Raw genomic sequence first — 71,686 nt, forward strand, 5'->3', positions numbered from 1 at the left:
CCAGCAGCCCAGATAGAGTTTCTTGCAAAAATTTAAGGTAATTTGCCCCAGTAGGTCAATCAGGTAGACGGACCGGCCCAGATGTTCACCGACAACACGTGCCCAAATGTTGAGCGAAAATCGTTCCCCGTATCCGTGGACGTGCGTGACGTGAGGATTTCCCCTTGCCCAGTAATGGACGTTTCTAGTGTTGTAAAGACCATCCAGATAGAATGTACCCTCGTCGGTAAACAACACAATGGCGGGGAAGTCGGGATCTCGTGAAGCACGTCGCAGAAATCACCGGCAAAACCCTAGCCTATGTTCATAGTCCACCACAGGATTTACGTGTTGGACAGGACGGACACTAAATGGATACTGGCCATCATCCCTCCCAGACTAACCGAAGCGTTAACCTCATGTTATGTCTAACAGTTCGAGTACTTGTCGTAGGTGCTTCCTGGATGCGCTGGAAACAGTCTCTTCAACTGCAGAATTCCGTCATGTTCGAGGTCTTCCAGCATCACCACAATATATCGCTAACGAGCCTGTTTCGCCAAGTCGCCGGTGAATTGCTTTAAACGTTTACGGGTGTGTGTGGCGTCTTGCTGAGTACCGTTCCTCATACAACCGTCGAGCTTCACGCGCCTTACCGTCGGCTAGTCCATAAACAAAAACTAAGTCTCATTGTTCTCGAAACGAATACCGTGCCGCCATGGTTAATGTATGACTAAATTGCAGGTGACGTGTGTGTGCTCCGAAGCGAAGGTTACGTGTGAATATTTCTGACATTACAAATTAATAATATCAATTTAATATTTAATAATATCACTGAGACACATTCTTATTTATAATTTTATTACTGACGAAATTCGTAGCTCAGAAAAGAATTGGAGATGCATCAAGAAAGTATTTACAAAAGTAGCGAAATGCAAATAGTATTTGCATAACCGTCATGTTTACTTGAAAAATGTCTTACGAGGTATTTTCTATAGAGCGAATATCTGCCTCCTGAAAGAATCATTCTGTGCGGTAAGAGCACAACTAATATAAGAATTCCGAAGAAGAACCCGAAAGGCTTATCCAGGGAAAATAAAAGATCATAGTTTTTTTTCGATGAATGCCACAATATCCAATAATGCATAACTTTGAAAAAAAAGGAGTGTTATAAAGGAAATATTGTTTAAGCAGACTAAGATTATTATATGCAATACGGATTACAGAAGATGCTGAATGTAGGAGTGTACAGAAGATAAGATCAACACAGAACAGAAAGAAACTGAGGATGACTTCATATCAGTCGAAACGGCTTGTGATATTAGCGCTAGAGAGAGAAACGTTTCAAATGATAGGCACAAAAGATAAAAATAGAGAAACGCTGGGTTGGGGAGAAAGTATTTTGGATGTAAAATATTTTTCTTGGCCACTAAAGAAATGTAAGTATACGACGATTTAAGATTTAGAAGTATTTATCTTTAGTGTTGGCAGAAATCATGCACACAGAGCTACGCGTATTTTTTAAATTAAAATGGTTGGCTTCCCCACTCTGATACAGTTACTGAAGATCATCAGTTTGATTTATGCTTTATGACGACCTTAGTAATTAATAATGTGTGCAGGCGGTTACTAAGATTAACTCTAGTATCCTCATTGGTAAGAGCGAGAGAGCACAATTAACTCATGTGGTAGCTTCTCTCAATCACATCATTCATAGACCCGACTACCAAATTTAGCCATTGCGTACCAGGAGGTGCGCAGATAAGCGTTAGTAATATTTCGTCTGTGGGTGCTCATATGTTTCCTTTTGTTTACAGTTAACTGAAAACTTCTGTAAGTGAAAGCATTAAGATTTCCATGAAGTTCTGAACTACTTTAATCGCTCTGAGTACTATGCGACTCAACTTCTGATGTCATGAGTCGCCTAGAACTTAGAACTAATTGAACCTAACAAACGTAAGGACATCACACACATCCATTCCCGAGGGACGATTCGAACCTGCAACCGTAGCGGTCGCCAGGTTCCAGACTGCAGCGTCTAGAACCGCACGGCCACTCCGTTCGGCTCTGAACTATTCTATACGTTTTTTTCTACACACAAATTAAACTTTTGTGAGGTAGAAATTTCAGATGGAAATGGAATGTACGTAGATGAGACAAATCACACGACGGGCTACGGATTTTCGTGACGCGAAACATTGTGCTGAGCCTGCCGTCTGATGCGGTACCAACATCAACGTGGCCACTGCGGCACTGACCGTCATTTTCACTAACTATAAGCCACGTACTTCTCTTGAGCCAAATTTCATTTCTGTAGTTGTTTTAATTATTTTTTATTCACTTTTTTACGTTTCGTATGTGTTAAAGAGTATAAGGTAATGTCAACAACAGCAGAAAATGCTATAACTTGGGTAGGATTCGTTATGAGTAGGAAGGTAGGGCAGAGAGTGACTTACTGTGAACAGATCAGCTATAGGGCTATTCTCATCAGAATCGACAGCAAAGCACCACGGACAACGTTTATTCAGGTGTATATGCCGAGCTCGCAAGCAGAAGATCGAGAGATAGAGAAAGTACATGAAGATATTGAAGAGGTAATTCAGAACGTAAAGGAATATGAAAATATAATAGTGGTCGGGGGTTGGAATGCCGTTGTAGTGGAAGGAGTATAAGAAAGAGTTACGGAAGAGTGTGGGCTTGGTTGTAGGAATGAGAGGAAGAAAGACTAATTGAGTGCAGCAATAAATTTCAACTAGTAACAGGGAATACTCTGTTGAAGACTCACAAAAGGAGAAGGTATACTTGGAAAAAGCCAGGAGATACGGGACGATTTCGGTTACAATCGCATCATTGTGAGGTGATTCCGAAATCAGATATTGGACTGTAAGGCGTTCCCAGGAGCAGACATAGATTCAGATAAAAATTTAATAATAGTGAAGAGCAGGCAGAAGTTTAAGAGACTAGCCAGGAAGAATTATCGCGCAAAGAAGTGGGATACGGAAGTACTAAGGAATGAGGAGATATATTTAAAGTTCTCTGAGGCTATAGGTACTATGATGACGAATACTTCAGATAAAAATTTAATAATAGTGAAGAGCAGGCAGAAGTTTAAGAGACTAGCCAGGAAGAATTATCGCGCAAAGAAGTGGGATACGGAGGTACTAAGGAATGAGGAGATATATTTCAAGTTCTCTGAGGCTATAGGTACTATGATGACGAATACTTCAGTATGCAGTAAAGTTGAAGAGATATGGATATCTCTAAATGAAGCAATCAACGAAGTTGGAAAGAATAACATAACTGCGAAAAAACCATGGTAACAGAAGAAACACTTTAGTTGATCGATGAAAGAAGAAAGCATAAAAATATTCAGAGAAATTCAGGAGTACAGAAATATAAGTCACTTTGAAACGCAATAAACAGAAAGTGCAGAGAAGCTAAGGTGAAATAGCTACATGAAAAATGTGAAACGAAAGAGAAATGACTGTCGTAAGAACTGAATCAGAGTAAAGAAAAGTCAAAACATGCTTCGGAGAAATTAAAAGCAAAGATGGTAACATTGACCGTGTAATGAAAATTCCACTGTTAAGTACAGAGTAGAGAGAGAGAGAGAAAGAGAGGGACAGAGAGATGGATGGAAGGAGAGGAGTGCACTGAAGGCCTCTACGAGAGAGAAGACTTGTTTGATGACTTCGTAAAAGAAGAAACTGGAATCGATACAAAGGAGGTAATGAATCCAGTACTTGGATCAGAATTTAAAAAACCTTTGAAAGACTCGAGACTGAATAATAACATTCCATCAGAATTTCTAAAATAATTGGGGCGAGTCGGAACTAAACGACTATTCATGTTAGTGCACAGACTGTATGAGTCTGGTGACACTCCATCTGACTTTCAGAAAAATACCATCACCCAAACAACTGTAAAGACCGCAGGAAGCCAGAAGTGCGAGAACTACCAAGCAATCAAATTAACAGCTCATGCACTGAAGTTACTGAATAGAATAATATGCAAACTAATGGAAAAGGAAATTGAGTTTGGCTTTAGGAACGGCAATTACGGTTGACAATGGAAGCAAGACTAAACAAAAATCAAGACATCCACAGAATTTGTCGACTTGGAAAAAGCGTTCTACACGTCAAGTGACTGAAGATGTTTGAAATTCTGAGAAAAGTAGGGGTAAGCATCAGGAAAAGACGGCTAATGCACTACATCAGCAGGAGCCAACAGGAAACAATAAGAATGGAAGATTAAGAACCAAGTGCTCGGAATAAAAAGGTTGTCAATGGAGGGTGTAGTTTTTCGGCGCAGCTGCTCAGTTTATTCGTAGAAGCAATGACGGAAATAAAAGAAAGGTTTAATAGCGGAATTAAAATTTTGGAAGGACATAAATGATAACAATCGATGATGACATTGCAATTTTAATGAAAGTGAAAAACAATTATAGAGTTCGCTGAATGTAATGAACTGTGTAATGAGAAAATAATATGGATTGAGAGTAAATCGAAGAAAGATGAAAGTAATGGGAAGTGTAAGAAATGAGAATTGCGAGGAACTTCACATCAGGACTGATGATCACGAAGTTAAGGAAGCTAAGGAATCCTGCTACCTAGGCAGCGAAATAACGCAAGGACGACATAAAAAACAGTGACAAAAGGTGCATTTCTGGCCAAGAGAAGTCTACTAATATTAAACATAGGCCTTAATTTGCGGAAGAAGCTTCTGAGAATGTACGTTTGGAGCATACATCTACATCTACATCTACATCCATACTCCGCAAGCCACCTGACGGCGTGTTGCGGAGGGTACCCTGAGTACCACTATCGGTTATCCCTTCTATTCCAGTCTCGTGTTGTTCGTGGAAAAAACGATTGTCGGAATGCTTCTGTGTGGGCTCTAATCTCTCTGATTTTATCCTCATGATCTCTTCGCGAGATATACGTAGGAGGGAGCAATATACTGCTTGACTCTTCGGTGAAGGTATGTTCTCGAAACTTTAACAAAAGCCCGTACCGAGCTACTGAGCGTCTCTCCTGCAGAGTCGTCCACTGAAGTTTATCTATCATGTCCGTAACGAATTCGCGATTACTAAATGATCCTGTAACGAAGCGCGCTGCTCTCCGTTGGATATTCTCTATCTCTTCTGTCAACCCTATCTGGTACGGATCCCACACTGCTGAGCAGTATTCAAGCAGTGGGCGATCAAGCGTACTGTAACCTACTTCCTTTGTTTTCGGATTGCATTTGCTTAGGATTCTTCCAATGAATCTCAGTCTGGCATCTGCTTTAGCGACGATCAACTTTATATGATCATTCAATTTTAAATCACTCCTAATGCGTGCTCCCAAATAATTTATGGAAATAACTGCTTCCAGTTGCTGACCTGCTATTTTGTAGCTAAATGATAAGATATCTATCTTCTATGTATTCGCAGCACATTACACTTGTCTACAATGAGATTGAATTGCCATTCCCTGCACCATGCGTCAATTCGCTGCAGATCCTCCTGCATTTCAGTACAATTTTCCATTGTTACAACCTCTCGATACACCACAGCATCATCTGCAAAATGCCTCAGTGAACTTCCGATGTCATCCACCAGTTCATTAGCATAGCATTGTATGGTAGTGAAACATGGACAAGGGAAAACCGTAAAATAAGAGACTTGAAGCTTATGAGACATGTTTCTAGGAAAGAAATTTCAATACTAGGTGAAGAATGAGATGGTTCTCCAGACAGTCGGCGAGGAACGGAATTTGTGGAAAACACTGACAAGGATAAGACACAGGATAATAGGACTATGTTAAGACACCAGGCAATAATTTCCATGGTACTAGAGGGAGCTGTAGAGGTAAATTGAGATTGGATCATATTCAGAAAAATATTGATGACGTAGGTTGCAAATGCTACCGTCAGATGAAGAAAATGGCACTGGAGAGTTTCGTGGATGGCGACATCAACCAGTGAGAAGACTTACGACTAAAAAAATGTATTAAAATGATACAGGGATTCAGTATACTGAGACACACTGTTTTATAACGAAGATCTTAGTTCTAAACCAAAACAATAGACGGATTCAGCGTCAAAGCCTATAAGCATGATTGACGCGTGGTCTTGCGTAAGACTAAAATGGCGATTCGACAGGCTTTTCTTACCAGCCAAGATGGCAGACCTCTAATCATTGGTAGGACACAGATAAAACAAAGCTTATATCTCCTTCTACACATACGCTTCGCAAGTTACCGTATGGTGAATGGTGTAGGGTAGCAGGTACCCCTACTGCCATTACATTTCCTGTTGCATCCAAGTTGAGCAAGGGAAGAACGACTGTTTGTTAGTCTCCACGTGAGCCTATATTTATTATTCTTTATCTTCGTGGTGCTTACACGAAATCTAATGTGGTGGCACTAGAAGCGTTCTGCAGTCGGCTTGAAATGCTGGTTCTCCAAATTTCTCTAGTAATGCCTATCGAAAGGAACGTCATCTTCCGTCCAGAGATCCCTGATTGAGTTAACGAATGATCACCGTAAAATTAGTGTACTGATTACATTTACCGTTAACAAATCTAACAGCAACACTCTCAACTGCTCCGATGTATTCCTTCAATCCTACCTAGATGAAGATCCCAAATATTTGAGCAGTTTTCAAGACTGGATCAAACTAGATTTCTATAAGTGGTATAGTTTATATATAAGTTACTTGTTCCCAAAATTTCCCCAATGAAACGAATTCGACTATTGGCCTACTCTAAAGCAACCTTACGTGCTCAGTCCATTTCCTATCGCTTTGCGTTGTCGCTCCTAGATATTCATTCGAGGTCACTGATTCAGCTTGCACCCTGCCAATGCGGTATTCTAACATACATGATTGTTTTTGCTACCCATGTTCACTAACTTACATTTTTCTACATTTAGAGTAAGCTGCCATTCATCACACCAACTAGAAATACTGTGGAAGGCATCTTGCATCGTCGTGCAGTATTTCAACGACGGCAACTCCGGTACACCATAGCATCTTCAGCAAACAGACATAAACTGCTGCTCACCGTCTTCGTCTGATCATTTGTGCCTATAGAAAATAAGAGCGGTTCTACCACAGTTCCCTGGGGTACTCCTGGCGACATCCTTATCTCTGACGAACACTCGGTGTCGAGGATGACGTACTGGGTCTTCGATCCACTCACCAACCTGGGGACGTAATTCGAAAGCTCGGACTTTCGTTAAGTCATGGGCTACCATGGAAACCGCTTTTCGAAAATCTAGGAATGCCTCCATTCGCAGTTTGCAAGGAAATTATGTGAAAAAGGGAGTTTTGCACGAGCGATGTTTCGTAAATCTGTGATAATTAGTGGACAGACGGCTTTCTGACACAAAGAAATTTACTATATTCTAACTCAGAGTATGTTGAAGAGTTCTGCAGCAAATCGCCGATAGTGATTTTGTTCTGTAATTATGTTGTTCATTTTTTTACGTTTATTATTTACAGGAATCACCAACGCAATTTTCTAGTCGCTTCGGGCTTTGCTCTGGGTGAGAGATTCGTGACAAATGCAGGCTAAATAAGGGGGCAATGCTGAACTGGGATTCCATCAGGACCTGACGAGTCTTTTGTTTTATAGCGCTATATATGCTACGCACGGAATACAGATAAGCATTGTCCCTATGTAATTTCGTAACCGAACAAAGTGTGACATGAAAATTCAGCAGTAGAAACATATCAATACTGTGATGTGTGGTGAATTTCTGTTTTTGTTCTTCTTGTAATTAAAACCATAATAAAACATTTGGTCACAGACATTTACTAAAGAGTCCAAATGAAAACCGCCTTTGGATATCTTTTGTTACACAACAAAGGAAACTTTAATTCATTTATTCTCACCATTCTGTGGCTGTTGTAGAGTAAGGGTACACATGATTCTATGAACCGTAACTTTGGATAAAATATAAATATCTTTTGGAATGTGTATTTAATTGCAGTATAAGTCCTGATCATATTCCATAAATATAACCATAACTTTGTATGAATATTTGCATCTTTCTGCTCAGTGACTGTAAAGTAAGAAATGGTGACGAATTGTTGTTCGAGGGTAGAACGACCCAACAAATCCCTTACGTATATTTTGTACAAAAGAATGGTGTTAAGTTGATCAGTCGATTACCTTCGATTAATGACGTCAGCAGTCGCTTTAACAGCTTGATATCTCGAGTCTCATTATATGAAGAGGCGGCAACCTGATGTATTCACGTAATTTACACCTGTTGACTGTAATCATTAAATTCATTAATGAGTATTTCTTTGCTGAGGTTTGCCGTCTTTGAACGTTTCTCTCGCCTGTCACGGAATTGTATAATAAATACTATTTTTATTTCCCATGGCGTATTGGCAAAAGTTTTCAAACAGTAATATCTTAGGCCGTTCTGTTGTGCCAATAACTCTAGAGGGAGACGCTTTAGTTTCCAACTCTTGCACTTGCTTCTCTATGCCAGAGCTTCTCCGTACGGGAGTCTGTGCGACAGAAAAAAGCTTTATGTTAGTACAATCCTCCTGCGTGAGTGACTTCTTATACATGAAATCTAAATCTTCAGTTTTCCTTTTTCTGTCGTATGTTACCGCCCCGGACTGATTGACGAGTGACTGGGCAGAAGCCTTCGATGCACTTTGTGGCTTTACGTATGGACAAAAAGTTCTCGGGTTCTCAACAAGAACATTCGCTAACGTATGACGGTGGAAGGTGTTTGCATTGCCCATTGAGCTTTCCGTAGGCACGTGAATTTCTGCTAATATTTGCTGGTCGAGATTTAAGAGTTCTTTCTTGGGCCGAGAGTGCAACAATCTCTGCTTCCTCACCATTCGTGCAGTCAGTCTACAAAGAACATTGCTTATAAGATTCTTGTTCGACCCATCCTGCAGCACTGATCAACTTTGTGGGACCTATGCCAAAAAGGACCAACATTTGAAAAGATATAAACAGAGGTATATCACAAAGGGTTACAGGTTTGTCTGACTCGTGCAAAAGAGTAATAGAAACGCCGAAAAACCTGAATTTGCACATACTTGAAAATTAGCGTCTACGGTACCGTGAAAGCCTTCTTGCAAAGTTTAGCTAGCCTGTATTGAGCGAGAAATCTAGGAATACAGAGCAGTTTGCAACTCATAGGACGTTTGTTGGACTTGAATACAAAATTAGACTAAATGTAAAGGGCCCAGTGGCATTCACGCATTTCTTCTACACGCGTTCTATTCTATATGTTAACGGAAGAAGAAGAACGTTAATATTATGTAAAATAGGAAGTACACTCTGTCATTTACTTCTTAGTACTCTGCAGAGCTTGGACCTCGATTTAGTTTAGATGTAGAATGATCTACATTCATAATGGGAGTTGTTTTCCTCATATGCCGACGGCAAATAAATATACGGTTTCATCTGGCACAGTGTAAAAATTTTAAGTGTTCAATAATTTACTTATTGACAATGTGAAACAACGAAATGGAAGTAATCCCGCATTCTCGTGAATGAAGAAGAAACAAAAAGAACATCAGTGTTGAACTCCATTGTAGGACACGATTCGTCAGCTTGTTAAGCGGGTCCGCTCAGTACTGGTTTCGCCTTGCAAGCGAGTGTTAGACGCAATGTGATAGCTATCCGAGAATTCTTTAATGAAATATTGTGGTATTGGAAAAAGAATGAGCGCTTGACAAAGTCCCAAAGGAGAAATGGTTTTCTTGGAGAACTGAGTATTAACCGCCCCACACAGCACTTAGAGGGGCAGTATTAAACGAGTCGGGAACAAGATACCTGTAGCAGAAAGGTATTAGCAACTAACATGTAACGTAAATAAAGTATTTTGGAATAAGTAATTCATGTATCATTAAATTGTTATTGGAGAACGGTCCAGGACGCAGATATAAAACTGATATAGTATGTTAAATAAGTTTAAATAGGTTTATATCAAAATGATAAAAGTGTTCCGTTGTGCAGTGCGTCTGAACGAACACTAAATACTTTGCACGCTTAGTGTAATAGAATACACAGAACAAAACATTTAGCGAATTAGGGGAATGGCGCCTGATAAATCTAATATGGAACAGACAACAATCCGTAAGTGTTATGGAATTTGTGGACTTTTATAAGTCGAAATTACTGAAACATTGGTTCCCCTTACTTTCGTTTTCGCCAGCTGCACGTTACGTGTCGATTGCGAACGTACGCGTGTGTTGGCAGTTTCTGTAACCATATCGACTACCATCCGAAGGTAGGAAGCATCTTTAAATAAGCGTATGTATAGGTGCTCAAGGGCCATCAAGCAGACAAGAGAAGAGATGTAGGCTTATGTAATCGTTCCACCTCCATTCGAAGCCTTTTCATTCTTGTTAGCAGTACCATTTCCTCGAATCACTGTGTTTATCCCCAGTGGAGGCCACAATCGACGAGCAATGATATCCTGTCATACGAAACGATTATTAATTTGCTTCCAAAAATTTTGAAACCCCGTAATATGTGTTCTGCCGGACAGCCTTGTGCTATTATGTAGACTTCTGTACAAAGAACAGTAGTCGTGGACGACTATTACCGCCATCTTTGTAGATGATAGCATGTATTATAAATATGTCTTGCGTATTTTTCCAGTTAACGTTACAGAGACTAAGCCGGGAAAACATAGGGTATGACCACTAGCTCAAATGATCTGGGATCAAAGACTGTACTGTTCTTCTGTCTTTCTTCAAGTAACTGTTGTCCACGTGACTCAGGAGCAAAGGTTTAAATTGCGGAAGAAGATGCAAAAGCGCCGTGTTACTGTGGAAGCCTTACAGGTTGCAGGTAAGAGTTCAGTGGGGACTGCAGAGGTAACACGCCAACACTTTGTGTTTTGTAATGTGTTACGTATTTTGTATATCCTACCAAACAATTTCGCAAAATGTAAATCGTTCTTATGTTATGCTGTCGGCCGGAATAGCTATGCTCAGAAAACATATTACAAGAATCTGCGGCACTGTTGATAATAATATACGGTTTGCGAAAGGGGCATGACAGATGTAGGTACCGTACAACAGCATGTATATTTACTAGTGTACATTTCTTTATTTATTACTAACAGATTAACGAGGATTGTCTTTTTACATATTGACAACCGTTTTGAAATGAACAATCACGAAAAATTACTTCTTAGACGTCTTGTTTTGTTTGAGGTTCTGCGGAGTTTCACCGTTTGTAAAATTTCCAAGAGACCCTACGAAGTTTTACTCATTGTATTCCATTGACTGCACTCCACCTCGTCACAGATCTGCTTGCCGCCCCCGGAAATTTTGGACCCGACCCTAACACTAACACTGGTTGCTTTCGCTTTTTTGTATCTACTACTTCAATGCATTTTTGCAAAAATTAAGTCATGTGTTTAATAAGGTTAGCTGAAATATGGAAAGGAGGTCTTGAGCAAATGACACTATGCAAAGTAACTGTTTGCATGTAACCATGTAACTCTTGTACCAATTGAGATACTGAAGCACCGGAAAATAATGTGAGAAATCTGCTGGAATTGAGAAATAAAACGGCCGCATTCCGCTATTCCGGTATGAGCATCTCTAAAAGGTGCTCTCGTGTTAGGCTCCGTTGTTACACGCAGAGATAAGATTAGATGTATTTACACCTTAGCAGCGGAGTCCGAAAGAACATAAGCGACACATATAATAGTATGCTTTGACAGCATTTCATGACACCTTCGTGTGGACCGACCTCTTGCGGGAATCACACAAGATGCTGCGAGAAATGAGGAAAACGGACAGGGGCTGCTACGGAAGTAGTGTGTGACAAGTTGGGAATTTGACTTGGATGGGAAACGTACTCGTGCAGCGAGATGGTTACGGGGAGCGCTCTAAGAAAGAGGGAAATCCTGGTTCGAGTTCAGGTGCGCCACAGATTTTCACTTGTCGCAAACTAATCGTTTCAGTGCCCCCATGCGGCTGAGATTGGTAGTTCTTCTCTTCCACCTTCTCTATGCTTACTTTGATTCTCTATGTTTACTTTTAATAACTTTGAATTTGGCTTCATAACACTAATTTATTTACCGTGCCTACTACACCGCGCTTCTCTTTAGTACACATGAAGTTAGTTCTTACTTGTTTGGTATGGTAGTGATGAGAATATAATAACGTGGCTCGGATTTTCTTTACATTTATCAGATTCTGGAACTGTATTTATTTCCAGACATCACTGACGTCTCTTTTAAGTCTATGGTAACTCGCCGAATGCAAGCCTTGTGGAGACTGTGGGTGGACTAATTGGTATACAAATGTACGCCGCTGATAAAGAAGGCGGCCGAAAACAGCTGTAAAAACCTCTCGACTGTAGGTAGGTTTATCCCCCTACAACACATCGAAGCGATTGCAGGCTTGAACTTCGTCATCGTTCATACCTTGTAAGTCAAGATGTCTACACTAGTGAAAGGATTTTCAGTCCAACAATTACCTGGTTGTGGAACAGGGAAATATTCTCGAATGCTTGCACCTAATCCTCTAAAGGATGCACTTCAGCTAAGAGTTTTTCGCCAGAAGAACGAATAAAGTCTTTGAGCGCTGGAAATGATGAATAGATATTGTTTTGTGCCCGTACTGTTCACAGGTGCAATTTCGTAACTGTGGCTCCAACTTTACTCTCAACGTGGATGGTATTAAAATATCTGCCTTGTAAGCCTAAGTTAACTTCTTTGAGAAAGGACAAAGTATCTACCAAGTAGGCCGCATAAACCAACCATTCAATATCACCAGTGAAATCCGCGGACTGTTAGGGGAAGACGACACCACATTGAGAAACAGTGTTCTACGCAGTTTCAACGATGTAGTCTATTAGCTTATGCACTGATGAGCCAAAACATTATGACCACCTGCTTAAGAACTAGTTTGTGCCACTTTGCAACGATATACATCACTGACTCTGCGTATCAGGGATACGATAGTTTGCTGCTAGATTTATAAAAGTATTTGCCATTAGAAGACTACTCACAGTAATGTAATTCGAGTAAGTAATGGGCCGCTGATTTTCGTATCCGATGATGGTTTCCGACAGCAACCCAGATTGGTTTCAAAGGATTTACCTCACGTGAATGTGGTTGCCGAGACACCAAAATTTCTGCATAATGTTCCTCAAGCAACTGTGTCACTGGCTCAGAGACGCGGACAATTATACCGCTAAAATATGGCTTCGCCCTCGGGGAAGACATCAAGCATGGAGGGAAGCAGATGGTTTGCAGCTATCATCATCTCTTCGATTACTATCACAGGTCCTACAGCATAATATTGCTCCCACTAGCCTACGCAGTGTGACGCCTTTTGAGCTGCCGTTCACATAATTCACGGAGTTTGTGGGGACGGCCAACGACCCAGTGCAGAAACACGTGATTCAGACGAAGAGGTGACATTTTTCCATTGGTCGTCGATCGAATCTCGATAGTCTCATGTCCACCGCAATCGTAATTTATGTTGTCGGTAAGTCATCATGTGAATACGAAGGTGTCTCTGCTGCTGAACTCGATGTTCAACAATGTAAGATTAACGGTGTGCTCCGAAACACTTATGCTAGCACCAGCATTATGCTCTTTCGGTAGAGACGCCACAGACCACCATCTATGCTACTTTACAGAGCAGAGAAGCATTTCAACTCCACGTTCTCTGAAGAGTCGTGGACGTTCTAACAAACCTAACACAACAAAGGTCAAAATTTTATAACGATTGTGGTGTTGCTCACTCTGCTAAATACTGCATTGTCGGGCAACAACAGTCATATTGTGTGGCAGGTGTCATTAGAGCACAGTTAATAAAGTCATTTCACGTAATAATCAAGAAACTAGGCACTCATCTTTTTGTGTTTCCCACGCTGGTCTCGTATTATCATGGCTCAATCGTTGAAAATCTAGGTGGTTATGATTCCAAGCTCGGATGCAAAGAGGCCTAGGTTTTACTCTGCTATATTCAAAAGTTTTGTAGATGCGCTTCACAAATCATTCTTGAAGATTACATTGAAAACATCTTTTTCACAGTCACTTTTAAAGTTCACATTTTATAAGCGAATTACAATACGCGTCTTTCCAACACGACGTCCAAGACTTAACCTTCTCAAGGTCCGACTCTCTAACAACTGAACAACTAACTAATAATATCTTACGCGCCAAAAATCAGAGTTACAAGTACGTCAAAGATCATAGTAACAAAAGAAAGGATACACATAAGAATAATATCATTGCAAAATAAACATATCGATGTATCACAAATGAAATCAAATCTGAATGCTGTCTCAGAAATATGTCAACTACTTTGCAGAAACACAGTAGAATATTACTGGTATCTAGAGGTTCAGGTGAGGTACCATAATGGTTACGTAATTCAAGTACCATTACAACGTCCAACCATTTACCACCTAGTGATAGTTTTACTGTCCTTTCCGTAGATGCTCACGACAGTAGCACGTTAACATTCGACCAGCTTCACCGGTTTCGAGATACTCGTCCACAGTTTTACTCTACCCTTTGTCAACGTCACTTATCTCAATTGATTTCCCCATTTTCAGTCCAGGTCTTTACTAGAGTAATCCTCCGTCCGTGTCTGCCCCGCTTACGTATTTTTGTCACCGTGTCATGGTATCCAACGACTCGGTGGGCAATGATCATAATGTTTTTGGTTGTCCCGTAGCTACGTTGTCAAACGGATCGGACAAGCTCCTCACATTTTCACTTGGGTTCAGGAGCCGCAATGGAGCGTTGCAGCGTCGACCGAGACGCCCTGCTGGGTCCCGGAGCGACTCTGCGCCGCCTGATGGGTCTGTGGCCGCTGCAGGGCTCCGGAGCCGAACGACTTTGCTCTGCCCTGCTGGGCGGTTTCTCGCTGCTCTTCATCGCCTGCCCCGTGCTCTCTGCCGGCCTCAAGCTCTACATGGACCCGCCACGAAAAATTGAAGAGACGGCACTGTCTTGTTTCGTGGCTTTCATTTGCAGCGTAATGTGGATCAAGGTGAGCATTTCAATTGTGTGGCACGCAAGTGGTAAACTGCAGTGATGTTTCAGCAATAAACCGCTGCCAGGTAGGTATGGAACTTGTACAGGAACATACCGGTTTCGTGATGTGAAATCACGTATTATGGCTTACATTTATAACACAGGTAACTTACAATTGGTAGTACGATAAGTAGAAAACAGATACCTATCCTAATAATCTGTTTTCAGGAAAACCGGATCAACATTGCAACACAAAGGCTCACGTTTGTGAGGGACCCGCAGTATTGTAATTTCATTTATATTGGCAAATATGGTTTTCAGAAGTAATCTATTTTGTATGACGACCACTTTGAAATATTCACGCGTCAGTGAAATATTTAAGCCCTGATACGGGAAGGAGGGGATCTCAGCCTCGTCAAAATAAAATACAGTTGCAAGCTACAAGATCACTTGCAGAAATGACTTGTTAAAAGCACGTTTACCTTCAATAAAGAGAGCAAAATAAGAAGACAAAAGAAGCTAAAATGCCCCTCCTCCAACCAGATAACAACACTGAATGCAGTCGACAAGGTAACTTGATACCAGGAAGCGGTGCAGAGCAACCCTCCAACTGCTTCCTCCACTTTATTTTATCAAGTGAGTTTTCTTAACCATGCGTTTCCAGTGTTGTTAAAAAATGGCTCTGAGCACTAAGGGATTTAACATCTTAGGTCATCAGTCCCCTAGAACTTAGAACTACTTAAACCTAACTAACCTAAGGAGATCACACACATCCAAGCCTGAGGCAGGATTCAAACCTGCGACCGTAGCCGTCGCGCGGTTCCAGACTGAAGCGCATAGAACCGCTCGGCCACACCAGCCGGCCCTCTGTTGTTAGCTGGTGGATTTAAATTTTATTGTTCTCTTACTTTTTTCTCTCTTTGATGTAGGTATACATACTTTTAACGTGTCATTAACATGTCAGTTTTTCAACGGGTCAATTTGAACTATAACTACCTGCTTGTTACGTATAATAGTATTTTATTTTGACAATGTTGAGTCCCCCTCCTTTCCGTATCAGGGCTAAAATGTTTCACTGAAGTGCATTTCATATTGGTTGTGGCAGAGCGTAGATTATTAGGATAGCTATCTGTTTCTCTTAGCCAACGACCTTGCTGCAGGGGTAGCACCGACTCCTGTCAGATCACGGAAATTAAGCGCTGTCTGGCTTGGCTAACACTTGGATCAGTCACCGTCCGGGTCAGCCGAGTGCTGTTCGCAAGCGGGGTGCACTGAGTCTTTGTGAGCCTATTGGGTAGTTACTTGAGTGATAAGCATCGTCATCGGTCACGAAAACTGACAACGGCAGGGAGAGTGGTGTGCTGATCACATGCCCCTCCGTACCCTCATTCATATCCTAAGGACTGAGGACGACACGGCGGTCTGACGGTGTCGTTGCGCCTCCACGGCCTGTTCGGACAGTCATAGCTTCTATATCTTTTTTGCCGTAGTATTGATTGTACGTTCCTATGTTTTAGATGTACGCTTGAAGATGTGATTTAGCTTCACAAAAGCGCTTGTGTTCCTCTAAAAGTTCATATACAGCTTAAAAGGGTTTATTTCTGAAACACTGGCTCCTTAGCTGCGATTCCTCTCAACAGAAAAAAAAAACTATTTGCGATCTGTAATGAAGATGGTGTGCTGTCTGAAAACCATGTGTCCTACTTCGCGGGGATTTTTGCAGAAGTGGACAGTCACACAGAATTCTTACACACATTACCTAACACAAAGTTACTCCTTAAAGAGAGCAATTACATCTGATGGGCTTAGACGCCAGTTCTCCTATAAATGAATCTTTAATCTCTCTCTCTCTCTCTCTTTCTCTCTCTCTCTCTCTCTCTCTCTCTCTCTCTCTCTCTGTGTGTGTGTGTGTGTGTGTGTGTGTGTGTGTGTGTGTGTGTGTGTGTGTGCACGTGCATGTATGTTTAGTCTGTGTGAGAGAGTGCGTTAATCATGCAGCAGGCGTAGAACCGATCGTGAAGAAATTCCCAATGAAAATAGTGAATACTTTAGCATCAGGAGCCCTTCTATGGCTATTCAGATATTTTTTCGCCACAAATAAATCTGAGTAAAAGATTTTTTCGGACTGAAATTCCATACCTTTTGTAATTACCTCGAAATTTCGTGCGATTTAAAGACTATTTCCTGATTTATAGCATGTGTAAAGGCGGAATGAAAAAAACGGAAAGAACGCGTCTTTCCAAAATCTGATCTAAGCTGTTGCCGCTCCAACCTCGTACATATCTTGTGGATGCGGATGTTAAGTCGCTCTCCGACCAGCGAAAAATGTATTTCACGAAGGTCGTATAGACGACACCGGACGTCTCCATCTTCCTAAAACAGAAACCGGAGCCAAACAATAACCACTTAAACAATCAGTTGTAATACAGTAACCCGTTGCGTGGATTTTTTTTTGTACTATGAAGATGCCACTAATGTCAAGAGAAGCAATGGGTACTTCGAACAGCGCTGTAAAGTAGAACGTAGACGTAGTAATTGTAATATCACCATATTCATCTACGCGCCGTTCGAATAATTTGAAAGCGCCATTAATTTCATCGTCCGCTTTGTAGTTGCCGTTCAGGTAACCAATTATGAACTAATTAACAAGGAAACTGAAATAAACCTATTTCTTGAAGAATATGTGCAAGGAATGGCACTGGAGGAAGGGCAATGGAATTTTATAGAAGGCCACAACCAATTACAGTAAATACGTTTCGAAAAATTACACAAACGAATGTGTGTGTGGAAATGAAAGGGACGCAAGACTATATTTGTTGGCTTACTGGCCTGCATCAAGACTAAAATTCACAAGTATGCTATTATACTTTAAAGGATACCAAACGGCATGTATGAAATTAAACGACCTTTAAGCAGTACCTTGAACCGCAAACAAAATTTACAAAATTTTTGTCTCAGGCGTACCGGTCGACCATTTTAATATTCTAAAATGAAATACACAAAATATGTAAGTCTCACGCTACTTATTATTTGGTTCGAAGATCTGCTTGTAGATAAACCAACTTTGAAGCAGAGAGATCTCAATAGTTAGAAATACTAAAGACAATAGGTAATTTGTCAGAAAAATAACAGTTCAACAATACCTATGTCCTATGTTAAATATACGAGGATAATGAGAGGCAATATTATATGACTTTATATCCATGCTAGAATTAAGCTGTACATCGTAACTACGAATCAACGTTATAGTAAACTATTAAGAGTTTCTTATGAGCGAATGGCGCACCAGCGAATAACATGAAAACTTTGTGGAAGCAGAATATAATGAAACGCGGTTCATACTAAAAATAAAACAGAAAAAATTAAAATATTTGATAAAGCATTGCACGTCAAAGTTTCAAAGATAACTTAAATGTAGGTAGAATAGACTATGCGCATTTAAGTACTTAAGAGTACAAGTGTAACCACATTAGAGGAGAGTATACTATAGTTATTCAGAATGGTTGATGATACAACGGTGTGACTGACCTCGGGATATTAGACGTACGTTACAAAAATAATAACAGTTAGTTCCTGAATCAACTTTTTACAAAATTTATTACAGTTGGTTCCTGAGTCATTTCTTGAACCCGTTCATTTTATTAAATATGCGTGATTTTTTTTGTATTCTCTTACCAAATTGATTCACCGTTGGAATCTTTTAGCACTTGTTAGGACACATTTTATAATTTTTAACATGAACGTACAGCAGGCGTCGTACACTTAGTTGATACACTATACGAGGCGTGGTCTGTGCTTGATCACTTAAAGGTCTGCAGCTGCTGAGAAAGTGCTAAGTAAAAGCACAAATTTCTGTTACAATTCTATGTTCTTTACGTCGCCACGCCGTTGTTCTCCTTTTACTCAAAAAGCGTGAAAGTTGGCCTTGGTGGAAGTACTGTAAATAATTACCACGTGGATCATAATTCCTGCTTTATTTTAAATAATCAAATATTTTTCCCCCTGTTCTCTATTAATCCACGTGCACTGCTTCCAACCTTTCTAATTGTAAACGTAGATCAAATTACGTCAGTGATTACAAAATTACTTTGACCATATAATGACTAAACTATAATTTGCAGGTTGCTCTTTTCATCGGACAGAGAGATACGCTTCTGCAGCTGGTGGACCTGCTGACGGTCGTCAGGAACCTGTACAATAACGGTGAAGGCAACGAGTACACCAGACGTCGCTATCACAGACTAATCCAACGCGTCTATTTATTCTTACAGGTTTGGTTTACATTTCAAATTATTGTCTCAGTATTGCCTGTCTCTATAGTCTCCAAACTTTCTGTATTTCTCCATATAAAACAAAAAAGTCTACAAAACCACATCACAGAAACACGCATGTAGTCTTATAGTTCGTCTCTCCGCACACTGAAAAACTCTTCCACTTGGTTCGGCCTTTCGTCTTCAGATTTCAAACGTAATTTTCATTTAAATATCATTTACTGTGCCTTACGAGCGTCTTGATCCTCAGCACCTTTGCTGTGCAGAAATTCCAGGGCCAGGCACGTCATCCATTCTTCGATATGCGTTAACCACACAGGGGGTTCTTAAAGTTGTAGGAACTGCAGTGTTTTTATTCATTTCGAAATACTCGTATACCATGGATAATTATCAATTCTGTGGGATACAGTAACCTTTTAGTGTCACCTATAGACTTCAGTTGTTGTGACCTGACACGTCTTGAAACTGACCAACTGATTTATAAACAAAATAGCAGTTTTAATCTTGCCACCTACTACTCTTGGATGAACTTCTCCAGAATCCAGTGTCTAGAAATAAATAGTTTTTCTCTTCCTATACTTTTCATCCGCAGTAAATAGCTCAAAGCATACGTTGATATATGTTTTCGTTGGGGAGTTTATAATATCTTCATACGCAAGCGTCACTTCCCAATCTAACATTTCCAAACATTCAATATGTACCAGTACAACTGATCAACACATAAAAGAAACCTGGTTCGTCTGCAGAGTTAATGTGTTGATGATTATGTAACATGTGACGCTACTTACGTCAATTTTACACGGAACGCTGCCTCCTACTGTGTCCCCCCTCCCCTCCCCCCTTCCCTTACTAGGCAAACATTCTTAAACTTCTGTGTTTTCCGGTACATCTAAGGCGTCCAGTCAGACTTACCATGGAGCCACATTTGTTTACTTCTACTGGCACGTCGTCATATGGTCATTAGCAGAGGTGTACACAAGTTTTTTCTTGCGAAATTACCGTGTCTGTAACAAGTACCAAACCACTCGACTGAACTTACTTTACTTTTTCGTGTCAGGAGATTTGTTTCAAAATCTTTCAGCCCAATGTCGGACCAAGTCCAATGTTTCTCTCTTCTCAAGCCATAGTTCGTCAAGGGTACACGTTGTGGGGCAGATGGAACACTGTAAAAGGTGTTCCATATCCTGAACTTCACCACAATCCCATTTGTTTTCTCCTTCGACCTTGAAGCCCCATTTGACTAGGATTGCTATAACTGGTGCTACGCCTGTTCTGATGCGGTTCTGTGTTCTCCAAATCTTCCAGCTAGATGTACTGCCGCTGGGTATTTCTCGTGAGGCAGGGTAGCCCATCGGAGGCTCGTTCAATTCACTAGTGAGGAATCTTTTGCAGCATTTAAGTCTGCTACGTCCACATGAAGAACCAATGCCGCGGGTGGCACTCGCCGAAAATCAGTTAAAACTTTTCTGTATGTTCGTGCGCAATTCTTCGGGATTTAGGAGATGAGAATCCAGCTGCTTTGTATATTTTCCCAAGTGGAGTGGGTTTCATGCATCCGCATCCTGTTGTTAGCCTGCATGTTTCATTAAGGACTGTAGTGACTTTTTTTGGGTGTGTGGATCGGGACCATACAGGGCACGCATATTCTGCCGTGGAGAAGCAAAGTGCTTGAGCAGTTGTTCATAATACAGACGGACTAGCTCCCCATTTACTACTCGTCAGTTTTCTTAAAATATTGCTCCTGGCAGCAACTTTTTGGCAAGTTTTTTCACAGTGATATCAGTAGGTCAGTGATCTATCCAGAACGACTCCAAGGTATATTGGTTTGTCCGTATGGTCCAGTTTGTTGGCATTCCAGGTGACGTTCAGCTTCCTGTTTGTCTGTTTTGTGCGGAGGTGGAAAGCGTTAACCTGTGCCTTAGATGGATTTGGTTTGAGGGAGTTCTCTTTATAATATTCAGACATCACGTGTAGCGAGCTTTCTAATTTTCCTTCTACTTCCTCGAAGCTATTTCCTTGCGCTGTAATGGCCAGATGATCGGCATACAAGAAATGGGTAGTGCGTTCCGGTGTTGGTTGATCATTGGTGTATAGGTTAATTAGTAGGGGGGCCAGCACACTGCCCTGGGCGACACCGTTCTGTTGTCGATGCCATCGGCTTTTCTTTCCGTCCAGCATTACATAGAACTGTCTCTTTTGCAGCACAGATTCAATGATTTTTGTGACCTGATGATCCTTAAATGTACAGTTCAGTTTTTCCATGAGCTTTCTGTGGTTGACGGTATTGTATGCTACACCTGTTATTTGTTTGTTTTCATACCCTTCCTCTATGTGTTCTGTGAGTGCTAGGATTTGACTGGTGCATGATTTCCCGGGTCTGAATCCCACCTGTTGGGGAATGAGCTTTTGTTCTGCGATATTTTCTATGCGGTTTAGGATCATTCGTTCGTACAGTTTGTACAGATGGCACAGGGGTGTTATTGGGTGGTAGTTCTTCGGCTGAACTGCGTCTTTCCCAGGTTTTAGTGGCGCCACAACCTTTAATTTCCTCCACATCTTTGGGATCTTACACGTTTTTAAGCAATGATTAAAGAACTGCAGGATCCACTGCTTGACACTAGGTCCGAGCTGTTTTATCTGTTCCACACGTATATCGTTGACTCCCGCTGCTTTGTCGTTTATCATTGACTTCATTCCATAGTTAAGATTTTTCATGGTGAATGGTATTTCGGACATGCTTGACTCGTGACTCTGAATTCTGCTGATTTTTATTTTCTGACATTTCTTGTTGGGTTTTCCATTTAGTAGGAGCTGATGGGCAATTTGTTTGGGTGTTACTGAAGAACATTCTTTAGCTGTCCCAAAGTCACAATTAAGTTTTTTTATTACACTCCTGGAAATTGAAATAAGAACACCGTGAATTCATTGTCCCAGGAAGGGGAAACTTTATTGACACATTCCTGGGGTCGGATACATCACATGATCACACTGACAGAACCACAGGCACATATACACAGGCAACAGACCATGCACAATGTCGGCACTAGTACAGTGTATATCCACCTTTCGCAGCAATGCAGGCTGCTATTCTCCCATGGAGACGATCGTAGAGATGCTGGATGTAGTCCTGTGGAACTGCTTGCCATGCCATTTCCACCTGGCGCCTCAGTTGGACCAGCGTTCGTGCTGGACGTCCAGACCGCGTGATACGACGCTTCATCCAGTCCCAAACATGCTCAATGGGGGACAGATCCGGAGATCTTGCTGGCCAGGGTAGTTGACTTACACCTTCTAGAGCACGTTGGGTGGCACGGGATACATGCGGACGTGCATTGTCCTGTTGGAACAGCAAGTTCCCTTGCCGGTCTAGGAATGGTAGAACGATGGGTTCGATGACGGTTTGGATGTACCGTGCACTATTCAGTGTCCCCTCGACGATCACCAGAGGTGTACGGCCAGTGTAGGAGATCGCTCCCCACACCATGATGCCGGGTGTTGGCCCTGTGTGCCTCGGTCGTATGCAGTCCTGATTGTGGCGCTCACCTGCACGGCGCCAAACACGCATACGACCATCATTGGCATCAAGGCAGAAGCGACTCTCATCGCTGAAGACGACACGTCTCCATTCGTCCCTCCATTCACGCCTGTCGCGACACCACTGGAGGCGGGCTGCACGACGTTGGGGCGTGAGCGGAAGACGGCCTAACGGTGTGTGGGACCGTAGCCCAGCTTCATGGAGACGGTTGCGAATGGTCCTCGCCGATACCCCAGGAGCAACAGTGTCCCTAATTTGCTGGGAAGTGGCGGTGCGGTCCCCTACGGCACTGCGTAGGATCCTACGGTCTTGGCGTGAATTCGTGCGTCGCTGCGGTCCGGTCCCAGGTCGACGGGCACGTGCACCTTCCGCCGACCACTGGCGACAACATCGATGTACTGTGGAGACCTCACGCCCCACGTGTTGAGCAATTCGGCGGTACGTCCACCCAGCCTCCCGCATGCCCACCATACGCCCTCGCTCCAAGTCCGTCAACTGCACATACGGTTCACGTCCACGCTGTCGCGGCATGCTACCAGTGTTAAAGACTGCGATGGAGCTCCGTATGCCACGGCAAACTGGCTGATACTGACGGCGGCAGTGCACAAATGCTGCGCAGCTAGCGCCATTCGACGGCCAACACCGCGGTTCCTGGTGTGTCCGCTGTGCCGTGCGTGTGATCATTGCTTGTACAGCCCTCTCGCAGTGTCCGGAGCAAGTATGGTGGGTCTGACACACCGGTGTCAATGTGTTCTTTTTTCCATTTCCAGGAGTGTATGTTCCAAGCGAGCTACTGTGGGTCATATCCATTCTTTCCAGAGTTTCGACCCATTTCCTTTGTCTTGTTTCACTAATCATTTCCATTAGTGTTTCACCACACTGGACTACTTCTTCACTAAAGGGGTCCTGTTCGTAAAGCATTTCGTACTCCCTCAGGATGTTCTTTGATTCGTCAGAGAGTCCTGGGATGAAATGCTCTCTGCAGCCTCGGGGTATGTGTCTTAGAGAAATCTTTTGGAGGGTCTCTACGAAAGTTTGATAATTTTCTGGAACTGGGTGTAGATTTTTTATTTCTGCATCCAGTTTCACAGCATATTCTGTCCATTTAGCCTTTTTAAAGTTGAAGCGTCTGCGGAATGGTATTTTCGTTGTTCTCAGAGCTGCGTATATTTGGATTCCGATAGTTCGGTGTTGTGTTTTAGGAAGAGGTGCGTATGCAGGTTTTAAGCATCGGTCTTCCACGTTTGCGCTTACAAAACAAATATCTGGGTTGCATTTGCGCTTCCAGATTTTGGTGCTGAACGAGCTTGGTAGCTTGGGATCATGGATCAGGGATAAGTTATTTATTTCCACCCACTGCTCTAATTTATTTCCGTTGTCGTCTGTATGTTTGTAGCCCCATGATGTGCTGTGGCAGTTTAGGTCTCCTACGATGAACTGTGTTTTCTGGTTGTTGAAGTTTGGCGGCAAAGTCAAGTTGAACTTCTCTCCGGGCGGCTTGTATACTGACGTTACGGTGAAGGTGCTACACTCGACAGGCAGTTATTCTAAGTTACTGTATGTAGTTCTGATTGTTGATATTATGGCCATCTCAGGTTTTGTGAAGACAGCGCTGCCATATTTAGGATGTGGATTTTCTATGGCTAATTTCATTCCTTCAATTTCTGGTCTTATTGCCCCTTCTTTCTTGTGTGTTTCTTGTATACACAGTATGTCCCATTTGCGCGTGCGGCAAAGTTGTGATATGATTTGTTGTTTGTTTTTGGTGATACCCTCTACGTTTAGGCTTGCAATCGTCAGAGTTGGCTCTGAGAAGGGCCCATTCTTTTTGCTTTTCCGGTGTTGGAAGGATTGCCCGTTATCTTTTATTGCAACGTTTCCGGGGGACGCCGGCATTATCTGACAGATGATTCTCGGTCTCGTATCTCAGATAGTGCATGCGTGGAGGCTCCTTCCTTGTCCCCCGACTGAAATCTTTATTGACACACCTCACGAACATTGGTAATCGCTCTGTATCGCTCGCTTCATTGTTCTCTTCGAATATAAGAGAATAAACTTCAAACTCTACGGCTTTTCATTTTAACATGTTCTCAACACTGGCGGCTAATTCTCCATAAGGTGACCTGCAGTCTGTCGCGATAAGGTCAGTTCAGGAAACTGTTCTTTCTTCTCAGGGTGTAAAATATCGACAACGTTCTCAAGGTGGTCTTTGACAAACTCACCACCTGAAAATGATTTTGAATTCTGTACCACAACTTCGGCAACAACGTGACTCACTTTGATGAGTCAGACTGACTGTGGAGATACTGTCTCATAACGTGGCTGATGCGCAGGAACGTCAGTTCCCAGTTCGAATATTTTCTCTGCAGGAAACTAGTCCTGAATTTATCATATGATGACGCATGTTTCATGTTGTAATGTCGAGTGAAGTTTTAATCCGTGAAAACTGAAACCCTATCTTCACAAACTAAGGACACGGCTCTTCGGATTCGTGCACCGGATCAGAAATGATATGGATCCATCCGACACTTCCTTTTCTTCTTATTACATTCAGAAACTACAACCACTTTAATTTGGTAGGGGCTTTAATCCCACTGTCAAACGAAGGTTTTCGTAGCTCCAACACCGTAAACACTGCGGCAACGGACAACTGACAACAGGGAATGAAAGCAGATTTATCTTTAAGGCCAAGGATTTTAGAAGAATGATAACCACAACACTTTCATTGTAGTACGCTGCAGATCCTTCAACAAAGAAAGGAAATACGACAGACGTGGCTATTGTTATTGTACATATAGGTGCCCCCACAAGCACTTAGCTTTTCTTTCTGACAATTCAGGGTTCCCAAGCACTTGAGGCATATGCAATTTTTGATGTAAAGGAAGAATCTTTGTAACATATTATCTTTCCGAGAACGGCAGCGGACCTTAAGCAACGATACATATGGTCAGCAGGATGGTAGTTGGACATTTGTGTTCCTTACCCTAGAATCTGATGACCTCAGAAGGTAAATCCCTTAGTGCTCGGAGCCATTTTTGAATCATTCGACTGGGGAAATTACGAATTGTCTCTTACAAAATTGACGAAATAAATCTCCGGTGAACAGCCTGGTATGAGTGTGCATAGGACATTATGTCCTATGCATTCCTACCAGGCTGTTCACCCGAAATTTATTTCGTCATAAAATACGCCTGGGGACATTGAAGAATTTTACAAAATGTCACTAAAAGAGCTGGAGAGAAATGCTAGGTCTTAAAGTAATTCTGTATGGAGATCAGACGAACTGCACAAGCGGTAGTATCCCGTTGTGGGTATGCACCCACAGGAAGAGAAATGTGTTCAGATAGCCAAGAAAAATACAACTTTATTACAACACGGAAGGTACGCAATAACGCGGAGCAACTGAAACAGGTGCCGAGCGAAGGTAACGTGAAAATCGCTCTGATCTGGTAAAATATTTTCACTAATAGCATAACAGTTGAAATTATCTGTACAACAAAATCCTATACTGGAACTGGACTCGAACCTCGGTGGGCAAGTGCTCTACCGGCAGATCTATCCAAGCTCGACCCATAATCCGGCCTCAGAGCGTTTTCATTTGCAGGAAGCTTCGTATCAGCACAACTCTGCTGCAGAGTGACAATTCAGTCTGGAAACATCCCCTAGAATGTGGCTAACTCATGACACCGCGGTATCCTTTCTTCCAGGAGTGCTCGTCTTTCAAGGTATAAGGTACTGACGGAAATAAACCTGCGATTATGGGTCACGAGTCGTTCTTATGTAGCAGTCAGTAGAGCGCTTGCTCTTGGAAAGCGAAGGTCCCAGTATCGAGTACTGGTCCGGCACACTGTATCAAACTGCCAGGAAGATACACGTCAGCGTACACTTCACTACAGGCTGAAAATTCATGACAGTTCTTGGAGGTGTAACTTCAGCACTCACTCTTTCAGGATCGAGAAACGCTGCAGTAGGCAATTTCGGCAGTGGATATGTCCTGGATTTCTATGGCGTGCACTGCACTCTGGAGAATATACTCCCTGCAGTTTTTGAAGCGGAGCGTTGATGTTGAGCCTTGGACTCCCACTGACTGGCTAGCTGCTAGAGCGACTCCCATAAAGGCCACTCGGAAGAGGGGTACTAGGAAATTACGACAGTATCACGTGGCTCATAGTGCCTGCACAGCAGCGCTGTTGTGTACCGCAGATGTTGCGGCCCCATTGTAATTGAATGGGCTGCGTTTGTGTTGCAGGCGCCTTGAGAATACGGCAACCCACGGTTCTCCGTTGTGCGGCGTGTGGCTCTCTAGTACAGTACCATTCGTGTGACGCACACACAACGAAGCATTGTCAAAGGGATTTGCTCCTTTTTGATCTTTTGTTTAGATACAACTGAGAGCTGTCAACGAGACAAAGCAAGTGCGGTTCCAGGTTTTGGTTCTGGGCAGTTCCAGTGTGTTACTGTCTGCCCCCTTCCACACCACCCACTCAATTCTCCCTCCTCCCCCCACAAATATTAACTGTCACAGTTTCACCCTACTATAGAAGGATAGTTCTTCTCTTGCCTTTGTCCCTCACTGGCGCGGGTTCAGCATGCTTACTATCGCATTGGGTATCGTTAATTTAAGTGGTCGCTGGATGCCTTCCTGTCACCACCCTGTTACCGCTCCGGGACGGAAAACATTGAAGCGCCAAAAAAATTGGTATAGGCATGCATATTCAGATACCGAGACATGTAAACAGCCAGAATACGGAACTGCACCCGTGCGAACCATTCAACGACACATAATCGATATGGGCTTTCGTAGCCCAAGAACCACTCGTGTGACCTGGATGACTGCTTGTGCCTCGCCTGGGCCCGTCAACAAACGGCGTTGGACTACTGATGACTGGAAACATGTTGCCTGCTCGGACGAATCTCGTTTCAAATTCTATCAAGCGGATGGACGTGCACAGGTATGGAGACAACATCCTGAATCCATGGACCCTGCATGTCGGCGAGAGGGGGGGGGGGGGGGCGTTCAAGGTGGTGGAGGCTCTGTAATGACGTGGAGCGTGCGCATTTGGAGTGATATGGGACCCCTGATACATCTAGATGCGACTTGGGCAATACCAGCAGGACAGTGGGACTCCCCACACGTCCAGAATTACTACAGAGTGGCTCCAGGAACACTCTTCTGAGTTTAAACACTTCCGCTTGACACCAAACTCCCCAGACATGAACATTATTTAGTGTATCTGGGATGCCTTGCATCGTGCTGTTCAGAAAAGATTTCCACCCCCTCCTACTCTTACGGATTTATGGACAGCCCTGCAGGATTCATGGTGTCAGTTCCCTCCAGCGTTACTTCAGACATTAGTTGAGTCCATGCCACGTCGTGTTGTGGCAGTTCTATGTGCTCGCGGGCCCAGGTGTACGTGTTTCTTTGGCTCTTCATTGTATATGTGTCCTGTCAATGTACAATGTTGCTCATATGAAAGCTAGCAGACGTTTTTCGAAATGTTTGTGAATCATGTAACAGTGGCAGGTACTAGGCCAGTACCCACCTAGTGGGATGTGGGAAACCGCCAAAACACACATCCAGGCTGGCAGGTGCACTATCCCTCATTGTTAATCTGCCTGTCGTTTTTGATCCGAGGCGGCGCAATGCCCCGTCCTGTAAGTGGCTGCCTCTTTAACATGCACAGCGGACGCAACTTAGGTGAATATGATTTTGATAATGATTATATAAAAAGGCTTACTAATACCGATACAAACGAAAGGGGAGAGTGGAAAAAGAATCTATGAAGTAAATATTCTTAATACACGTATGTCCGGAACCAATGGTTTCCCTGATACGACTGTGTACATTTACACTTTATGACAGCGTCCCCTAGAGTCTAAACTGTAAATATGCACTTGAAAGCAAACAGAATAAGTATTCCACGTGGCCATTGTTCATGTGAAAGCAGGCTTCAACACGTTTCCTCATCGACGCCCGTATACGCTTAAGAATCTGAGGCATGTTCAGGATGCATTAACAACCATACATAATGAGTCCGCAGTGTTCACAGACACTATCAATGGGGCTGGAATACACAAGTATGTTTCCCATTCAGAGAAACGCACAGATTCAAGTCGGGTAATCTGGCAAGGCATGGTATTGGCGAGCGACGGCAGATACACTTGTCGAAACGCTATTTACCAGTACTTGGGTACCAGGAGTGAGATAAAATCAAATGGGAGCCATCTACGACATAGTAATTTGCCCGCCATTGCAGAGTTTCCAGAAGAAACGTCGCTTTAGACATTAAAAGCGCTATGTCTTTGGCATGACTGTCGTGCAGACATCTTATCAGTGAAACAATTGTTTATTAGGCTTATTCGCTTGTTTCTTCTACTTGCACCCTACCTACAACAATCCAAAATCTGCATGTGAAATATTTTAGTATGACAATAAAAATTTGCTTATATCCATAATTAATACTTCATTTTGGCATAACATCTAAGAAAGTGCATTTCAGAAAATGTAGTATTTGAGAAGAACGTGTCCAACGATTTGAGAATATCATGTGTTAAACAATCAATTTTAGAACGATTAGTATAACAGCAACAAATTCTCGCAGCCTTAATTTACGCTATAAAAACTCGAACTGTGTACTCACCAATATCAGTATTTCACTTGACACTAACGACATATATCTCCACACTAGCTTCTAAATGAGGGAGTGATGTATCTTCCAGTCGTTTCCGTCTACCTTGGGGAATAATTATTGGTATTTCTCTCCTGCTCACATTTATTTATTTTATGTTTGATTTAACACACTGCAAAGAGTTTCAAGCATGTTTCGCTCGTCATCACCCGTTTATGAATACAGATGTTATTTGAAGAAGAAACGTTTTAGTCCAAATTAACATGGATAAGTTTCTCTCACATGTTATGCTGTTGGAGTGGGGTGGAGGAGGGCAATGGGTGACCATAAATCGATTCCATTACTGTCTTCTGTTGGTGTATGGATGCGCCTGGTTGTTGTGATTGATACCGAGGCATGTGCAGGATACAGATAGTTTGGCCTCATTTGTTATGGCGCGATAATCGTGTGATATACTTTTTATACGTCATTTGTCCACTTACGATTACACTAGTGCACTGTTTATTTCAACACTGGCTTTGAAGTACATTCAATGTACAAATATGTCTCCACGGATGTAAACAGTGTAGAAGCAGTGTGAGGGCGTTACAACGTGTGGACGAGTAAAGCTTACGCTTTGTTCAGCTTTATTCGATGTTTGTTAGTCGTTTGTTTCACAGTGGCACATCTTACATCTATTGCATTAGTACTATCTGCATACTGCACAGACTGTGTATCAATTATAGCAACACACACAGCTCTAGACGATTAGAGGCCAGCAGAAGACAAGATTGGAAACCGATTTGTGCCCACCCACTGGTTTCTCCGTCCCCCAAATACACCAACACTCACTCCAGCACCAGAAAAAGTGAAGAAAACAGTTCTATGGTAACTTAAACTAAGACAATTTACCTTCCAATAACATATGTAAACATAAACGTCTGATGAGAACTAAAACATGCACGAAACGCGGTTCAGTTTTTTAAACAAAACAGAAAGTAACAAATGTGTCTGGCAGCAGAAAAACACAAATAATTTTTCCAACCAGTCACGCTTCGTAAACTTAATCATCATGACTACAAATAATTGCGATTGGTAAGTCAGACTTTCTGATTTCTTTCCTTTAGTGGACGGGTCTTTCCTTTCTCGCTTACCCTGTTCCATTTCCTATGTTCTACCCATAGAGGTAAGAAACGTATTTTATTTTGCTGTTAATAGCAGGTATGTACAGTGTGGCAATTTGCGCCGTTACCTGCCTAGAATGTTCCTGGTCAGGTCGTAAGCTCATTCACTTGGGCCGCCCCTGGCAGAAGCAACAGAAGCAACTGAACACTATCCTGTGTTAAGTATGTAATTTATAGAAATCCTTTTGATTCTTTTAGTTCTCATGATATATTTTTCTCTGAACGTTATCTGTGAAATGTGGAAACATGTGAAGGTTTATGAATGTTTGTGCTGAAATGAGTGACATGAGGGAGGGGGGGGGGGGGACAATGATAACCCTTATGGTCCCTCCACTCTTCCCGCACCCCTTCCAATCCCCCTACCCCCTCCACCGCCCCTCTTGGATCCGCGGTAGAGGTCAACGTGTGACGTGTGTGTTTGTTGCGTTCGCCAGGCGGCGGCTGTGCCTGCTTTGATGGGCTGGGTGTCGTCGCCGCTGCTGTCGCACAGTGTCCACGGAGGCGACCACCCATCGCCAGACAGCAAACGACAGTTGCCCGTCTCCCTCTGGCTGCCGATGGAAGTCCACACATCGCCCACCTACGAGATACTGTACGTGGCCCAGTCCATCGGTCTAACCATAGCGGCAGAATCTACAGTCTGCATCGACATTTTCTTTTTCCATATGATGCTGGTGATAGGAGCAGAGCTCGAAGTTTTAAACGAGAACATTTCTGCTGTGCATAAACTTCGTAAGGAGACAGGAAAGTCAAAACGTCGAGACTATATTTATGAATATCAGGCAACGAGTGAAACTACGATGCTCTCTTGCGATGACTCTTATACAGCAGGCCTCCTAGAACAACGCTTGCAGCTGCAGCTGGTGGATAACATTCAGCACCATCAGACAATCCTCAGGTCAGTGTAGAAAGTATATCGTTTTGATTGCCTTATTTTACACAGCTTTCTTTAACTCAGACGTTACAGTTCCACCTGTTATCTATATCAATATCTAAATTACGTAATCCACTTCATAGTGTGTTGCGGAAGGTACTTCTGTCACCCTTGTCATTCTCTCTCTTCTCCGTTTTACTCCCAGCTGGTGGGTGCAAAGGTTTGTTGATAATCTCCGGAATTAGGACATATTTCCCAGATCTTTTCGTCGTGTTCGTTTCGTGGAATGCTTGGGGGAGGAAATTGATGTTGGTAGGAGAGCTCGATTAAAAAGACAGTAATACATATACAGAAACGTACAATATTAATAATTTTTTTGAAATAGCTACACTTGATACTTAGATACATACACATAACTTGTAAGGGCTGTATGTTTTTCTTTGGTACACGGTTACATACAGTGACAGTAAACAGTCCTGAATGTTGATACATTTTGATAGTCAATGTGTTGTGTACATAGTTCCGCGTAGTCAGCGCGTACACAACTTTCCCACTAGAGCGCGCCCCGCTAGGCAGAACAACGCAGGCGCAGCACTCGTCAGTCTCCGCACTACGAGATGGTGCTTCCATAGTGAAGGACCAAATTCTGCTTCCGCCGATCCGCGTATTAATATGTAACACAGCCAATGAGATTGCTGCTAACGTAGAACCTTTTCTCCTCGCAGATCACACTCGCGCAGTGATACATGAGTGCACGAGGTATTATAACGAGTGTACAGACCTCCGATTAGTGAGTCTGCACCAGTCTGTACCGGTCTGCATTTGTCTGCAACAGTCTGTACGAGTTATACATTTGTCTGTACCAATCTATAGTCAAGTTTCAGTCTGCATCCAATAAGATTACCATATTTCTGTACATAACCATGGAGATAAATGTATAGACACTTTTGTCAAGTATCAGAGATATATGTGAGAATAAGATTAACTACCAATACCAAAGGAACTTCAGATTGTCAATTGTAAATAGCATCCAGAACCAAGTAAAGTAATTTTTATGTTTGTTGTTATTTTAATATATGTGTGTGAAAATTAATCAAGTTCTGTTTAAAGTTGGTCACCGTCAATCTGCTACTCTAAGTGTGCAAGTGGCATTTCTATCGTCTGACCTAACGGCAGAAGATAAACACGCCACGATAAGACCACGAGACATATTGCTGACACTCGCCTACTTTGTTAGAGCGACAAGTCAAATAATCTGATGGTGTGTGCACTGAAGGACGTACAGTATGCTCACCACACTATGAATATTGGTAGTGGTTAGTAGTGGTGTGCTACTTCATTGTAAAGCTACTCAGTGCAGTCTTCCGCACAAATATTCATACGTTTATAGATGCACTGAATCAGGAGAAGCATTCGGAATTGCAGATCCTTCTCGAAACCAACCATCGCTTAAATCTTGACTAATAATCAGTATTGGTGGCCAAAGACTTCCTGCATAAGAAGTCGCCCTCATTCTGTCAACAACAAAGTCAAAGAGGGCGGAGGTGCGGACAGAGTCTCAGGGCACTCTCTTGTCCTTGGAGTGGGAAACTGCCCGTAAAAGCGAAATAATCTGCAATGATGAACTCCAGAAAAATGCAGAAGGCAATGGAAACCACTTCATTAAAGACACAGAACTTGTATCCACAGGACATGTGTCCTCTAATTATTGGCAACAGATTCCGGAATAGTCCCCGATTCGGATCTTCGGGAGGAGACTGCCAAGGAGGAGGTGACCATGAGGAAAAGATAGACGTCAGAAGCTTGAATGTGGTAAGGAAGCTAGAGAATCTTAAAACGAAAATGCAAAGGTTCCATCAAGAAGAAACAGGGGTCTCAGTGATGTGGAATGGAAAGAGGACAAGGATTTATGATCAGTTGATTACTGGGTAATATCAAAAGCAGCAGGAAATGGTATAACAGGAGCAGGATTCGTTGTCAACAGGAAAGTAGGACAGAGAGCTTGTTACAGTGAACAATTCAGTGATAGGGTAGTTCTTGTCAGAATCGACGCCGGCGTTCTCGCTTCCCACGCCCTGGTTCCCGGGTTCGATTCCCGGCGCGGTCAGGGATTTTCTCTGCCTCGTGATGGCTAGGTGTTGTGTGATGTCCTTAGGTTAGTTAGTTTGAAGTAGTTCTAAGGTCTAGGGGACTGATGACAATAGACGTTAAGTCCCATAGCGCTGAGGGCCAGCCAATCGACGCCGAACAAACACCGACAACGATGGTTCTGGTATACCTGCCAACATCGAAAGCTGAAGATGAACCGATAGAGAAAGTATATGAGAATACTGAAAGAGTAATACAGTAGGTAAAGGGAGATGAAAATCCAGTAACCATGGGCAACTGGAGTGCATGTGTAGGGGAAGGAGTAGAAGAAGAGGTTATAGGAAAATATAGGCTTGGGACAAGGAATGAGGCAGGAGAAAGACTATTTGAGTCGCAGCAAGAAATAGTGAATACACTGTTCAAGGATCACAGGAGAAGGAGATATACTTGGAAAGGAATACGGAAATGTTTCGTTAGATTACATGATGGTCAGACAGAGATTCAGGAATCAGATACAGGATTGTACGGCGTACCCAGGAGCAGATATAGACTCAGATCACAATGTAGTAGTGATGAACGGTACACTGAATTTCAAGATATTTGCCAGGAAGAATCAATACGAAAAGAAGTGGGATACAGAAGTTCTAGGGGTTGAAAAGACACGCTTTAACTTCTCTAAGGCTATATATACAAAAATAAGGAGTAGCTCAGCAGGCAATACAGTTGACGAGAAATGGACATCTCTAAAAGCGGCTGTGGTAGATGGTGGAAAGAAAAAGATATGTACAAAGAAGTTAACTGGGAAGAAACCATGCTTATCAGAAGCTATACTTCAGTTGATCGATGAAAGAAGAAGGTACAAAAATGTTCAGGGAAATTAATAAATACAGAAATACAGGTCGTTAAGGAATCAAATAAATAGGAAGTGAAGGGGAGCTAAAACGAAATGGCTGCACGAAAAATGTAAGGAAACCGAAAAGAAATAATTGTCGGGAAGTCAAAACAACCTTCGTTGATATTAAAGGCAAGTGTGGTAACATTAAGAGAGAAACGGGAGTCACTCTCAAATATAGTGGAGAGAGCGGATACGTGGAAAAAGTACATTGAAGGCCTCTATGAGGGCGAATATTTGTCTAACGTGATAGAAAAAGAAACAGGAGTGGATTTAGATGAGACAGGGGATCCAGTTTTAGAATCAGAATTTAAGAGAGCTTAGGAAGACTTAAGATCAAATAAGGCAGAAGGAATTGATAACATTGTATCAGAATTTCTAAAATCATTGGCAGAAGTGGCAACAAAACGACTGTTGACGTTGGTTTGTTGAATGTATGAGTCTGGTGACATACCCTCCTACTTTCAGAAAAATACCATTCAGAAAATTCCGAAGACTGCAAGAGCTGACAAGTGCAAGAATAATGCACAATAAGCATAACAGCTCATGTGTCAAAGTTGTTGACAAGCATAATACATAGCAAAATGGTAAAAATTGGGGATGTGTGGATGGCTATCAGTTTGACTTTAGAAAAGGTAAAGACACCAGAGAGGCAATTCTGACGTTGCTGTTGATAATGGTAGCAAGACTAAAGAAAAATCAAGACACATTCATAGGATTTATCGACCTGTAAAAAGCTTGCAACAATGTAAAATGGTACAAGGTCTTCGAAATTCGAGAAAAATAGGGGTAAGCTGTAGGCAGACATGAATAACATACAATATTTACAAGATTCAAGAGGGAATAATAAGAGTGGCCGACCAAGAACGAAGCACTCGGATTGCGAAGGTTGTAAGACAGGGATGTAGTCTTCCACCCTACTGTTTAATCTGTTTATCGAATAAGCAGTAATGGAAATAAAAGAAAGGCTCAAGAGTGCATTTAAAATTCAAGATAAAAGGATGCCAGTGATACGATTTGTTGATCACCTTGCTATACTAAGGGAAAGTGAAGAAGAACTATATGATATGCTGAACGGAATGAACAGTATAATGAGTAGAGAATATGGATTGAGAGTAAATCGAAGGAAGATGAAGCTAATGGGAAGTAGCAGAAATGAGAACAGCGAGAAACTTAACAGCAGGATTGATGGTCACGAAGTAGATGAAGTTAAGGAATTCTGATACCTAGGCAGTAAAATAACAAACGACGGACGGAGCAAGGAGGAAACCAAAAGCAGTCTAGTACTGTCAAAAAGAGCATTCCTGCTGAATAGAAGACTACTAGTATCAAACATAGGCCTTAATTTAAAGAAGAAATTTCTGAGGATTTACATCTGGAGCACAGCATCGTATGGTAGCGAATAATGGACTGTGGGAAAACCAGAACAGAAGAATCAAAGCACTTGAGATGTTATGTCACAGGGGAATATTGAAAATTAGGTGAGCTGATAACATGAGGAATGAGGAGGTTCTGCGCTTAATCGGAGAGGAGTGGAATATGTGCAAATTCTGACAATAAGAAGGGAGGGGGTGACAGGACATCTGTTAAAATCATCAGGGAATAACTTCCATGGTGTTAGAGGGAGTTGTAGAGGACAAAAACAGTAGAGGAAGTCAGAGACCCGAATACATACCGCAAATAATTGATAACGTAGGTTGTAAGTTCTACTCTGAGATGAAGAGGTTGCCACAGGAGAGGGACTAATGTCGGGCCGCATCAAACCAATTTCAGAAGACTGATGACCTTAAAAAAAATTAGGTGCCGACTATTGATAGTCGTGGGCGGTGAATCCACGTCAGTTTGGCATCCTCTGATGACATGACTCGGTGCCACGTTATCGAGAGGTTTAAATTGGCCGTCCCACATGAATCTGTGTACGGCGCGAAGATCCGTCAATACCGCAAAGATATTATGTTACTCTGCTCTTCTACGAACTTACTGTCTCAGGATTTCAACAGTAGTGTTCTGAATGATACACAACGTTTCTCTTGCAGCCATTTGCACTGTATTTTGTACAGCATCTCCGTCACGCTCTCGCTCTTACTGAACGGCCACGCGATGAAACATGCCACTTCTCGTTGGATATTCTCTATCCCTTCTGTTAATTCTAATTGGTAAGGTTTCCAGGCTGATCAACAGTACTCAAGAATTGGTCGAACAATTGATTTGTAAGACAGTTCTTTCGTGAATGTATTATAGTCTTGTGATTATTTAAATAAACCTCCTCCTTGCACTTGCTCTTTCTACAATTTGTTTTCAATGGTCATTTCACTTTAAACCAATCCGCACGGCTACTGCTAGGAATTTACTGTGATTTTTCATCAATAACGTAATCGAAAAATAACGGATGTTTCGTCCTATTTAGATGCAATACACTACATTTATTTATATTCAGTGTAAACAGAAAATATCTGAAGCAATCGTCGTTCCTCAGCAGATACTTCTCCATTTCGCTGTCTCCTGGCGTTCAAACCTTCCTGTAGACAACACAAGGGTAAAATGCCCTGTAGAGCTTCCGACGTTATCTGTTAGTTTATTTATACACTCCTGGAAATGGAAAAAAAGAACACATTGACACCGGTGTGTCAGACCCACCATACTTGCTCCGGACACTGCGAGAGGGCTGTACAAGCAATGATCACACGCACGGCACAGCGGACACACCAGGAACCGCGGTGTTGGCCGTCGAATGGCGCTAGCTGCGCAGCATTTGTGAACCGCCGCCGTCAGTGTCAGCCAGTTTGCCATGCCATACGGAGCTCCATCGCAGTCTTTAACACTGGTAGCATGCCGCGACAGCGTGGACGTGAACCGTATGTGCAGTTGACGGACTTTGAGCGAGGGCGTATAGTGGGCATGCGGGAGGCCGGATGGACGTACCGCCGAATTGCTCAACACGTGGGGCGTGAGGTCTCCACAGTACATCGATGTTGTCGACAGTGGTCGGCGGAATGTGCACGTGCCCGTCGACCTGGGACCGGACAGCAGCGACGCACGGATGCACGCCAAGACCGTAGGATCCTACCCAGTGCCGTAGGGGACCGCACCGCCACTTCCCAGCAAATTAGGGACACTGTTGCTCCTGGGGTATCGGCGAGGACCATTCGCAACCGTCTCCATGAAGCTGGGCTACGGTCCAGCACACCGTTAGGCCGTCTTCCGCTCACGCCCCAACATCGTGCAGCCCGCCTCCAGCGGTGTCGCGACAGGCGTGAATGGAGGGACGAATGGAGACGTGTCGTCTTCAGCGATGAGAGTCGCTTCTGCATTGATGCCAATGATGGTCGTATGCGTGTTTGGCGCCGTGCAGGTGAGCGCCACAATCAGGACTGCATACGACCGAGGCACACAGGGCCAACACCCGGCATCATGGTGTGGGGAGCGATCTCCTACACTGGCCGTACACCTCTGGTGATCGTCGATGGGACACTGAATAGTGCACGGCACATCCAAACCGTCATCGAACCCATCGTTCTACCATTCCTAGACCGGCAAGGGAACTTGCTGTTCCAACAGGACAATGCACGTCCGCATGTATCCCGTGCCACCCAACGTGCTCTAGAAGGTGTAAGTCAACTACCCTGGCCAGCAAGATGTCCGGATCTGTCCCCCATTGAGCATGTTTGGGACTGGATGAAGCGTCGTCTCACGCGGTCTGCAGGTCCAGCACCAACGCTGGTCCAACTGAGGCGCCAGGTGGAAATGGCATGGCAAGCAGTTCCACAGGACTACATCCAGCATCTCTACGATCGTCTCCATGGGAGAATAGCAGCCTGCATTGCTGTGAAAGGTGGATATACACTGTACTAGTGCCGACATTGTGCATGGTCTGTTGCCTGTGTCTATGTGCCTGTGGTTCTGTCAGTGTGATCATGTGATGTATCTGACCCCAGGAATGTGTCAATAAAGTTTCCCCTTCCTGGGACAATGAGTTCACGGTGTTCTTATTTCAATTTCCAGGAGTGTATATATGTAAGCAGTAATGGTCTTATAACACATTTTAATTCTCCCTTGGGCTTCTTTTACATCTTCTCGTCTTCATGTATATAACATTAACGTACTGACATAGATCATTTAAAAAGCTCTATATATAGTCACCAACTTGATCCGATACTCGTGATTTTCGCAATTTATTAACCGGACGACAGAGCAGAAGTGTCATATGAGTCCTGAGTTCAATTGGTAAGAGCTGATGATAGGATCCGAGTGCAGCGTGGACCTCAATAAGCCATGTAATCTAGTTATCAACAAGACACTGTGCAAACTGGTGGCAGCTCTATAGTGGTGTGGGCTGTGTTTACACGGAATGATCTGGATCCTCTGGCCCAACTGAAACTAATATTGACGATAAATGTTTATGTTCGGCTACCTGGAGAAAATTTACATCCATTGATGGACTTCATGTTCCCAAACAACGAAGAGCCCTGTCACCGTGCCATAATTGCTCGCGACTGACTTGAAGAACATTCTGGGCAATTCGAACGAATGATTTGGTCTGCCAGATCGCCCGACGAGAATCGGATCGAACATTTATGGGGCACAAAATTCAGCACCGCCAACACTTTCGCAATTACGAACAGCTATAGAGGCAGCATGGGTCAGAATTTTCGCAGGGGGCTTACAACAGATTTTTACGTCCATGGCACGTCGAGTTGCCGTGAAATAGGAGATCTAACACGATATAAAGTATCCCATGGCTTTTGTCACCGTAGTGTCAATCAGCAAACTTGTAATAGCATCTGGTATGTGTCAAGATGCCGGGTGCCGGCACGTATAGGTGCAAACATTCTGGCTGAAGGCTATCCAGTTTAAACTCGAATACAGTAGGATTTCCACTCAGTCGAACGCTCTCATATCGACTTTAACATACGCAACAGACGTGGATGTGATATCGGGTGTCAGTGGAGTCGACGGTATAGGGAAGAATGTCGACAATTACTTGGTAATATAGAACAGAAACAGCAAACAGTAGATTGAAAATAGAATAGTAATTGCTGCAAGTCATGTGGCTGTGTAGGTGATGGAGTCGGTGCCTCAGTGGCAAGAGTAGAGCTATTCCAAGGTCCCTGGTCTACAACGTCTGTCCTCTGCCAACATGGGTTTCCTTAGTATCTCCAAGTACCCCAACAGCGACATTAGTTACTTGATGACACGAATACTGACATAAGTTGCCAGCGTTGTCAGAGCACTGAGCTCTGTGTTAAATCATTTATCCTCCACAGTGATAGGTGCCTGACTCCGTTGATGAGTTGCTGAACGTAACGAGCCTGTTCAGTAAAACGACAGATATTTCAACCGTAGAAAATTACTGCAGTGCTGCAAATAGCTACGGTCTCGGCATGTTCAGAGATTTTGTTTTCATATTTTCGAGATAATACAGTCGGAACCGCTAGTATTTTTCTGCTTGCCGAGGAAGTGGGCTTGTTGATAATGGCAGAAGTAAAGCTGTGACATCATAAGTTGAGAATGGAGCGATGTAATTGAATTAATCTCGGACCTTGAGGAGCTGTGGGAAACCTAATTCGCCACATAGGGATGATTAGGATCAATATAGTTGGAAGTTGGTTTGAAATTATCGTCAATTAAACTCTCTGGCTTTCTCCTTTGGCATTTGTTTAGTGACAACAGTGTATTTGTAGTGCTTGAACCCTAGATGGAGACTTCACATTCCGTCCCAATGGTGGACTATCACATATAGTGCCTGTCACATATAGCTTACTGAAAACGACAAATCACAAACCATAGTACATAAACTCTGCTATGCATATAGATAGTGCTATTACTACGATATAATGGCCGGTGTATTTCTATGACAACAGTAGTCTGAAAATTTAAGGCAAAAGTATCTATTGTGAATTAGTTACATAGAATACATAATTACACAGCTCTTTTGTTTAAGCTCAATTGTGATGCTGTGAATAAATTTTCTGTTGGTATCCATAAATATCTTACAGTTACACAGTTAGGACCAACTTCCACAGATGTCACTATTTTTATTGCAGCTCCATCTGCCTCTTGCAGACAACAATGAGTGTATCAGTCTTTGTTCTTCTGTTCATCAACATGGCCAACCTGTGTGCAAATATCTTTGTTACTGCTGTGGTGAGTATAAATAAAATGGCGAAGCAGCTGCGGAAAGAAAGGTTTCAGCAAAGGTGGTCATCTTATGGTAACGTAAGGAACTGAATTTTTTCCCATATTGGATGTGAATGTTGAAAATGAATTCAGTGCAATCTTAACCACGTTCAGTACACACACACACACACACACACACACACACACACACACACACACACACACACACACACACACTATTTAGTGACGAAGTAACGGTGTCCTGTTTGCCCAGTGCCTTTTATTTCGTACCAATCTCTATCAATTTAACCATTCTAAGTCTAAACAATCTGGTTACATCTGCCTGTCATTTTTTATCAAATATGTTATCTCAAAAATAAACATCTTTTACATTTCATATAGTATTGTTACACAGCACTCCAGTACACTTTCCTGTATAAAACTAAGATGATTATCTAAAATTCTCATTTTTTTCCAACCTGTAATAGTAATTTCATTCTTAATATTAACCTATAACAAAGATTAGCAATGTTAGTTTTTTCGTAGAATGTTAGTAAAATTTGAGTAAGGGTATACATATATTCTGGGAACACCTTCAATTATTTATTCCACAAGAACTAAACATTGTACAGATGACATACTTACTCCATTCTGAAGAAAAATACTGGAAGTTTTTTTTTTTCTTTTAGAGGCGGTACATACACCAGATCTTTAATGTGTTCCCGCAGAGAAAAGTGACACGGAGTGAGACCTGGTGATCAGGGAAGCCATTTCGAACTCCATCACGCAGAAACTCGCCATGTTTGCGACTAGTGCTGACTATCGCCAAATTACCAAACTACACTATGGCGGTATACATGAAAAAAAAAAGCTTTCAGGGTTTCTCTTCAAAATGACATATGTATGGCCATTTATTACTTTCATATTATTTCGTATTACTGAAATTTCATGCTTTGCTGGGCAAAAACGTTATGACCACTGCCCACCGCGGAGTTGGATGCCGCCTTTTGGCGTTGCGGACACGTGGAACAGTAAAAGAAAGTACGTAAGCGGTGCAGACACTGATTGGGACTCACCCTAGCGAAGATCAGGACTGGAAATGGGGAAATCCATTGCCGCAGGCGAAGTTTACAAAGGGCATATTGTCATGATGCAGATCCCGTGAGCTAGTATCTCGAAAATGGTAAAATTGATCGAATGATAATGTGCTGCTGACCAAATGGTTGTACGTCCACGGCTCTTCACAGAACATGGTGTTCAGAGGCTTGTCTGCTCAAGTAGGATATGTGATGATATGTGATAACTCTATCGAAAGAGCACAATGTTGGTGCACGCGCAAGTGTTTCGGAGCACGCTGTTCATAGTACATTGCTGAACATGGAGCTCCGCAGCAGACCACCCCTACGTGTCCAAATTACGATTGCAGTGCGCACGGGGCCACCGTCGATCAATGGAAACGTGTTGGCTCTTCGGGTGAATCACATTTTTGCTATACCAGGTTGATGGCCATCTCCACAAACGCCGTCATCGAAATGAACTGCGACTCGAAACTTGCAGTCCACCAAGGACGCGGGCTGGTGGGAGCAGTGTTAAAGCAAGGGAGACGGTCTCCTGAGCTTGCATGGGAGCTGTGGTGGTAATCGAAAAGAAGCTGACAGCTGCAGACCACCTGAATCTCTTGATGCTTGATGCCTTTCCCGACGGATATGTCATCTTTCAGCAGTATGACTGCTCATGTCTCGGAGCCAGACCATGGTACAGTGGTTTGAGAAGCATTATCGTGAACTCACGTTGATGTCTCGGTGACTAAATTCACTTGACGTAAATCCTGTGGAACACATCTGGGACATTATCTGGCGTCAATACCGCGTACGCAAATCAGCAGCCTGCTATTTTCGCGAAATAATGACCTGTGCTTAGACTTCTGATGCCATATATCTTCACAAACCTGCCAACGAACTGTCGGATCCAAACTGTCCAAAGACCGACAATCAATGTATTAAGCAGGTGGTCATAATGGTTTCGCTTATCAGTGTATACTATGGCAAAATTTGGAAGTTACTTCAATGTGATATTATAAACAACCGAAATTAGTTCACACGTATTTTCTAGTACCAACAAAGCTGCATATATATTATTCTGTACTTACGTATATGCTGTACCACAGCTTCACATATTTCAAGTAAGAACGCCCTCTGACCTGCCAGAGATACGCGTTGCTAAGATGTTGACATCACAATGAAGATCCTTGTATAGGTAGCAGAAGGCATGATCATAAATCTGTGGTTTGGAAAGTGCTTTGACAAATTGTAGACATTACTGAAGTGATAGTAGACGCATTTTATTATTAGTATTGGTTAAAAACAATCTTGGTTGGAATTTTATTTTTTTTATATTTTTCAACGATGCGTTTCGCCTTATTTAGGCATCTTCAGGTTAGCTACATAGAAAACAGAGAACAAATACAACTATTTAAGAATCGAGATCGCGTTGTGCAGAGTTGGATAACCTATAAGCATGTATAAACAGATCACCTATTGAAAGAGCAAATACCTTAAGAAGAATCCTTTAGTCAGTGTAGCCAAAGGGCATCGTCGAAAACATCAGGCCAACATCACCTTCGTTAAACACAATAGAAACTAAAAATATAAAATAGTAAAATCATTACCTATTCTAGATGGACGCAGAGGCCCCAAGATCTGCATAACGCGTCCCCTTTCGAAGGGGCGAGTAACAGAGTAAGTTGGGGCCTCAGGTAGTAAGCATAATGCGGCACAGCGTCTTGTGTCAGTACTGAAGCCTAATACAGGATCGCCTCAGGAGGTGGCGCTGCGACGCAGTAGTGATAGAAATGAGAGATCGTAAACTGGGTATACATACCCACTAAAACCTCCAACACTTTAAAAATGTAATGCACATATAACACTGATAAGTTGTCATTACTAGGGGCAACACCTGTGCATAACTTATCCTAAAAAAATATTATAATTTTTTTAATTAATTTAAGAAACTTTAAAATTAAATTATTTAATTAATTTTTAGATAATTATGTCTGTTACTGAATAATAGTGTGACAATTATCACCCCGACAGCTGCTGCAGAGAGATGGAAACATTACGAAAGCTTTGAAAGCACTTTTAGCAATTCCTCCCGTTCTGTATGAAACAGGAATGTACTGCATGTTTGGACACATCGTAACTGGTCAGGTAAGCCACTTATTTACTGGCAACAATAGTACTGTAACCTACTGTGTCCAGTGTTGTCTTGAGCCCCTTTGACATGTAATGCAACTCTCCAGACGCAAACTGATTGCAGTATATCTAAGTTCTTATAGGAAATGGTTAACCTACTAGCCATATCATTTCTAATGTACAAACTTCGCTTGTGTTATACGCTGTACAGAAAGTAGATGAAGAATTACTTCAAAGAAACGGCTGAATCAATGTAGTGAAATACGTTTCCTTTATTTCACCGAGTCTTTGATTCTGTGACACTTGTTATATAACTGGTGGATTGATTCCTGCTCCTCAGGACGTTGTCAGGTGTTGCATCTCATGTCTAAGGTGCCGTGGCTCACATACAGTATTCTCTTGCTTGCGTTACGAGCATGTTAATCATTCCCCTTTTCTACGTCGCTTGGTGATTTGATGGTTTTTGCACACATCGGTCTGTGTGTGTGTGTGTGTGTGTGTGTGTGTGTGTGTGTGTGTGTGTATGTGTGTGTGTGTGTGTGTGTGTGCGCGTGTGTGTGTGTCTTTTTCCAAACAAGTTGTCTCTCAGGTTTTCACCATCCCTCGTGACCAGTATATCTAGAAAGGAAAGTTCTTGGTGCATTTCTGCATCGATGGTAAATTTCATGTTGGCAAAGGGACTGCCCGGTCATTTATTTGTTACAATGCTGAGAAAATACGCACTGAAAGAGCCGGGATACTGCGCCGAGGAAAACCATCAGCTTGCAACACAAAGCAGAATTGCAAGTTTTAATTGTAAGTAGGCTGTTTGGGTTTTTATGTTGGTAACGCCACGTATCGCTCTGTATGAAAATCACTGACTGCGCTGTGCGCAGTCTGCAGCTGGTTGGACTCATTGTTGAAATATTCGCTTGTGTAGTCTTGAGCAGTTGGTTGTGAACAGCGCGTAGCGTTGTGCAGTTGGAGGTGAGCCGCCAGGAGTGGTGGATGTGGAGAGATAGATGCCAGAGTTTTGAGGGGTTGCTATAAGCGGACGATATGGATGTGTGTAAGCCAGAAAAACGAAATTTTTAAAGATGGATGTGAAGAACTGATATTTTTGAACATTATTAAGGTAAATACATTGTTTGTCCTCTATCAAAATCTTTTATTTGCTAACTATGCCTATCAGTAGTTAGTGCCTTATTTTCCTGGCAGTATTGGCGCTCGCTGTATTGCAGTAGTTCGAGTAACGAAGATTTGTATGAGGTAAGTGATTCACGAAAAGCATAGCTTATTGTTAGTCGGGGCCATTATTTTGTGGTGATTATTGAATGTCGGATTGCGTTGCGCCAAAATATTGTGTGTCAGTTTAGTGATGATCACAATAAGTAAAGAGAAAAATGTTTGAGTACGTTGAGCTTTGCTCAGCTGTTTGAAGATCAAGTAACGTAGAAGTTGATAATGGCAGAAGTAAAGCTGTGAGTACCGGTTGTGAGTCGTGCTTCGGTAGCTCAGATGGTAGAGCACTTGCCTGCGAAAGGCAAAGATCCCGAGTTCGAGTCTCGGTCGGGCACACAGTTTTAATCTGCCAGGAAGTTTCATATGAGCGCACCCTCCGCTGCAGAGTGAAAATCTCATTCTGGCAATGTAGAAGTTTACTAACACTGTCACTCATAATTCATATAAGGGGAAGTTTCATATGTCAACCCCTAACCGAGGATACCTCACTGGAATCTCCTAATTCTTTCTTGTAGTTTGAGTAATTAGTGTAGTTATTGATTATTGCTAGCGCGTAATTGTAGAGAGAATTTCCTTTGTAGTTGTAGTTTTTCATTGCTGCACAGTAAAACAGTTGTGGCATGCATGTAGACTTGCACCAAGTATTTCGCAGCCGCGCTTGCTGTTAATCGCATATTATTTTTAGCGCTGTGTTAATGTGTTTTCTTATTTTTGTTCTTCAAATTGTGCTTTTATGTGCTATCGTGTGAAATATTTTGACAATTATGGCGTGTGAATAACGTCACACGAGGCTCCGAAGTAAACTGAGAAACGACTGTGAAGACGAGGGTAGTGTGTTAGTGTGTTAACACCACCGTGTAATGAATTAACAGACAATCAAAGTAGTAATTTGGTAACTGTGCATAGGAAAGTGGACCAGGTGGCAAATAATGGTATAGACAGTGAAACAATTAGTGAACAGGGAAGCACTGTCGATCGATCGGACGACAAGAGCTCACTTCAGGAATACGAAATGACACGACAAAAATTTGCAAATACTGTAGATTCAGTATTTGCGTCATAACCTTTTTCCCTATTAACTCAAGACACATTTTCTGCTTTGCAGAATACGAATGCTGCCGGTGATAATGCACTGCCATAGGCACAGATATGTTCCAGACACTAATACATTATTATTGCAATTCTTGCAACAAATGGAACAAAATCAAAAAGTATCACAGCAACAGATTCAACAAATTAAAGAAACATTTCAATAAACACGTAAAGGATTAACTGCTGAGTTACTTAAAATCGAATCGAATAGTCAAAAAGTATGTAATGACGTAAAAACAAAAATTTTTCATAATTTTCAACCTATTTTTTAGCGGCATGAAGATGCATTGCAGAATCACGAAACAGCCATAAAGGAACTGCAAAATATTGTTCATGGAAATTACGACATCTTGCAAGCTAAAACTGACTCAGTTGCATCTACCGATTCGGTTACGCAACTTGCAAAAACTCAGGAAAACTTAAAGGACGCAGTAGATATTTTGAAACTTGGTTCGGAAAGACACGGAGGATATCCGTTCACTATCAGAGAAAGTAGTCGAACTATCGGATCAGCTAAATAATTTATTTACGAAGGTAGTTGCTAATATGAATGACACAAGACCGGTAGTCGTTGCTGACACGGAAGAGTGGAAACAAATTAGGAAATTCAAACAAAATCAGTACCATATTAATACGCAACCCAAAAGAGAAATCTTGGAAGTACAAGATCAGTTGGCACAACTAATACAAGGATTACATATTTCAGAGGACACTCGTGCTCCAATACGGGAAGAGGGACATAGAAATACGGGAAAACCACAAAATAATAACACGGGGCATTTCGGAAATTATGAAAGAAATTGACAAGGTGCACCGAATTTTGAGTTTGAACTACCGACACGACATAACAATGACCGATCTGCCACTCGCCGTCATGATGACTTGGACTATAAGCTGTTTATTACTACACGTAAATTCAAAACATGTAAGAATTCTGGCAACGACGTTCATTCACAAGTGTGGCTGCTTGAATTCACTCATTGTTTTTCTGCAAATAGTCATTAGAGCACAGATTAGAATTTATACTTGGCTACTTGGAAAATGAACCTGTTGTAAGAATGCGTTAGATCATTCGCGATTGTCACAGTGAAGGAGAATTTTATCATGCCTTCCTCTCAGCATATTGGTCTCAAGCTACTCAACATCTCGTAAAACAAAGCATCATAATAATGAAACACTTCGAACAATTTGATCTTTCCAGTCTTGTCTAATCTTTTGAAGACATATTGCATAATAATCAATAACTGTCACACCGATATAGTTCCTCAGAACTTATTCGCATTTGCTTAATCAAATTTCCTGAACATTTACGACATATTATTTTGACAGGACATTGCAAAGACGACACAAAGCTTTTCAGGGACTGTTACAAGAATTGGAAACTGGCACTGACAATCACGCGACGCGAAAACAGGAACAAAACAATTACAGGTCACAATCGTCACAATTCCGCAATGACAGAAATAATAGCTGGACACGACAAGGCAATTATTACAACGCAAATCGTGACCAAAACAGACAACAACCGTATGCTAACTGTTGGCAAAGTAATAACAATTGCAGGGAAAGGCCACATCTCCGCCGCAGTGACTGTGACAGAGACAATCAAAGAAACAGACAATATTGGAACCAAAAACAATTTTTATCAAGGGAGACAGAATAACTTCAGACGCAACGGTCCACCACATAGTTAAGATTCCGGGAGAAATTCTCCACCACGTCATTGACAAGAAAGAATCTATGAAAACTACCAACAAGGCGACACACGATATTATCTTAACAACACACCAGAATTTAATCAGAACTGGCGGGATTCAAACAGGGCAGTGGCCTCTCGACATGTCGAAATTGTAGAAGTTAGGTCTCCTAATCCTAGTAATGACGTGCGACAACAAAGAGACCGTAGGCAATTGCACACCGTTCGCAGCCACAAAAGGTACTTATGAAGCTGACGACGTGGGTGCCGTGGCTATTAATTACGTAAATATGGAAGACATTAGAGACATCTTACTCGAGGAACACGACGTAAAACAGAAAAATATTGCATATCCCGTAATTCACATTACAGTAAATGACGTAAAATTTACGGCAGTACTTGACTCTGGCAGTCCCATTTCAGTAATTTGTGAAACAGCTTTTACCAACTGCAACAAATCAAACAATTGCCCCACACTTCCGTTACGTAAAATTAAATTACAAGGTGCAATCTTTGCAAAATGTGTAGATGTACGCCAACAAACCAACTCAGAAATGTTTTGTCAAAACCACAGATTCACTATGAAACTTCTCTTTAGGAAAATTATGAATGACTGTGCTAGCAAACGTCTACGTTATTTGATTTTCAAACAGCTCAGCAAAACCCAACGTACTCAGATTAATATTTTAGCACTACGCAATCTTTCAATAATCGCTACAAAAGAATGATCCTGACTAACAATAACCTGCACCTTTCACGAATCACTTACCTCACAAAAATCTTCGTTATTTGAACTACTGCAATACAGCAGGCGCCAATGCCGCCAGCTAAATAAAAGATTCTAACTAATGAAGGCACTGATTACGGAAAAGTGCCTTCAGTAAGGATTACTGAAAGTCAGATTGCGTTGCGCTAAAATATTGTGTGTCAGTTTAGTGCTGATCAGAATAAGCAAAGAGAAAACTGTTTTAGTATGTTGAGTTTTGCTCATCTATTTGAAAATCAATCAGTGTACAAGTTCACTAGCACAGCCATTCATAATATTTCTAGGGGGATGTTTCATAATACACTTAAGGCCGTCAAGAATATATATAAGGGAAATGCAACCGTCGTAATGAAGACCGAAGATTATGAGCAGAACCCTTGTGATCCGACGTGCAGAAAACTAAGCACAGAGAGGATGTAGCGGATCGAACGGAATACCGAATCTATTAATCAGGCGTCTTGTCTCTCAAAGGGCATACAGAGGAATCAGCGCAACACAGAAGTTTCTCACCTGGGCTGTATGGAGTACCAAACATCCATAAGATCTATGTTCCATTAAGATCGATTGTCAGGGTCCCTGGCATTCCGACATATAAACTTGCTGAACACTTTGCCTCTCTGCGTCAGCTGCTCGTAGGAAAGAATGACACATACATGAGGGATTTGAGATATTTATTGAGAAGGTCAAGAAACTAAAACTTGGACTAAACAACATCCTGGTCAGCTTCGATTTTGTTTCTTCGTTTACCTAAGTGCCACTCATTCATTCTCTGGAGTACATTAGTTCCATTTTCGCAAAGACATCATGAAGCTCTTTCATTGATGTCTCACCACGTGCTATTTCAAGTGGAATGGCAACTTCTAGGAACAGCTGGAAGGCTCCGCCATGGGTAGGTCACTTAGTCACGTGGGCTTGGCACGTTGTAACCTAAGGTGTGGTACAGATACGTCGACGGTACCTTCGTTGTGTGCAGACACTCTGAAGAACAGCAAGGTGACTTCCTACGACACTTGAAGAGTTTCCATGTCAACGTAAAATATATCATGTGTGTAGAAAAATACCAACATTTCTAGATGTTATAATCATTATGCGGCGTGCCGTTAAGATTGCAGTATTATACTACAACAAAACCAATTACTTACGATTAGGGTAACATGAGGTTTCATATAATCGAAGCTTTTTCCGGCTAAAGATAGTGGTCCTGTTGAAGAACTCTCCACCTGAGGACGTGTACCATTGTTGTCTTTCAAGCAGTGTAAATGGGACCGAATATTTTCACAAAAGTGATCTCTTAGCGAACTATTATTCAAGGTGGCTTCATTTTTTCTTAAGCAAAATGAACTATTTTTACACACAATACCACACGCGCACAACAACAATGTATTCTTTCCTGTCAAAAGTATTTCCTAATAGTTCTTACGAAAAAAACAGTGTTAATGCAGTAGCAGAGAAAAGTTTCATCACGTAAGATCATGTTTGCACCATATTTAATGATTATTATGGGTGGGTTCTGGGCCACCAATACACAATTATTATCATGAGAGTTGACTGTCAAGATTCTTGTGTCCTTAGAAGTTTGATTTAAAACTGCCGCTGCAACATTTCACTAAAATGGCTGCCAACTTAAGATAGTCACTTATCAACTCTGGTTCAGGCATTGTTTCACTCTCAACAAATAATGTATATATTAAATTTTTTCTGTGCCTTAACTATATGCATTAACATTTAAAAGTATTTCTCCATATTAATCACTCATTATTTAGCACTTTACCGATACTCCGTGCCGTAGATCAATGGCGCTAATGGCTGCGCTCCATTCTAGCTTAACACAAAACTTTACATTTATATAGGACGAGGTTCATATTAAAATAAAAGTTCAAACGCACGTATTGATTTCAATGGCACAGAAACTCTATTTTTCAAATATTACCAAACAACATAATACAAGACATCAATGGCGACCGATCATTACAACAGTTCGAACAAGAAGAGGTATTATTCTAGAAGTATCATAGATAACAAAAGATAAAATCTCCATTATCGCTCCCATGAGTGTTGTCTGAGGGACAGTTATCACTGAAAATTAAGTTATGCCACTGACAATAATTAATTATTATTATTTCAGTATCGATTAAGTCCTTTTTTTTAATATCACGAGAATGTTCGCTCAAATTCCACACACAATGCTGTCGTGAATATTGTTTTGACTAAAATATAGTCTTGGATTTTACAATTAGTAAAGGACCTTGGACACAGCGCGCATCGAGAACTGACACACGTGGACCGGTGTCTATAAAAACTATCAAATCACTATCAGAGCCAGAAATGGGACAGGATTAACACGAGCATAATGAAGGCGAGATGAATATGTAAGCTGCAGCTCCGCAGATGCAAGATGCAAGACTTCGAAAGCGTTCTGAGGAGCAATGGCTACCCCACCAGTTACGTAAGAAACGTCACAGAATCAAAGACTCGGCGAACTGACACGTTGGAAAAAGAAATGTTGGGTATGGCTTTTCTGTCATATATTCTAAGAGCGACGGACAGAATCGTCCTATATAGCGCAAATGTGGTTTAAAGACTATTTATAAACCGACAAAGAATATCAATGAGTGTCTCGATCGGCAGAGGACAGAAGGGGCCCACTTGCAATATTGGGAATATGCCAAATACCCGGTGCATGTGGAAAAGTGTACGTTGGAATGACTGAACATAAGAGGTTTTGCGGGAGGGGACAGGTGGAGAAACCGGCCGTGGTGAAGCATGCGGCGTGTGAGACAGATCACACAGTGAAATTAGTCAACGCGGAAGTTCTTGCTGTGGAGAAGAGCTATTACACACGCTTGTTCAAGGAAATTTTACAAACATGACAATAACATCTACAAAAAAGGAGAAAGCCTCAGAATGAACGGATATTGTATTCCTGCACTGCAGAGAACTACCATTACAGGTAGCAAAGGTATAACCGAAGCGAAAATGACCACGGGAAAGCCCTTGGACGTTGGCGCGCGACTCCAGTCCATCACCTCTAATGGAGGGTGAAGATTTGGCTGTGCCAGCTACGTGTGCCGGCGAAGAACCCGAGACATAAGCGAATAAGTTGAATCTGATATGAACGATCCACTCCAGCGTACGTAGCGTGCAATGTGCTTTGTACAGTAAAATCTTCTATAAATTCTCTAAAACAAGACGTAAATCACCTACAAGGAGAGGAGGATGTGGAACGAAACTTTTTGCTTCGATAAATTATACACTTTCACTTCAGTATTTACAAAATTGATTTAAGCAAACAACGAAATTGTCTGTACAAGAATACTCCTTGTCAGTAGGACATTACACCCCTTGGACCTTGTGGCATGCACTGATTTCACTGAGAAATGTGTCATACAGCCATTATATTGTCTATCAAGTTGACTTACAGCTGGTATGACATGCACTTCATATTGTGGATGTTGACACACAGTGAAGTCCAAGGTGGCGTGTTCCACGTATGATTAGCGGTGACAGATCGGGAAAAAGGAAGTACCTTAATATGTGGAGACAGTTCAGAGCTCACATATGACACCAGTGCATATGTCCAAAAAATATTGGCGGCATGTTTCCTCTTCTTTCGGCGCCGTTACGCTCGCAAGCAATGGCCATCTGAGGTGGCGCAGAACCGACATTTGTTACTAAAAATGTTGCGACGTCTGCAGACTATGTCACATTCAACACAACACGTGCCACTGTCACGTCTAAGCGCCGCACCACTCATCCCCCTAATAAATCGAAAACTGCACGATGTGTTCAGGCATCCCCATGAACACCTACAGCGATGCTCCTTTCAGTCTGTGTCTAGGGCAGGTAGCTCGCTTCACAAGAGCACTCATATTTTCTGTAGTCCCCCACAGTGCTCGCTAACCGTCTCACGCATTATCATCCATTATGTATCTTACTAGGCTTGATATTATAATGACGTGGTGGTGACTACAATGCACTCTGCCGGCAGGTCCACCCTGCTGTGGCCTTCTCCACCAGACATTACGGCGCCTAGAGTATCAACAATCAAACTGACAGCCTTCAGCTGTGGGTTTCCCGCTTCGTAGTCCCACCGACAAGCAACACTGATGAACGGCCACAACAACAACAACAACAACAACAACAACGACGACGACACGGCAAAGACACCAGCGGCCACCAGGGGCCACTACCGGCCCACATAAACATAAGGATGAGATCGCTGCAGATCCCGGAACTATTTTCACACGTCAAACCATGTGATGGAAAATAGTTACGAGGTACTCATCCGCCGAAGGGCTATAAAGGTCGGCGCTCGGCCGCACATCGGTAGTTCATCAACCGTCAGCACACGTGGATCTTCTCGTTGATCTCTGGATTAGGCTTGGTATACCCGAGAAGTCTCTGGCGGAGACTAGTAGGAAATTATTTCAGTTATTTTCTATATTATTCTTGTATGTAGTTGTGATTCGAAGTTTTGTGTTGGTGTTATACTTGGAGACTTTGTTTTGGTTAATTGAACAGTAAAAAAAATTGTTTTTGGACTTGGATCGTTAGTTTATTCTTCTTACGCAGACATATCACACCTGCCACCGCAGACCATTGTTATTCGAATCACTGACAAAGCAGCTGATCGTACGTGTACGAAACTGCAAACTATTCCTGTCTAGGGGGTAACTCGTTTTGTCAGTTAGCGTGCATAAAGAGAGGGATTGGCATTATTAGGAAAGAACTAGATAAATGCTTTGGTTTCTTTACGTGACATTATCTCATACGTAATGATTGTAAATCACCGCAAGCAAACAATAGGAACCTTTCTGCAACAACGACGACGCACTCCCTGAGAATCTTGTCGTGTACAGGACGATGTATCTCAATGGTTAAGACGTACCGAAAACGCATCTCCTCATGTGGAGTTTAAGTAAGAAAGTACTTTGTCGCTCATCAGGAGCCGCTCTGTTAATGTCTAGGAAAACCTGCAAAAAGCACTTGCCATCTGCTCCACGTAGCCTAGCCTCCAGTTGTTCAATACCGAGACGACTCTCAAGAAACATTTTTGAATGTGCGCAGTAATTTGGAACATATCTACGATGAACATGTTGCAGTCTGCTAAAGAACCTGAGGAAGATCCTTTATCAGTGAAATAATTCAAATCGCTCATAATGGCAACCAAAGAATTGACAAAGATGTTATTTATCGCAAAAATGTATACGGAGATTTATAAATTCTTGAGACAAAGAATTTGTAAAATCCTGGAAAATACAAAACATAGGAACGTAGCCAACAAATTACGAAGATTGTCACTAGTTTTAGAGAACTAAAGCAGCCATCGAGGACAGATTCACGTATACTATCGATTAAAGCTACTTCGTCTGGAGAGACGGTGTTGCCAGGGACGACAGATGAAAGACGGCATGTTGTGGTGGTGTATGTCAGCTGTGACCACGCGGTCACGGATTTGCCACGTCCTCCCTTATCGGGGAACTCGACTAGTGCTTCGAGGCCGTGACAGTAGCACTCTAGCGTAGCTGGTCGAGTAACCAGCCGTGGTTGTTGGTTGTATCCGTTTCAAAACCAAATACCACTTTTGAGTGTTCGCTAATAACAAACGAATCGACACATGCACTCGATTAACGAATGAACCATGTACAAATAGAAAATGACAGTCCTTTAACCTCAGATCGCACACACGCCTGTTCACCTCCGTCGCCACCAAACGAATAGAGTATATAGAATGATGATAGCAGTAATGCGATGAAATCTGTACCAATTTATTAATAGAATATACGTTGTCTGATTGTTGTTGCAATAACATCCATGAATGACAAAGGTAACTGTGTCCATAGTAGTTGTAATGCAATGGGCCGTGTAAACAGTCTGTATGAAAAATTTAAAGCTTACGATTTGTAGAAGCAGGCAAGTAGGAATCGTCTTTGCCTCGCAAAATATGAAGTGTACATCCACGTGGACTGATACAGAGAAATTACAATACTCCCAAAGCTAAATTTTCGGTTATCATTTGGCTTCAGATACCCTCGCTGCCGCACAGGCACTTAACTGAACCTTTTACGCATTTTAGTCCTATAAATATGAGTAAAATACACAAAAGCACCAAAGAAACTGGTTTACCCATGCGTATTCAAATACCGAGATACGTAAACAGGCAGAATACAGCACTGCTGTCGGCAACGCCTCTATAAGACATCTGACAGTGGACTGTTGATGACTGGAAACATGTTACCTGGTCGGACGAATCTGGTTTCAAGTTGTATCGAGCATACGGACGTGTACGAGTATGAACACAACTGTATGATCCGTGCTTCCTGCATGTCAGCAGGGCACTCTTCAAGCTGATGTAGGCTCTCTAATGATGTGCAGCAAGAGTGATATGGGACCCCTGATACGTCTAGATACGACTCAGACAGATGACACGTACGTAAGCATCCTTTATGATCACCTGCATCCATTCACGTCCTCTGTGCAATCTCCCGGATTTTTGCAATTCCAACAGGACAATACAACCCCCCGCCACACGTCCAGAATTGCTAAGGAGTGGCCCCTGGAACACTCTTCCGGGTTTAAACTTTTTTGTTGGTTACCAAATTACTCAGACACGAACATTGTTGAGCATATCTGCGATGTCTGGCAACGTGCTGTTGGGAAGAGATCTTCAGAAGAGATCTTCACCCCCTCGTACTCCTACGTATTTATGGACAGCCCTGCAGGATTCATGGCGTCAATTCCCTCCAGCACCACTTCAGACATTAGTCGAGAACATGCGACGTCGTGTTGTGAGACTTGGAGGTGCGTGCTCGCGAGGGGCCTACTCAGTGTATTAACGTTGTATTTAGTCTGTCGCTTGACAGAGAGAGCGCGACACACACACACACATACACACACCACAACCACAGCTACTACCACAACAACCACCACCACCACCAACCACCCTTACCACTATACCACTATCGGAATCATCACTCCAACATCAGCGACAACAAAAACACCACACATTTTTCTGTGTTTTCTTCTGTGCTTCAGAGCGAGAAGCTGATGCAGTCAGCTTTTAGCTGTGGCTGGACAGAGTGCGACGTCCGTTTCAGACGAAGCGTACTCATCTTCATGACAACGACAGTGCGACCGGTCGAGATCACAGTGGGCAAGATGACCAAACTGTCTAAGCAGACGCTGCTCCAGGTCAGGCAAAAGTATCTTGTAGTATCTCAAACTCTGCAAAATACGTGCAGATACTAAGTTAACGAGGTACTAGTTAATGTGAAAATGCAGGGCGTTCAGATAAGGTGTTTCTCTCAGAAACTTGGAAAATAAAGGAAAAGAATAGTTTTTTAGATAGATATATGTAAGAAATGTCACACTTCCTGCGGGTATATGACCATATTTTAATAGACTTACTGATACGTGGCACAATTTTGTAAACAGATCATTCGTTTATTCTGTCATGCAGTTGATGTATTTAAACCAACCGTGTGTAAATCAGTTCAAACAGAATGTTAATTTTAGTTGTGCAGCTAGAAATGTTCAGAGTGTGAGGAATGGTTGAGACAAGCTGAAAGTACAACTCAATGCACCTTCTTCACGATCTGCGGTCGAGATTTAAAGTTTCTGGTGTCACAGAACGACAATGCTGCTCGGTATGCTGTTTGGAACCATCTGAGATGATTGATTGCCGGAATGGTCAAGTATAGATACGTGGTGCTATTTGCTGGTCGTAAATATTTACGTAGTATGAAATGGGACACCCATTCCGTCTGCTGTCGACCTCATAGCGCAACTGTGCATAAATTACTGATACATTAGAAGAGTTAGTTCGATCACGTACAAGTACTAATACACATCAGAACGTTATATGTTCAGATACAACGCTATTGCGCCTGCTAAATATAAAAGTGGTTCCAAGACTATCCGATCGGTATAATGAGATTTATGTGGCCAGATAGGTCACCTAATTAGAATCCTGTTGACCATACGTGAGCTTCCATCTATGGAGAAAGAGGTGGAAGACAGGAATACGAATTACCCAGACAACGCAGTCTGCTACAATGAGTATTACGTTTTTTGATAGGGCGTAGACCGTGGAAATCTTCCAGTTAGAGGGTCTTGTGGCGTCCATGTCACGACAAATATCTTTAACCGTTGGCGCGAAAAAGTTTTCGTACTCTTTTACTATAGGAATGGTACTTGTGTGCACTGGGGATATAAGGGAGAAGAGAATTAGTTATCTCTCATCTAATCACTTTTCCACAGAAGTTTCTGATAATTATTCTGAATGTGTTTTGTAGGAGGATTCTACACTGTCACAATATGTGAAACTAACATTTGTTTCCAGCTCTTTTAACTCCAAGTTTATCAACTACAAGCTTCTTAACCACTTCCTGTGCAGCACATGTACTTCACACAGCTCCTTTCCTCTCCCTGTCCTTCCGCTCCTACCACTCTTTCTTTTGTATTTCCTCCTGTTCCCCTTCCCTGTTCATCTCCTCCTCTGACCTCCCTCTATCCACCTTCCACTCCATGTCTCTCACTGTGCATCTCCCACTTCCCCATCCTACCGTCCATCTCCTCCACCCATTATCTTTGTCCATATTCTCCTTCCACCTCCATGACAATATTCTCCTCCTCCTTTCTCTGTTTTTATCGTACATCCCATCCCTGTGTCTTTCTCCTCCTCTGTCATGTCTCTGTCCATCTCATTGTCTGTCAGATCTCTAGCCATCTACTGCTCCACTCTTCCATTCCCAACTGACTCCGTCATCTCCCCCTCCTATCCAAACCACCATCCATTATATCTGTCCCCTCTCTTTGTTCGTCCCCTCCTCCTCCATTATCTATCTACTCCTGTCCTCTCCCTCAGAAAATCTCTTCCTCCTTCACCATCTTTCTATCTTTTCATCCTCTCATTGTCTGTCCATCTCTTCCTCTCCTCTCTGTCTATCTTCTCTTCTCCTAGCCCTCTCTCTGTCTTTCTCCTTATCCTACCACTATGTATACTTCCTGCCCACATTCCCCCCATTCTCATTTCATCTCAGCATCCACTCACAGTATCATTCCATCCCTTTTGCTTAGTTATCTCCACGTGCACATATTACCATGGTAAATGTTCTGATGCAACTCCCATAACATGCCTGTCTTGCATGGCCACCCAGATGACAAGGGATACAAAATCTTTTCACTCCTACTGCACACCTACATGAAGTAGATGGTTCTTACCCTGCAGTATTTCTTGCCAAATTATAATTAGTAGGTTTATAAAATGTGGTAGAACTCGGTCTGATGACTTAAAAGGAGACTAAAACACACACACACACACTAATATAGTCTTTCTTATGTGTACTAGACTTCTTGCTCGTGGTTTCGCTTCTATATGTGTATGTCACATATACTGAACACAGCTCCTTTCCCACCTCGTCCTCGACCATCTCCTCCTCCTCTCTATCCATTTCTTCCACAATGACCATGTTCTCCTCTTCTCTCTGTATTCAGCTCCTCCTTACTCCTATCTGTGTGAACCTTCCTCTTTCATTCTCTGTCCTTTTCCAGCTCCCCTTTTTCTCAATTTTCTCCTTCCTTTCGCTCTGTCCATCTGTTCTTACCCTGCTCTCTACTGATCTTCACCTCCCATCTATCTATTTGCTTCTCCTCCTCCTCCTCCTCCTCCTCCTCCTCTTCCTGCTCCTTTCCTCTCTCTCTCTCTCTCTCTCTCTCTCCAACTGATCACCACATCCTACTCTATCTGTTCACCTGCTCATATACTATGCATTGTCCATCACCTCCTCTCTCCTGTCTCTCTGACCATTCCCTCCTTAACCATCTTTCTGTCCATTTACTCCTCCACACTCTGCCAATTTTCTATCCAACAATCTATCAGGTCAACTCCCTTTCCCCCATCTGTCCATCTTATTCTTTCCCTTCCCTCCATCCGTTACTACCTATACGCTCACTGTCTGTCCTCCTTCTCTTTCCCACTCTCTCAGTCCATATCATCCTCGTTTCCCAACTCAGCTGTGCAAAGCCGCCCATTTAGCCCTGAAAGACCTGCCGATATCACCTCTGCAACCTGATCCAAGAGTGTTGATAATAATACAGGAAGCAGTACATGTATGCAGTTTTGCTCAGATCGACCTAGTGGGCCAGAAAGAGGTACTGGAACTAAGATTATTTGAGTGACCGTAAAATAATTTACAATGGTGAAAAAAGTAATGTGTACTAGTATCTGGAAGCTAAGAAGAATTTCTCTTGTTTCAATATTCACTGCAAAATTGGAAGTTCGCTGTTAAAAAACCTGATAACAGCTTAAGCTGTATCCTTTTATCTTTTGTGTCACTTAAAGAAAAACATTCTAAGCTATCTAGTATGACATGACACCATTGACAATATTGAGAATAGCATTAAATTTGGTTGTAAGTAACATCAGTTTGTACATAGTCTTAGTTTCACTGCTACATGACTAAGCAAAAACCTTACTTTTTGTTTAATATGTTTACTGACTTTTCTTTTTGGGACAGGTGCTTAATGGAACGTATGCCCTGCTGAACTTGTTGTATCACTTCCATAGCAGTGTATGAGTGCTGCCAAAGGAGAAAACGTCAACATCATTCATGTCACACACAGCAATTAAATAACATTCAATGTAATCTGTAAAAACATCACAAATAAAGAAAGTAATTAGTTGTCGACTTCCATTCCAATATTCATATGGCGCATGGGTACAAAGTAGACTACATTTCAAGTACGAAAGGTAGTCTCAAGTTCAGTAAGACAGGAAACTGATACATGACAGTTGCATTTGGATTTCAGAATACTGTATTCTGCAAAACACAATCTTTTTCTGTTTTATTATTATCTGAAAACAGACGAAGATTGTAATTTGCAAAAGGTAACTTAAACAAAATTATGACTTCTATCACAGCACAGAAAGAGCAGAACATGTGCTTCTAACATTAGTGAGTGATAACTAACGTGTTATGTGGATCCCGATTTTCCAAGTTCAGAAGTCCAGCTTTGCCTACTGGAGTATTTTTATTTTAAATTTTAAGTGGATTTGGATATATTCCTATGCAGCAAATTACAATCATAAGTGTCTTTGTTACAAGACTGAACTGAATTTACTTCATGTATGTGATATGTAATATACTGATAATTTTGTTCATATGCTTTATGTGACTAGAGTGAAAATTGCTGGACAGTCAGAACGCAATCCATTTTTCTGAAGGGCTGCAGTCAAAGGATTTGAGAATGACTTGGTCTGTGCGTAAGTGATACCAGATTATTAAAACGTCAGATTATCATACTTACAATGTCGTTACTTGTTCAGTATCATAGCTGATTCTTCTGCTCACTCATGAGCGACAAAAAGATTTGGTATCCCGGATATAAATTTTCACTAGATCTTGTACCATTTATTATTCAGTTAGCATCTTGACTTTGCCACAATAGCATCAAAAATGTCTATAGACAAGGTATTTCAAACTTCTCAAGACCAATAAAAACAGTTAAAGTGGTCGTAATACTTACAGTAATAACTGTAAGGACAATAGCATTAAGCTAAGGCGTTCTTAATGTTGATCACGAGACCAACCTGCTGTGTACAGTCATTAAAAAATTTCTCGCAAGATAAAACGTGAAATTAATGATCGTTTCTATTATTCACCAAAAATCCTTATGTTACAGATTTGCATGATTCACGTGTACTTATCTGACAGAGTATAGCTTGTACGTATTTGGAGCTATTATTTTACTATCACATTCTATAATTTTAGCATCGTCTTTTTCGGCGGTGACTGCTAAAACGAAAAAAAACATTACTAATTGATGGTACAATCTTACTGTAAGTTTTTAGAATCCAGAGTCCATATGATATTTGCGGTTTTAAGGAGAGGGGCACTGAACTAAGAAATAGTCACCAGATTTCACTAAAAGTGGTGCTGGTTAAGTTTCCAATACTCATTATCCATTACATTTTGCAGCTTTCTTCAAATTGACACTGTGCTGATAAGACTACTCGTGTGTTGGTTTTCGAAGGTGATCTTGTTTGCGCGAGTAGAGGGGTGGGAGGGGTGCGGACACCTCTATCCCGTGCCCCTCAGCAGGTACTTCCTTCTACAGTAGCTCAGCACAGTTTTAATCTGCCAGGAAGTTTCATATCAGCGCACACTCCGCTGCAGAGTGAAAATCTCATTCTGGAATCAGCTACATTTTCACACAGATAAATAACATTTGTTGAAGATTGTATCATAGTAACAAATATTCAGCTTTCCAAAATTGGAAGGTAGGTTTAGAATGGAAACAGGTTTGGTTCTCACAGATAAGGACGAATTTCACTGTTGTCACTGACTGAGATCTACATATCAGGATGGTGAGGTTATAATGTAAAAAAATTCGCTTGTTCATTAGTACGCTAAGCACATATTTGTATCAGCATCTCATTATCTACCGTCATTTTTTGGTAGCTGCTCTACTTCAACACGGAATATAGAGAAAACTTCCACTTAGCATATCTCATAAAAGATACGTAAATACAGCTTAAGTATCCAGAGTTTGTAGGTTAGACCCGATTGACGAAAGTACTTGGTATCTGTAACAACATCTTTCAGGCAGTCGACTACAACTTTCTTTCTAGAATAGCCAACCCATCTTCTCTCTACAGGATAGGTGAAGGCGAACGCAATGCTTTCAGCAGTCTTTCAGAAACAGGGATATTAGGACAACAAACCCCATGGTATAATGGGGAGAGCAGAAACTTGCTTCGTTAAGACGCCATATAATTTCTAAGCAAATAATTGACACAGGAGCGAAAAAAATGTTCTGCCTAACAGACCACGGTGTCGATCATTACTTAATCCGTATATATGATACTAAGAAACTGTTAGTTAATAACCTCATCTTTCTTCACTAATTTAAATCAATTTATACTATATTCGAGAATCTTTCAATCATTCCAAACCGACAAAATTCGTAGTCTACTGTTGGCAATTATTCTACTCGTCCCTCCAACGGAGCAGCAGCTCTACACCCGCAGAAAGCAGGCGCTCTTTTACAATAAATGGTTGATGAGTATTCGAAGGTTCCCGTAATAAACAAAGAATGGACGTGGTGGCTCGGTGATAAAAAGGCGGGCTCTCATTCGGAAGAAGGCGGTTCAAATACCTGTCTGGTGACACAGCCTAAAATCTTCCTTGTGTCCCGTGTATCGCCTAAAAGGAAATGATACGGATCACTTACTATCGCCATACTTCTCCATCAGAGTTGGTCTACGTTTCTTCGAAGATGGAACAGTAAAAACTAAATCTACCTTATTTTCTGCTGGTGACTATGATATCAGCATAGACAGAGGAATAGGTTTCGCCGCTTGTGTGACTAGAAGTGGCAACTTGAAACATTAATAGCCACCATTTTTTCTTAATTGGTCAGTATTTATTAGCTGCAGAAAGTGCATCGTTTTCATGTACATTCAATTTTAACTTGGGAGTAGTTGCAACAATTAAGTAAAGACATCAGCCTTCGAAGTTTGGAACATCACTGTTCCATTATTAAAATGGTCAATGTGCGTTCTTTTAGAATATCTTGTTATTAAGAGACGTGAAGTGTCATGTGCTGTTGGTTCGTAAGTCTGTTACCCTCTCCCTAAATGACGGAAAACGGTAACCCGAAAAGGATGGTAGATGAATGATTTATTAACTGCCTATATTCTTCATAATCAGGAATATGAATGATAAGAAACACATCACCCATAGCGTCGATACTGGAATTGTGTACCTCCTAAAATTTACGATAATATTCTGCAATAAATTTAACTGATTTACACAAAGCATTTTCATAGGTTGTATGGATACCAGCTTATTCAGTGAAAGGGATGTGAGTTCAATTTTTATTCGATGTTTCGTACTTCATATTTGTACACTGGATACTTCCAAACACAAATTGAGTAGTCAATACGTTACGGCACAGAGGACCTGAATAAAAGCAACGTGGTTTTTTCTTGTCAGTAACACTGTCGTTGGCAGAAACATTCAGTAAAGACGCAAGTGAGGGAGTGGGTTGTTGATCACGCTGCTGATCGGCCTGGAAATAGCTAGCAAGGCTCTGACTTGCAAATGAAGAGGGCGTTGAATTATAGGAATGTGACTTGACGAAGACAGATTTGTGAAATATTCAGATGTTCAGCAATGTTTTCGTTGCACTGCTTGCTGAAGCGTAATTTATAATGAGTTTGAGAAAGACAAATATTTAGCAGATTTCTCCTTGTTGGTTTGGGTTAGTTAGTCTGATTATTATCGACACGTGACTAAGAAAAATTATCTGTTTAAATGGCTTGCATTCAGATTTGTAGATGTACCATTCCTTTACCATTTAGTAAGTAATCTTATGGCGGAGTAATATATTTTTTTTGTATAAGCCATACCTGTGTAGATAATCGCAGTTGTTATGGAATCACAGTTTCAATACAGCTTTTGAATGATAGTCTCTCAAACATCATCAGGAAACGTCTCCTCACAAAAATTTTGTTCTGTAATTTTGTGAGGCCGAACTGCACTGAGCGGAACACAGTCTTTCAAAGTGAAGCATGATCTACTTGAAGATTTGCATGTCCTAGCATTGCAATTGCTCAAGATTTTCTTTCCTTTAGCTCGTTTTATGCTGTGCTGGATTCTAACATTCACCACATTTGAGCAGTACCGAGCTTCTGTTGCCCCAAGGTAAGTCATAGAATTTGTCAGCGCAAGTTTAACGTTACGTTCAGGTCGCAGTCAAATCAGGTTAAATTTAGTTAAAGTTCAGTATAGAATTCATTTCTTTCTCAGACGCTCTTATTCTTACAATGCAGTGTTACATTCGCAAATACAGTATTTAGTGTTTGAAATTTTATTTGGTTATTTCGTATACTTGTATGAATATCAATAGCTCAGATGGAAACCTAGTTCTAAGCAAAGAGGGGAAAGCAGAAAGGTGGAAGGAGTATATAGAGGGTCGATACAATGGTGATGTACTTGAGGACAATATTATGGAAATGGAAGAGGATATAGATGATGCTAAAATGGGAGATACAATACTGTGTGCAGAGTTTGACAGAGCACTGAAAGACCTGAGTCGAAATAAGGCCCCAGGAATAGACAACATCCCATTAGAACTACTGACGGCATTGGGAGAGCCAGTCCTGACAAAACTCTACCACCTGGTGAGCAAGATGTATGAAACAGGCGAAATACCCTCAGACTTCAAGAACAACATAATAATTCCAATCCCAAAGAAAGCAGGTGTTGACAGATGTGAAAATTGCCGAACAATCAGACTAATAAGCCACAGCTGCAAAATACTAACACGAATTCTTTACAGACGAATGGAAAACCTGGTAGAAGCCGACCTCGGGGAAGATTAAGGAAAGGCAAACCCACGTTTCTAGCATTTGTAGACTTAGTGAAAGCTTTTGAGAATATTGACTGGAATACTCTCTTTCAAATTCTAAAGGTGGCAGGGGTAAAATACAGGGAGCGAAAGGCTATTTACAATTTGTACAGAAACCAGATGGCAGTTATAAGACCCGAGGGGCATGAAAGGGAAGCAGTGGTTGGCAAGGGAGTGAGACAGGTTTGTAGCCTCTCCCCGATGTTATTCAATCTGTATATTGAGCAAGCACTAAAGGAAACAAAAGTAAAATTGGGAGTAGGCATTAAAATCCAGGGAGAAGAAATAAAAGCTCTGAGGTTCGCCGAAGACATTGTAACTGTCAGAGACAGCAAAAACTTGGAAGAGCAGTTGAACGGCATGGACAGTGTCTTGAAAGGTGGATATAAGATGAACATCAACAAAAGCAAAACGAGGATAATGGAATGTAGTCTAATTAAGTCGGGTGATGCTGAGGGAATTAGATTAGGAAATGAGACACTTAAAGTAGTAAAGGAGTCTTGCTATTTGGGGAACAAAATAACTGATGATGGTCGACGTAGAGAGGATATAAAATGTAGACTGGCAATGGCAAGGAAAGAGTTTCTGAAGAAGAGAAATTTGAATTTTATCCATAATGGATGCAGATGAACTACGTGACTGTTCCTTTCAAGGTGTTGAATGAAAACCGCTACCAGTCACAATTGAAGGTATTTATTTACAGCACGACCGGTTTCAGGCTTTTGCCCATCTTCAGGTGCTTACATTCAGAAACATGTGACGTTCAATGATAGAGTTCACTGTTTAAATAAAAAGAGAATATGATAACTAATAAAATCGAGCGAAACAAATGCAAATGAGAAGTGGTTTATCCGAAAACTATTCCTGTACTTACATACAGATGGATAATCCATATTGTTGTCACGCTAATCTTGCAATTTTTGGTCTTGTGTTCGTTCTTCTTCACATAAAACTTTTTAATTTCACTTATTGTTTTGATATTTGCACCACTATAAGCATGAACTCTTTGATTTACAGACGCTACTTTCATTTTTACACTTTTATAAGCGTGAACTCGCGACATTGAACGTCTTTACATTTAGATACAGCTGTTTTGGTCAAAGAGCTTAGATCTAAGAAGTATAAAGACGTTACACTTACAGAACCAGAAAACGTATTACAAATTACGAAATATAGGACCAAAAACTGCAAGATTAGCGTGACAACAATATGGATTATCCATCTGTATGTAAGTACAGGAATAGTTTTCGGATAAACCACTTCTCATTTGCATTTGTTTCGCTCGATTTTATTAGTTATCATATTCTCTTTTTATTTAAACAGTGAACTCCATCATTGAACGTCACATGTTTCTGAATGTAAGCACCTGAAGATGGGCAAAAGCCTGAAACCGGTCGTGCTGTAAATAAATACTTTCAATTGTGACTGGTAGCGGTTTTCATTCAACACCTTGAAGAGAAATTTGTTTAAATCGAGTATAGATTTTAGTGTCAGGAAGTCGTTTCTGAAAGTATTTGTATGGAGTGTAGCAATGTATGGAAGTGAAACATGGTGAATAAATAGTTTGACAGGAAGAGAATAGTAGCTTTCGAAATGAGGAGCTACAGATGAATGTTGAAGATTAGGTGGGTAGATCACGTAACTAATGAGGAGGTATTGAATAGGATTGGGGAGAAGAGAAGTTTGTGGCACAACGTGACTAGAGGAAGGGGTCGGTTGGTAGGGCATGTCCTGAGGCATCAAGGGATCACAAATTTAGCATTGTAGGGCAGCGTGGATGGTAAAAATAGTAGAGGGAGAGTAGAGGGAGACCAAGAGATGAATACACTAAGCACATTCAGAAGGATGTAGGTTGCAGTAGGTACTGGGAGATGAAGGAGCTTGCTCAGGATAGATTAGCATGGAGAGCTGCATCTAACCAGTCTCAGGACTGAAGACCACAACAACAAAAGTTCGCATACATAAATTTACACGGCATTTTTCTAGAAGCGTTTTGGACAGTCATTTTTTTTTAAATTCGCTTTGTTATTTTAGGAAGACTCCTTGTTCTGTTAGCTTTGGTGTTGGATTTACAGCTCCCATACTGTGAAGCCACTCGCTATAGCACTGTCAGTGCAATGTGCAGTTACAATTTCACAGGACAATTTCATCAGTATCCGTTGGAGGTTTTCTGATTATTTCTGGTAAAAAATAATCGTAACATAGTTACACAATTTCAGATATTTGGCCACTCTTTTTTGAGATATCATTTACGTAATCACACCACTTGCATTGTTCAGTCTCACAGTACAGACACACAGGAAGAATTGGCAACCTATTTAGTTAACAACAAAAGTTAAAATATATTACCAGGTTTATGATGAGCTAAATTAAACGCAAGAAACGTATACTATACACACTAAGTGTCAACAGTGCATAAACGATAAATTGATTAACTTCTAAGACTAATGGTAAGATTCTATCTAAGATACTATGTTACCTTAACTTCAGAACATCGTCGAGGAACCGTCTTACATATCTGTATAAATACAAATTCCGCAAGTTACCGACATCAGACCTATTTTCTCGTCCTCTAACTGTGGTAGAGTCTGGACAAGTAAATTATGTGTAGCAGGTCATTGTCTGCTCACACTGCCTGAAATGCATTACTCTTCCAGTGCAGCTAAACAAATTAAGGACCAAAAGTTTGAACAGTCATTCCTCCTACAACAAAGAAAGCAGACCTTTCGGCCCTGTCTGTCTCCAGCCACTTTCTCTTTGACATTTATTCGTAGTTAACAGAAAACCGAATTAAATTGAGGGCATCTGTAAAATTAGCGATTTGTGTGTTTGAAAACTGCAGTTTGATACTACTTTATTAGCTTTGCTATAGTAATTTTTATTGAAATCAAACGCTCCAGTTCGCCAATTAAGTTGTGATTTTATTCATACAACCATTTTCCACCGACCTATAAATCTCTTTAAGTTGTCTGTGAGAAGAACCTTAATATGAAATAAAGTTATACAGAGAACACTGAATCACTTGGCTACTGAAGCTTATAACGTAGTAGGCGTCGATTCTATTCCCCACATAGAGAAAGTTATCGCAGAGTACAAACTTTCGATAAACGACCAGAGAGACATAAATGAGAAAAGGATGAAATAATACAGGGAGAGAGTGAGAGAGAGAGAGAGAGAGAGAGGGAGAGAGAGAGAGAGAGGGGGGGGGGGGGAAGATACGTATCATAAAAACCCAACCGACAGTACATTCAGTAGTTGGCAACAACATTCATAACAAAACGTGAAGTAAACGAGTGTTCACCATATTATCACACTAATGTAAATTGGAGTGATGGAATTAAATTTGCAAAAAAATTCGGAAGTACCACCACATTTTCTAACCGCAATATATTGTGTATAATATAAACGGTGTTCATTTTAACTGAAAATACTGAAAACTACACATCGGATCAGAAAAATGTTATAAGTCCCATTAGTTTGTCTCGGGCGGGGACATCAGATGATACCACACTCGAACCCCACCCCTCCCCATGCCTTGCGTGAATGGCGGGGGGCAACTTTGAAATCTTCAGAGGAAACCCCCTGTTTCTTTTATTATTGCATATTACTATTCTACGGGAAAATTTACATATGTTTCGTCTGAAGCATTTTCGGAGCAATAGAAGTGGGTGCACAATCGTAGTTCAGACGTCCTACTCAATTGCCCCTGAATATTCAATGACACGTGAGACCCCACCTCCATACTGCGAGAGAAGGACGGGCTAGTATTTCATAACTCCTTATTGGAAAGTAGTACTGCCAACTTGAAAACACTTAGTGTTCCGCTTTTCAAATAATCTTACACAGGGCAGAAACATATCTGTGGTGATGCAGCGCAAGCGTTTCTGATGCGGCCATCTATGTCTTCACCACAGGTTGGCACTTGATGTTACACCTAATCTTTTAAACATCCTCACACAAAGAAATCCGCCAACTTCGAATTTGGTACGTTAGTGGGGCAGGTAATACGGCCACCTTTTCTGATCCATTGACCATGCTTCAATTGCGCATTGAGCTTACCGTCACGCCGAACCCACATACGTTGTCGAACGGCCTAGGCAACATCCCACACTAGTAATGGTACTTCCTGTTCCAAAACCGTTTGATATTTTCGTCCATTCAACGCGTCGTCTTTAAAACATCAAGCAATGAGATTGTTGCCCATGATGACACACCATACGTTAACCGATCAAGGACGCTGCTGGTCAGCTGCCGTAACTGTAGGAGAATGTCTACACTACTGCGTGTTATGCCGGTGGACGCTACCATGGTTTGTGGATATACAATCATCAGAGCCGGCCGGGGTGGCCGAGGGGTTCTAGGCGCTACAATCAGGAACCGCGTGACCGCTACGGTCGCAGGTTCGAATCCTGCCTCGGGCATGGATGTGTGTGATATCCTTAGGTGAGTTAGCTTTAAGTAGTTCTAAGTCCTAGGGGACTGATGACCGCAGAAGTCAAGTCCCACAGTGCTCAGAGCCATTTGAACCATTTGAAGTCAACAGAAAATAGTACTTCTGCTAAGGACGCGCCCATCCATTGAACACTACCCGTCTATGGACATCGATGCCATTAAGTTTTTGATGCAGTGACAAATGGTATAGATGATACTTATGAAGATGCAGTACTGTGGCTATACTACATACGGATGTACCGTAATTGCCGGGCGCTTACCAGTGGGTTGTGGTACACTGCCGGTAATACAGGTACTTCTTTAGCTTGTTCTGTAACATGTTTGTTTCGTTTCGTTTTCCGGTTTGTACGCTGCCATTACAGATGAAGGCCTTCACAACCTCGTAAAAGAACGAACGAGGGCGGTCTTTCTCTGGAAAACACTCGGCATCCAAGGCAACAGTAGCCTCAACATTTCTCATACATTCTCCGTAAATGAGAATATCAGTTTTTTCTTCTGTGTTTGCGGCATTCATCGTCCACTTGCACTTCTTTGCTCTAAATGATACGTGGGTTTTCAGGCAATGAACCCTGCGCAAGTGTTGCAATGTTCAAAGCCGCTATCTGTTCTACGTCTCCACGAGACGTGAGCTCCGGTCGCACTGTACTGCTTGTTATGATTTGTCGTTGTTCGCTATACGGCCATCGTGGCGCGTCGGCAAGTAACATGTTCGTTACGTAGGAGGAATACGACTTTGCGAATGGGGTTTCCAATTAGAAGTTATGAAATTTTTGTCCGTCCTACCCTCGCAGCATGAAGGTGGGGTCCCACGTGCCATTGGACATTCAAGGCCATTGAGTAGGACATAGTAAATTACTTTTGTGTACCCATTTCTATTTCCCTGTGACGAAACGAAGAAAATACTTCCGAAAAAATGTGTGCAGATTGTTTCGCAGAACTGTGATCTGCAATGAAAAACATTTGGTTCCCGCTGGCCGAGCGTTTCTAGGCGCTATAGTCAATAACCGAGCTACCGCTACGGTCGCAGGTTCGAATCCTCCCTCGGGCATGGATGTGTGTGACGTCCTTAGGTTAGTCAGGTTTAAGTAGTTCCAAGTTCTAGAGGACTGAGGACCTCAGAAGTTAAGTCCCATAGCGCTCAGTGCCATTTGAACCATTTGGGCCCGTTGATGATATCAAAGTTGTCCCCCGCTACACAAGCGCGGGGAGCGGTTGGGGGTAGGGGGGGATGGAGTGTGGTTTCCTTTGAAAAATAAAATGGAATGGAATTATAACAATTTTTGATCCGATGTGTAGTTTTCACGATATTTTAATGTCTTCAGTTATAATGAACACCTGTATTTTTGACAATAATATACACATCAACTCCTATTACAGTAAGCCGTGTCTGCCATAATTAAATTATTTTGAGTCGTGCATAGGTAGTTCTAATATGGGAATTGTCAACACAACTTTCTTACAGTTTATCTACACCGAGTGCACTGGAAATGCACTGGATATGATTTTGACCGTCGGCTGCTGAAGCCCATCTGTCTAATCCTGGCAGAAATGGGACCATGGCGCCCCACATTCTACCCAGCGGCTATCTGAATCACAGTGGACCTTCCATTATCCAGTTAGGCTCTGCGGAGGCTACGTGACGTCTATTCCACCACCCTTGTATGGTCCTATTATGCGGCGGTTTACGCTTGTGGGAAATTTGTCTCTACAAAACTGGAGAGATCCGCAAAAGACAATGTTGACCCATGATATCACAATTCTTTTGTAATCTCCCATATATGACAATACGTGTCGGTTATCATCACACGTCCAGAATCGGTAAGCTTGAGAAATGCTCTCATGTCCATTACACTCCAGCCTCTTATACACTGCTCAGAAACCATGTCTACAAAAGCGCCACACGCCGCATATTCCTTAAAGTTCCGAAGTCATACACGGCACATCATCAGGTGGGACCACCATCCCATGATTCTTGCCACTCACTTCTTTAAACTGCAAGCTGTCATGCGATCTCTGATTGACACATGTCACACGGCTTTCTATTATTTTCACGTCCACTTTCAGACATACTCTTGGAGGTCCTTACCACCCGTCTCTTCACATACTGCAAAGCTAGAACACGCCACTCGTTTACCATCTTTCTACATTGGAGGAGGTAATATATCTTTGACGTGGGGGGGGGGAGCAGAGGAAAGAAGATTGGGGTTTAACCTCCTGTCGACGACGAGGTCTCTAGAGGTGGAATAAAGACTCGGATTGGAAACGGATGGCTAGGAAATCGGCCATCCATTTTCAAAGGAACCATGCCAGCAGTCAACCTAATCGATTGGGAGATATCACAGCAGAGTCGTAAGTTCGAGAAATTAGAGCTAATACAGACAGAGGTTTACCGACAATCCATTCTCGAGTGGAACATAGAAAGGATGATTAGTTAGTGGTACCACAAGTTCCTTCCGCCAATCACTGTTAGGTGCCTTGCGGAGTATGATGTAGTGGTAGACGGCAATTGAACGGTCGTCTTCCCGATTACGTATACACCGTCGTACCACTGCGTCAGCTCTGTCGGTCTCTCAGTGCTTACCGAAATTCTACGTCGGTACGGTACTGTGGTGGGCAGAGTAATGGCGGGGCACGTGACTGTTCTAGAAGAGCTATGGCGGTTCTCCAACAGATGACGTCACACCGAGGCAACAGCTGCAAGCTTTCCCAGTGTGTGTTGGCTGAGCAATCGTGAGGCCGTGTGCATGTTGTGCTTGAGTGTTAACTGAGCAAGTCCATTTAGTATCACAGTGTTAGCGAAATAGATATGACATATAGGGTCAGCAGGGATAAATCACACATGCTGGGAAAGCAACCTACATGTTTAGCCAAGTATTCAACACACGTTGGGTATCAGGGTATTGAAAGAATGCTACGTTTAGTGGATCTAAATTCGTAGAAACTTCGAATCACGAAAAACATCTAGTAAATGTTCTACAAGCGTTTAAGTAAATATTAGATGCGGCTAATGCAAATAGACGAAATAACAACCCTGTTTAACCAATAAAAAGCTCAAACAGCAACAAATGCAAGACTACTGTTAATACTGAGCTAGCCACCATACATACCAGGTGACGCTACTGACACTCAGCGTAAAAGAAAGAACAATAGATTGCTGGAGTGCACATACCATGACGATCCCAATGAAATCATAGAGTGCCTACAACTGCTCACGGCATCAGTAGATAATGGCTGCAGTGAATAATGCTCACAAGAATGAAATCCTATGAGTCATTTGATAGGTTCTAAAAAGATGTAATATTAAATAATTATGTTGGTATATATATAC

At 41.9% G+C, this 71,686-nt stretch overlaps 1 protein-coding gene across 1 annotated transcript; it reads left to right on the forward strand.

Annotated features, from left to right (window-relative positions):
- The first annotated feature begins 14,715 nt into the window (after nucleotides 1–14,715).
- LOC126356569 (odorant receptor 43a-like) lies at nucleotides 14,716–59,069 on the forward strand. Its single transcript, XM_050007385.1, has 7 exons — nucleotides 14,716–14,973; nucleotides 19,079–19,228; nucleotides 30,990–31,453; nucleotides 40,454–40,553; nucleotides 43,619–43,732; nucleotides 55,528–55,683; nucleotides 59,010–59,069. The coding sequence occupies exons 1-7, from the start codon at nucleotides 14,716–14,718 to the stop codon at nucleotides 59,067–59,069; spliced, it is 1,302 nt and encodes a 433-aa protein (XP_049863342.1).
- Nucleotides 59,070–71,686: the final 12,617 nt, after the last annotated feature.

The sequence above is a fragment of the Schistocerca gregaria genome, chromosome 1 (genome assembly GCF_023897955.1).
Source record: "Schistocerca gregaria isolate iqSchGreg1 chromosome 1, iqSchGreg1.2, whole genome shotgun sequence".
Classification (NCBI taxonomy): Eukaryota; Metazoa; Arthropoda; class Insecta; order Orthoptera; family Acrididae; genus Schistocerca; species Schistocerca gregaria.

Coding starts and splice junctions, on each gene's coding strand:
- LOC126356569 (XM_050007385.1), top strand. CDS start 14,716: ATGGAGCGTTGCAGCGTCGACCGAGACGCCCTGCTGGGTCCCGGAGCG. Junction 14,974..19,078: donor GCAGCGTAATGTGGATCAAG/GTGAGCATTTCA, acceptor TATAATTTGCAG/GTTGCTCTTTTCATCGGACA. Junction 55,684..59,009: donor CTAAGCAGACGCTGCTCCAG/GTCAGGCAAAAG, acceptor TTTTTGGGACAG/GTGCTTAATGGAACGTATGC.